We start from the raw sequence: 72089 nt of genomic DNA, 5'->3' as shown, positions 1-72089 counted from the left end.
AGATGCTCTTCAGTTACATTTTAATGTCTCAGGATCCAGTCATGCACATATTGCACAGGTCAAATTCGGATTTCTGGGATCAAAGACAATAAAAAAAAATAAAATCAAAGACTTTTCATTTTATGTTTCATGGGTAGGCATTTTGTTATGTGAAATGTAACTAAACTGTCCTGCTTGGTGTACTGATGGTTTCTTTCTATTTTGACTTGAAAAGATTATTATTTTTCATATGCAGTAAAATGGAATTATTTCCTTTTTTTTTTTTCACTTCTTTTTTATTGTTATTTCAACATAACATGCAAGGGAAGTGTCATTCTGGTTGCTGAAGCTTGAAAGAGAGGAGCAGTACCTCCCACAGCGTTATGATAAAGTAAGTTTGAATAGTAGTAGTGCTTATTGGCCCCCAATGAAAATAAAGGTAGCTGAGCAGAACTATTTGGAATGCCTAAAAAAATAGTTTATTTGCATTTTATATTTTATTTTATGTGGAAGAGTTTAGTCCTCACATCTCAGGGACACTCTACACTTAAGAAAATAGCATGATTATCATAAGTCTGAACAAACCAAGCAGCCCTGCATGGATCTAGTCAAACTGGCTGAATTACATAGCTGGTAACCTTAAAGTACCAAAACCCTAAATGAGAGGCAGGGGAGAGGGAGATACTTTTCTGAGGTGCATAGTCTGTTGTAATTCTGCTAAGCAGCCAAGGTGATTAGAGAGGCAGGTGATGGCAATTGGTAGCTATTGAGAAAGCTTACAAAAAGGGATGGCTGGCTGTCCTGGGTCAGCAGGCAGCTCTACCTAAGGGTCAGGTACAGCTCTGTAATGTTGTGCTTATCTGCAGACCAGTAAGAGACCCCCCAGAATTTGGCACAACAACCTGCAGAAGTTATTACAAAGGAGGCAGAGGTTAGTCCGTTCCTCTTCTTGTCACCTCATCATAAATTAAAGAGTTTTAAATTATTGCTACTCTATTCTAGGAAAGGGGTAGTTCCTTCCTGTATGCTCTTTTTTTTCCTCTTTTGTCTGTCTTTTGGCATCTCTCTCAAAAAAAAAGTGTTGCTCTGTCAAGACAGTTGATTCCTAATTTGGGAGCAGAGCTTTTTAAGTACTCAAGGAATTGGATTTAGCTCCCAGATTTCTGGGCAGGTCTCAAGCCCCTGGAAGATGACTCCAGTCATGCAGCTGCCAAATAAAAATGAAGGACTTACAGAAGGAGAGTCTGTTCATGCCTAAATCCGAACTCAAGATTTCCAGAAGCTTAAGGGTAGGAAAGATCATAAATTGGTGTCATTTGTCTACTTCCATCCAGCCTCATAATTTCATTCAATCACTTTTCCAAGGGGCTGAAGACATCTTTGTATCTTGGAATGGGCTCTGCTTTGAAGAGTCTCTTTACAAAACCCGGAGAGACCAACAGCGTGTGGTGAGGGAAGACAATAGTTAAATCACAGATTATTTACCCTCGTTATTAAAACTTAACTTTATTTGATTTTCTTTGTCTTCCTACTGTTGGCCAACACTAGGCTTTCCTGCACTAACACCTCTTTAGGACCACACGCAGTCACTTTCACAAATCCTAATAGGTGCAATTTCCATCTCGAGGATCAAGCACCAATGCAAACCTGACTCAACAGTAACATCTGCAAGAAAGTATAAACATTTATTTTGGAATAAAAAACAGCCTCAGGATAAGTTTGAAGGATTTTTTTAATTGAGCTGTCCTCTTACTCAGTATGCAAAAAGTAGCAGTTGAATTCCTAATGAGCCCTAATTTTTCAGAAAATAAAATCAGTGTTTGCTGTTCTTAAAGCAAGCTAAATCTTTCCTTTGTCTCCATTATTCCTCCTATATCTATCAGACTGTCAGCAGATGTTTATGCTATTCTCTGTGTAAGCTGAGATCTTGCTCTTTATGTACTGCTTAAGATCTGCCAACAAGAGGAGAATATTACAACCCTGTAGCTACTGCACAAACAAAAGGGATGCAAATGATAGTGATTCGGTACCTATTTTAAGAACAGCAGGCAGGCTTTCAGTTTCCTTTATGCAGTCCTCACAGTAATAATAATTATAGTATATAGGTTTTTACCTGTAGGAATGCAGGAAGAAATTTGCTAATGTGGAGGGTGGGGGGTGGGTGGGTGGAAGACCACTTAACTTTTTAGGATCTGATAAGGCAGAAATACATGTTGCAGTGATGCTGTTGGGTACAGTGACCTGTCCCAATGAGCCATCCCATGTATGAAAGCTCTTTGCTCCCCTCACTCTGCCAGGACTGCAGCATGGTCACAACAGTCACAAATCTGAAGTTCTTGCTGAGGTTCTAGTTTTATGCATTATGGACACCATTTGTCAACTTACATATTAAATGCTACAATGAAGTGGTACCATCACCAATTCATTTTAAGTAACTTTCTGTTCATATTTCCCTGAATTTGGTGTGTATGCAGAAATAAAAAAATGTTCATTGAAATCAGAATCTGCTTTGACTAATGTACAGTAAAAGTTACCTGTGATAGAAGTCTAAGTTACTTATAGTTACCTATAATTATCTTAAGAACGCCATTTCTCGAGAAGTCATTAACTAGTTGGAGGAAGCTTGCTAGAACTCTCTCTATCCACAGGATTAAATCTCCAAATAATTTCATTAAATACACCTGTTCTTTTGCAGATGAAAATATTAGATTCTGGCATGCTCATTTGGAAACAGACAAAAAGCAAATGGATCCATTGCAGAAGGAGCAGGAAAGAAATTTCAAGAAGTAAAATTTATGCATGCCTTTTCTTATACCCCCTTTTCTACTGAAGTGAGGAACCATTGGTGGAATGTTAGTGTGGATTATCTCAGCAACTTCTTAGATATTTGAAGAACTGCTTCACAGAGGAATGATCCAAGTCTGGGTGGCAGTTAAATAACCTGGCCAGTGACTGACTGTAGTACAGCTGCCAAGAGATTATGTGAATGGTATTCACAGTGAGACTTGTTTAAAAAAAAAAAAAAAAAAAAAAGCCTTTTCTTGGCCAAGTAGAGATCTGTCTCTTCCTTTCAAACAGTTGGGAATGTTCTTATTACAAACATGTATATCTGTTCATCCTCTGCATGTTAGGCATCCTAGGCACTTCCTGCATACAAATGAGTTGAGTTATGCCTTCTTAGAGATGGACCTCATTTGGTAGATTAAAACCCACCAATTTCATTAGCTAAATATAGATATCTACATGTGTGGAAAATATGTAAGTGGTCATTATGGTCAGTGAAGGACTGATCAGCGCTGCGGAGCCTAAGGAGCTGTTTCACTCACCAGATGAAGGACGGTACATTAGGATATACTTTCTAGCACTTACCATACCAGGTTAGTTTTGGTTTTCTGTTGGTCCCTTGGGGCTACCGGTGAGTCACAACACAGATGACTCAGACATCCTAGGGCATCTCCAGTATCACTTGACACCTGTTATCAAAACTGAATCAGTAACAGGGGCCTGGGCACAGATTACACATGTAGATAAGATGCTGTGTATACATAGGAAGTCCAGAAATACAGCCTGTCTGCTCTCAGCTGGGAAAATATTTGCAGACCATTAGCCTCTTTGGAGTTGAAATGAACATTTCCTTCTCCAACAGTACACAAAGAAAAGGTCATTCTAATTTCGAGATAATGGCTGCTGTTATCTAGAAGAGGGGTAGGATGTGAGCATTGAAGGTCTTTGCTTCACGTATTCCAGACCGTAACTTTCAGACTATATTATTCTGAGAATCTATCACAGTGAGGGCTACAAGATTTCTCTTCTCTAATGAATAGTGAAGGAAGGAAGGTAATGTCATGACTGAAAAATATTTGAGACAAATAAGATGTTTAGAGAGCATTTCTCCTACTCCCCCAGTCACTTTCTGGTTTTCACTTTCTGGGTTTGGTGGTTTTCTTTTTGGCAGCTGCTCTTGAAATCTTATGCTTAGCACTCTCACTTCATCCTCCCTCTTTTTTTTTTTTTTTTATGCTGGAGAAATAGCTAATGACGCTGCCTAGGTTTTATAATTCGTTATGTCTCTGTATTACAACAGGATGACTCTCTGTAGAACCAGGTTTAATTCTTGCGTCTGACATTGAACTGTAGCATGTTTTGGGGTAAATTTCCTTTTAAGTCCATCTTGGTTGGCTGAAAATTCTCATTAAATTTAATTTACTTTGTGTCCATGTTTCTCTTTTTAATTTTAGGTGAGATTTATTTATATAAGGTAGGCAGGTTACCTGTCAAAGCCGTAACTAGTCATCCTTGTATTCACTGGAGAGAAATAAAAACTGCAATAGGATGATTTGTCCAATTCTGAGAAAAATTACCTCCTTAGGTGCCTATTTCACTCCATTGCCTATAAAAAAAGGAAACTATCATAAACTGAAAGATGTAACTTTTAAATATTTATAATAAGGTGAGGTGAATTGCATGTTTTATAGTTAGGACCTCAGGCAAAAATACTTTAAACACTTTGTTTATTTAAGTGGCCTAAATGGAGAGCTCTTATGATAAAATTGTGATCAATTACCATATCAAATAATTCTGTAAAACTTGAGGAAGCATAATAAACTGTGGTTTGTATCTAGCGGCATAACTGAGAACAGAAAAGAATACAAATGTGAAACTTTTGAGTTTTGTCAATTTTATTTTTTATCATTTATGTGGTCAATTAAAAAGAACAGCATAAGACAGATGTATTTTTATTTGGGTTTGGGGTTTTTTTGGTGGTGTTTGTGTGTGTGAGAGCTGGGTTTCTCTCTGGCATTTGCAGTCTTAATCTGTAGGATTTCCCAAATCTATCATCTGCTATATTCTGAGTAGGAAGCCTGTAAAAAATTTACTCCCTTGCAATCTCAATCCCCACACAAGTCTATTAAAGATATAAAATATGTTTGTCAAAGAGAAAGTTGTACATTCATGTTTGTGTCTACTGTGGCTAAAACAAAAACAATGTTAAATCTCAGCAAGAGGTGTCTCAGGTAATTATAAAGGAATTAGTTATAAAGCATTCTAGTAAGAACTATCTCCAGACAGATTGCAATGTTCTCATTTTTTTATTTCATTAGAAACAGACTGTAAAAATATATAAAATAGTTCTTTAGGTAAGCAGGATCTCCCTTGGAGAAAGACTATTGGCAAGGCAACCTCTTGAGGTTTTTCCAATGATCTTTTGGGTTTGGGCTTAGCTGCAATGAAAAATTAGAGAGCATGTCTATCAGGACATGGATTTCATTGAGAGAAAATTGAAGAAAATCAAGACATAGGCTGCACAGAGAGCTTCAAAGCAGAGCCAGCTGAATTACTTGTTATTGATACATGACTAAAAATGCACAATAATAATTCTGGAGGATCATTACAGCTTGAAATTTCATGTCTATATGAGCTACCAAACTCATGTTATTATTCCTCTGTTAGTGTCTCCAATTATTTAACAGTACAGAACAAATAAATTGGCTCTTTTTAGACTACTTGGAAGATGCTTGACAGAGAAATGCTTGATTTACAGGAGCAGTACATGCTATAGATAAACATGCATGTAAGTGTTTCCTTTCTTTCATGAATTAATAGCTCAGGAAAAAGCTTTGCTGGCACTCCAGAATGTGAATAATTATTGAGGTTTTTCTCTCCGCTTTTTGGCCACCCTTACACTGAGGACTGCCTTATTCCACAAAAGGCATTCTTGTAGACAATGGGTCTGACAGGAGTGGCAGAAGAAAAATGGTAGAAAGGATCCCTTCTGAGCACATCTCCATCCACTTGATTAATGGGTAGAGAGATGATTTATGCAATATATTAAGAGAAGCAGCTGTTGGCAATGATATTTATTAGTGACTGCATCTGTAATTAAGTCCTGATCACAATGAAAAATAAAGTGCTTTAATGTGTAAAATCTTCTGGGAATGGAGAGAGAGCACCTCCTATTCTGGGATTGTGTTGTGCTTCTTTGATTCCACTATCCCTGATTCAGCTCATTTGAATGCTAATTGCTTTCGTTGTTATCCACCTTTCACTCTACAGAAAGGAAATGGCACTGGGCTGACCCCACAGGCAAAGGAAATTGATGGTGCTCAACTGGTTTGAACATTCTATGTTGCTACCAGCTAAGAATGTGTCTTACAAAGTAGTGACTACTGGATGATAGATAAATAGATATTACTCTTTAGAAGATATGAATAAAATGGAAAAATACAGACAGGCAGGCAGAGGAATAGATATGTTGGTCCTTGATTGTTTCAGATGCCAAGATTGCAAATCTAACAGATTGACTGATTGATTATATTCCTCCTAGATATTTAACAGTTATAATAGCTGGGGTCAATCTGCCAGCACTGGCTCATGAAAAGTAATTAATCTGGTTCATACCCTTACCCAGGGGAAAATAAATTATGTACATATCTTCCTTTGGTTGTCCTTTGCAGGCAAAAATTCCTGGCTTCTAAAGCACTCTCAATCTAGATACAGTGTAAGGATTTCTTTATTAAGAAAAAATAGAAATTTAAGGTCTGTGAAAGCTCAGAGGCAAAATGTCAAACTGAAGGTGAAAGCAATTAATGAACTTGAAGTCACCTGTTCATCTCTGCATTCATACTTTCTGGTACCTAGAAGGAATCAGATTCTCTGTGTGCCACTCTCATGCACTACAAACTGCACATGTGGATGAACAAAAATTTTTGGAATAAACACCTTGTTTTGGGCAGACAGATGAAGCTGGATTCATCTTATCTAAAAGCAAAGGTCTTTCACCCTGAAGTGATCAGGCAGTTGGACTAGATGATTATTGTAGTTCCCTTCCAATGGGAAATATTCTATTACATTGTTCAAGCTAAATTTTTAGATGGTCAATGGAGACACATAGACACTTCCAAATGTCAATTCAAACACCCTTAAGGTATGATTAACAGAAGTCAGATGAATTAGATGTGGGAAATTCTGGATTTCATTTAATTGAAGTTCATGTTATTGACTAAAGAGATGGTCTACACAAACAGCTTAGATTTGATTTCTAACTTCTGGACAGGTAATAAAAGGTAAAAACTTCACCTGCTTACTTGTTTGGATTATTTTTTTTTCATAACTTACTAAGTCTTTTATCTCTATGAAGGCGTCCTGCACATTCATACTTCTCCTGCCCCCATTTCCCACAGCCTCCTCTGAGGCAATATCTAGAAGTTACAATGCAACCTAAATTGAGGATTTTAAGCTTGCCCACAGCAGTTAGTCATTGTAGTAATTGTAAAAAAAATGTAGTCAGATTGATGCATCAAAATCTGTTACACACTTGTGAAAAATCTCTCCCTCCACCTATATAGTAATGTACACAAAGACTACCTTCTGCTTTCAGGCCTTCTATCAAGAGGACTAAGCACTACAGTGATGCTTTATGAGGCCATGAATTTTGATTAATTCTTCTGCAGTTTGCATACCTAATTAAACAATTTACCTTCACTGTCTGAGCACTGACACCTGTGTTTGGGATTATGTCATACATCAAAGGTCAGTAGTCCCAGTCAGTAAACTCAGTCTCTCCTAGGGTACTGCTTTCAAAAATAAACAGGACACAAAGTAAAGCCTAACACTTAAATTATGAAACAATAGCAATAATTATACTGAAGCTTCAACTGTAGTCAGCGTGATCCACAGAATAAATTATCACACAATCCAGCAGCTCAGGAAATTGGTCTTTCATCCGTCATTCTTACCTCACTATGCCTTTAGCAGATGGTTCAGAAGGACACAGGTCTTCTGTAGGACCTCAGACATATCTGTCACTTTGAGCAATCCAAGGCATCTCAAACAACACAGAAGTCCTGTGTATGAACAACTGGATCAAGTCCTTGATATTAATGTTCCTACTCTTAGTGGTGGGATTTAGCTTTAAATACAGGCACTTAAATATGTGTCTAAGACATATGTCAGTTGTAAATGCTTAAGTCAGCTGCCTGTAGAAGTAAAGACTTTTTTTAGATCTGTTTTAAGATGTCAGTTGTCTGACCTGGATCCTGTCTGTCAGTCCCATATAACTGTTGTGGAAACCCTAAAGTAACTCATATGATGAACATCTCATATAGTGTTCATCATAACAGGTGATTATGGGCAACTGAACGTCACCTTAAAGACACCACCTGATTAGCTCCCTCTTCCACTTGCTGTTTTTGTAAGGAGGTCATAGGTCTCATGCAGCTCCTACATTATATTTGTCAGCAACATGTAAGTGTACAAGGTATTTCAGGACACCTCAAACAGCAGTAAGCATTTGTCAACTATTGAATATAGCTGGTTTTTACAAGGTTAGGTTTAGATGGTACCACTCCCATCTCTCTTTTGTGAAGCTAGATATAAGTGTTAATAACATATTAATAATAATTAATAAAAAGAAAAGTTTTTGCAGCTCTAGAACACAGAACAGAATTTGTCTGCTTTAATACAATATTGAAAGGCTGCTGTCTCAGTCTGACAGAGGTGTCCTCTTGGCTGCCTTCATGGATTTAGAGAGAGAGAGGTGCCAACAGTTTATTTAATTTCAGGACGGTGCACCTCAGGTCGTGACTACTGCTCTCTGAAAGATGCCTTCTGCTTTCCATCACATATCCTGGGAGCCTTGTTTAATTAGTGGAGCTTTTAAACTCTAGTATTAAGTAAATCCTACCAAAAATATTTGAATTGCTGTAGTGGGCCGCCAGACACCAACCAGAGCTGCCTTATAACACTGCCCTCCTCAGCTGGGCAGGGCAGAGGAACTGCACCCCAGGCTGCTGGGCCGGGGTATGGGCAGGGACATCCCTCAGCAATGGCTGTCGTGGGCAAAACAGGCTCAGCGTGGGGAAACCGCTTCATTCATTACCCATCAAATCACAGCCGGATAATGAGGAATGAAACCAAATCTTGAAAACACTTCCCCCCCTCCCCTCTCTTCTTCCCGGGCTCAACTTTGCTCCCCATTTCTCTCCCTGCTCCCCATCAGCAGCACTGGGGCTGGGGAATGGGGCTGGGGTCCATCCATCACGTGCTGTCGCTGCCACCCCTTCTTCTGCAGGGACAGGGCTCCTCACCCCCTGCTCTGCCTCAGTGGGGGTCCCCCCCATGAGTGCCGTCCCTCAAGCCCAGCTTGCCCCAGAGGTGTCCCCGCAGGGTCCCCAGCCCTGCCAGCAGCCTGGCCCCAGCAGCACTGGGGGAGTCCCTGCCTACCCCTGCCCTGGCGTGGGGGGCTGCAGGGCCGCTGCTCCCACACAGTCTCGCTGCTGCCCTGGCTGCAATCGCACAGGTTCCCCCCTGAAATCTCTTCTCCCCCTGGCGCTGCCACTGTGGTGGCTGGGCTGGGCCTGGGCCGGCTGGCATTGGCTCCTCGGGCACGGGGGAAGGTTCTGGCACCTTCTCACAGACGCTGCCCTGCAGCCCCCACTGCCAACACCTTGCCATGCAAACCCGATATATTTGCTCATGGAAATTACTAGACTGTTGGTCACTACAGTTTGTACTTGAGATAAATATGAAAGCTGGTATGAAACAAGCTTGCCACAAGGCAAGTTCAGTGTAGAGCATAACAGAAGCCACAGAGCTGCAAATCTGACACTTTTTCATGTCTTTCTTTGAAACTGAACGCCTGAAGAAATAATAGAGCCGATGACAAGGTTTTGTGTGACTTTGTTTTTTATGTAAGACTTCATTTTATGAACACTGACCAAGCAGAACTGAATAGAAAAGCAGATAGGAAAAAAACAGTTCTAAGGGCCATATCGCATAACTATTTGGTATTTTTAGTTTGCTTTCTGGAAAAAATCAGAACATACAGCAGCAGGATTCTCCTCTTCAAAGCCCTAACATCTGAGAAGCAAGGGGAATAAATAAAACATTTCACCCGTTGAACGTGTCCAAGGGCGTCTCCTGTGTCTACTACAGAGAATTGTGAGGAATGCAGCATAGCAAGCAAGAGCAGCAATCGAACCAGCTTTGACACTCTTCAGCAAGTTCACTTTGCTTCACCTGCTGCAGAGCTATGGCCCTGACTTTCTGTCTAACATGTAGGATCTGGCCTTTCTGGTTTTCTTTTGTGGGTAGCCCCGCTTGCCATCTTTTTCAGCTTCTGCACCCGCAGTGTCTCGCAGAGCACTGCTGCTTTTCATTCTGTTTCTCCTTTAAATTTCCTTCTCACTTTTGGTATCCTACATGCCTTGTTTCTTGGAAAGCAATGTGATATGGAGAAAAATTCAGCCTGCTTCCAGCTGAAATTCAATTTTAAAAAAAGATAAATAGCATGGCATGCTTACAAATACATGCAGTAGAGACAGAATTCAAGTTTGATTCTTGAATTGGGATTCATATGCTGTAATTTAGACACAAAGTTAGATACCTAAAAATTAATCTCCTAATTTAGACATAGAACCCTCTTAAAGCTACTGGTGGGTGATACCACATCTGCAGTGCAGTTCTTCTCTCTGTTTTATATATATTCTGTTCAGGAAAAAATAACCAGCCCCTGGAGGTGCCAGTATAGCCTGGTGACTGCATAGGAAGCCTGTGGCACACACCTTAGTTTGGATGAGATGAAACTCAACAATATGGAACACTATTTCTGATCCAAGACAATTAAAAAAAAACCCAAAAACCAAAACACAACAGAACAATTATTATTAAGGTTATCAAAGTTTATCCATTTTTGTTTAGTTTTGCCAAAATATTGACAGGAAAATCAGAAAAAGGAATGCATGAGTCAGGAGGTCTTAGATGATAACTTTTAAACATCACACCCCTACGAAAGGAAGAATAGCATGTATTTTTCAGCTACCTTATCAGGCTAATTTTTACCAAGAAGTCGTCAATTTGCACTATGCTTCTTAGGCTTGATCTCTTTTATATTTCATACATGGGCTCAAAGCTTAAACCTGAACCTTAGAGCTTCATTTGTGTGATTTCCGATGCACCTGTACCAAAAATGCAAAGGCAGTTCTCTTTAGACTTGGACTTTTTTTCCTAGAGGCTTTGTTGACTTATATCTCAGACAGAAGTCAACTTGATATAAGCACCCCGTGCAGAAGGGAGCTCCTCACCAGCACTATTTCCCATCGGATGAGTTTAGCCCATGTGCTTCCCCTGCCAAAATCCCTCTTGCTCTACTGCTGTGGGAGCCCGGTACCTGCTCTCCAGCTGAGCATTTACAGCAAAGCAGTCTGTGACTACTCAGTGTGTTTGCTTATTTGGGCTGCCCTATTGCACACACCCCTAGCAATAGGCTCTCACTTTTTGTTTTCAGCTGGCACATGTCAATTCCTGCAACTCCTTCACTTACAGGGTAAATACAGACCAAGCACAAATGCCATGCACTCCCCTGCTGCCTTTTCCACTGCACATGTTTACCCAATGTGAAATCAGCTACTTGGTGTTGGTCCAATTTTGCTGCTAAAAGCCTTGTTTTTCACATCAAAAAAGCTTTTCAGCGCTCCAGATGTCAAAAGCCTGTTGGAGGAGACACTTTTTTTTATGAGAATTTGTTATCAGACTGTATTCCAGCATTGCCTGTATCCCCTCTTGCTGATGCCACACCCTGGCACAGACTTGGATTACAATCTCTTTGCCGAGATATTTCCAGTGGTTACAAATCCTGGAGCTATTTTATAAATGCTGAGGTAAACAGACATTCAGGGGAACAGTAATTTGGAAGAGGTGGAGCTGTAGGAATACATAGGGGGAAAAAAAAGATCTCTATATAGGGAAAAACAGCACAAGTACTACACAAGATGGTTCTGGAAAGCGTGTCTGTGTCTGTATGTTTGCGTGTCCATGTGTGTTGATGTGGGTTCTATAATATTTTGACATACTGTTTAAAAAAAAAAAAGCCCCATTTTTTCTCTTGAGGAAAAGGAAGTCAGGAGTTTAATATTTCTCCAAAAGTCTTCTCCCTGATATTACACTGTAGATCAATGTTTTCAAATAGTTTCAGTAGTTTATGAACAGCCTCCTTTATGAATTGCCATCATGTCATAAGCAAAAGCAGTATTAAACAAATGTATATTCCAATGGTTCATTGGAACCTGAAGGAAAATGCAAAAGTTAAACATTCACAATTATTTCATGGAATCAAATTGTATTGAAATGATCAGGTCTGATATTTGGGCTTGCCTTTTGCTTCTTCAGATAGAGCAAACATTTCAATTAGAACCTTCTTCAAAATCAATAATCTATGCAAAACATCTTTTTTTCCTTGAGGGAGAATTTTTTTGACAGACATACTGGCCTCCAAAGCCAACCAAGACATCATTAAAAAGAATGTTCCAGACAGCCATAATGGAATTATTCTTCATTTTTCTTTCTGTAACTTTAATATTTCATTGCTCAAATATGTGGCTATAAAGAAAGACAAGTGAAGTACTAATATAAATGTAGTACCTGACCAAATACTGAACAATCACCTGTGAAGTGAAAGAGCAGAAAAATCAAAGGAATTTAGATTCCTTTTGTCTCAGTATGTCATTGTATGACTCACCAAATGTTTCTCTCCACCACACATCAGAAGTCGAGGTACCAATGTTCTGGCAGTTTACTTGCTGGGTACAGAGGTAACCACTTCCTGCTAAAAGCATCTGAATTGTTTTCAAATAGCTGATAAATGCAAGTTCCTAAAGGAAAGTAGGGGGAAAAGAAAAAGGGGAAAAATATAGAGAAACAAGAAAGAACCTAACATTTTAAATATGAGCTGTGTATTAATCAAATTAAAATATATTCTCCACTGTGTCTCTGGGAGGAAAGAAAATGACTGGTGTTTCAATAGTTGCTGGTTTATTAAAAGCCACTCTATTTTTTTCCCCAAAGCTTTTAAAGCAGAGACAGACCGAGAATCCAACCAGTAGTTAAAAGCTACTTTCCTTTTGTTACTGAGCTTCTGAAAGGGGACTGAGGAAAACAGATGCATTAAAAGCTGAGGGATGAGTGTAGACAGCACTTGCACCCTGTTGCTTTAGTGTATTTTGTCCTATGCCCATGCAAATGCCAGAAACAGCAGAGCAAATGCCACATCCCAGCAAATTAAGTAAGCACCTGCTTAAGTACTGCAAAAAATTTGGGATTTTCTGGACTGTTCGGTGAGAGAAATCAGGGTATAAAAAGGCATTGGGTGTATTTACTCTGCTAATATGCCTACAATTGCACTGAGTTTGGGCTACAACTTAATGTTTAACACGGCCCGAAGACCTCCAGCACCAGGACCAGACTACAGAGAGCTGGGCTGTAGCAAATTTGCTGATCTGTGGCAAATTTAGCTGCCACAAGTGATGACTTTTGAGCAGCAATGGATCCAGCACACGCAGGCATATCTGTTGGAAAAGCCAGAGAAATTGGACTAGGGCAGATATATTAACATGTGTCCAGGGGTCTGCATAGCCACACAGGTCTCTGGGTGTGGGTCTCACAGGGCTTCTGGGTACAAGCCCTGAAATATCCTGCAAGGTCTTCACATGTCCTAGTGCAGGACAGCAAAAGGGCTTGTGAAAGCATGAGGTACCTCGTGGATGCCAAACAAAACAGCTGTCTGGTTAAGACAATAGTAAAACCGGTCACACCTGATGAGAACCAGCTTTGAGGAGTCTCCAGAGTGGTCCTGAACACTGTAATTTTGTACAGTGTCAGCACAGTGAGTGCAGGCAACTCTCACAAGTTTCAGCTGCCTGTCTGTATGCAGAAGAGCATGCGGGGAGGGATCATTAGGCTAAAAGTACATCTACAGCTGATATAGGTGGGCTTCCTTTATAAGCTATGGACAGCTAGCGAGAGGAGTCTGCAGGGCCATTAATTTCGACACAGAGTGTGTAAAACAGATCAGGTAAATAGCATCTCAAAATTGTCTCTTCCTCTCTGACTATATAGGAGCTTGGGTCGCCTGACGAGAATTTAGGCACCTACCTCTTAGACAATGATATAATATTAGATGAATGCCATCTGTTTGCTGCTGACCAGATGATTCCACTGGGACTGCTTCTCTAATGGTAAAAGCTTTATTCTTCTATTACAAAGACTGTAAGACACACAGCTTCTACAGCAGACACCTCTTCAGCAAGAAGAAAAAAAAAAAAAAAAGAAAGAAAGAAAAAAAAAAGAAAATAAAAGATGGTCAACAAAAGGAAATCCCGTGATATATTTCTTACATCCATACGTAAGGTATTCTGATTTTATTTCTGGTAGTTTTCTGCATTTCCTGCTCAAAGATACTAGAGTAAATTTTATATCAACAAAGATACAAAACCCCCCATGCTTTAAACTAATATAGTCCTTTTCAGGAAGATACTGAAGTATCTGTGCAGCATTAACTGTGTGAGTAGGTCGAGTCGGTTTCCACAGCTGGTGCAGACTTTCATCAAAGGATGCAACAACTTTTCAGAAGCATTACAGAGACTGTAAAATCTATAAAAAATTTCCCTTTTCAACAGAACATTTATGTTTTCAAAATATTCCATCTAGCCCTGTTTTATGACATGAATAGTAAGTTAATGTTTCCAATACCTTCATTGTTGCAGCCTTTTCTTTATCAGAAGGAAAGTGAGAAAGCTATTTTCAGTCAGAAATGGAATGGTATTTTTAATCCTCTGCATAAAATGTGACAGCTTTGTAATCTGCGATGGTGCCATGTAGAAAATAATTCTATTAACATCCATCTAGTAATTAAATTTTCTTTTTATTCATTCTTTCTCCTTTACCTATCCACAAACACTCAAAAAAATTATTATTTTTTTAAATGAACCCTACAGTTATACGACCACCTACCAGAATCAGAATCCATCTCATTTCAGGTCTAGCCCTTTTACCCAAACTGATCCTCACAGAGGTTGCTACAAGCCTACAAGCTTTTCTCTCTAAAATCCATTATGAATTATTAAAATACCATAAATGCACTAGTAAAATAAAATTAAGATAGGGAACTACAAAGGTGTTGTCACAACAATTAGAAAAAGGAACCTTACATGATATTTAGAGCTGACTTTGCAAATGCATCCACTACTGTCACAACCAAGTGACCAAGCCACCATGGGGACACCCATAAACAAGTTTCCTACAGCTGCGAACAGCCAAGCAGCTGTGGCACTAAACCCATGCCAGCTGTTAATTCATCGTATTTTCCTTGGCATCTCAGGTGGTTTTTAAAGCCTAAATTGAGCTCTGTACAACCCCAGCAATACTTCTGCCTGTGCCTGAGGTGCAGGCTTTTCAGCAAATCAATGTTTGCTGCCTGATGGGGTATAGCCTGAGAGCCCTGCTTTTGGCAGGAGTTGTTTTCACTTAAACACTGGTTCCCAGGCACTAATGAGTAAATCCAAATGATTCAGCCTTTGCTTTGTCAACTTTGCAGTCTGCCTGCTTCTCCATCATCTGTCCAAATGGGAGGGGATAGCCCCTCTCCTCCCAGATGCTCCCACCAGTGCGGCTGTGAAAGTGAAGTGATACATATTCCACTTTGCTGTCAGTCAACGCTGGCCTTGCAAACAGCTTGCAGGCTGCTCTCCTGCTGGGTTTGGTGGTCCAGGAGCCTGCAGACCATGCTCAGGGATGAATATGAGCATCATCTGTGTGTGAATTCACACTTAGAATCTCACAACCTATACAAACCTTGACAGGCTGGCTTCAGGGGTGCCTTGGGCTTGCTTTTCCAAGGGACATCCCATATAAACACATGGCCTCCATGTGCCTTTATGAAAGAAAGATGCCATGTCCTGGCTGTAGGATGCATAGTGGAGTCCCTTCTTGCTGTACTGAATGCTGAAAGTCTCAATGGAAAGATGGTGAAATAATTCATCCATTGTATAGAACATCTTAATTGCTATGTGTCAAGGGAATCCATCAGAAGCATAATCTGGTTTCAGTGGGTTGAGGTCTATGAAGGTCCTGGCTGCCATCTAGTGGAGCCGTGATGTGTCTTTAAATTAAAATAAATATATAAATAGTACACATGGGAATAACAGAAAGCTAACCTGTAACCTGTAGGTTAAACAGCCTCATGACTTGAGAAAAAGTCATACAAAACTAGAGTAGCTTAGATACCAACGAAAGTGAGGGCAGAACCACATCATGCCCACACAAAATAGGGGATCAAGGAACACTGAGGTTGTCTTGCCCACCCTTTTCAAAACAGTTTGTGTCACCTCTCTCTGCTCAGTGGAAAGCCACACAAGGGTCTTCATTCCTAACTAAAGAAAATTTGAGCTGTTTTCAGAGTAATAATACAGTATTTTGATTCCCCCACCCCAGCTTGTTTTCTGGCACCTGCACTGTGCAACTCAACCGTACCTTTCTTTGCCAGAAAAGGTGGCAGATACTTTCATTGAAAATTCGCTTTACAACTCTCTGACCAGCACTGTTTGTTCGCCCTCCTAGCAGGTCAGAACATTAGCAGGTCTGGCCTGCACCTCGTCACTGATGGTGGCCAGGACTCACACCTAGGGAGGAGAGCAAGTGTAGGGCAGGTGTATGCTCTGCTTCCCTGAGAACCTCCCAGACTCCCTGCTGCCTTGGCATTTCCCAAATTTTCTATTCTTTTCTCCAACCTTGTCTTGAACTCGCATGAACTTTGCATGGCTGGCAAGGCTTTCAGTGTTGTGCAGGGAGTGAGGGAACCTTTCGGGGAAAAAAACCTCTCACCTGCACACTGACACTGTTTTCCTCTAACAAGCTTTCATGTTCCCTTATGAAATTTTACTTTGTTTCTGTAGACCCCACTGGATACAAAAGCACAGTTTACACAACATAAACAGAATGTCATGTGCTTTTTCTCAACAAGCTGATCTGGACTCGGTGATCTGCTTTACACATTATTATTGGTTCAATAAGGAGAGAGAAAATCCTTAACCTCTTAATGCACTCGGTGTGGGTTGGCTGTGGATAGTTCTCTAGTCTCTAAAATCACTTCAAATCATCAGAAATAATTGCTGTTACCAAAAAAGGTGTTCCTACAACTGCCTGTGTGCTGGTATCAGCACTCATGCAGACATAGTCCATTGGATCAAGGAACTTTATCTGGCTAGAAACCAATCTGAGTTGTTCAAATAAAGCTTGTGTTTGGGCAGGGCAAGGGAGGCACTAACTCACTCATCATTTCTTAACCTTGGTTAAGCTGCAACAGCTAGAGGTGAATTCCATTCCTAATGTAATGTTGCCATTCTAGCTGTTTGTCCTGATCCCGAGGAATCCAGCTTAGTCATTTCTGCTTCATCCATTGTTATTGAAAAATGGGAAAAAGGTGCTTCGTCCCACCTCCCTACCACTGCTCTATCAAACATCAAGGTGAAACTTGTCTCAGTTTTCCATCTATGCTGTAACAGATAGTTGCTACAAGAAAGAAATACTTTTTTCTCATATTTTAAATATGCAAAAGGTGGTGAGAGATCGGTCTGATTCGAGTCAAACCTGGGAAAAGGAAATGGATACCTATAGCCCTCCAATCTGGAAGTGAATTGACCAGAAGAAAGGACTGTATAAACTCAGCTTGGAGCGAGGAATGTCATCATCATCTAGACAGCTCTGCACATGGCCGACTTTGGTACAGATAAAATGGTCTGTCAAGTTAAGTGAGCATAATAATAGAAATAAAGAAACATGAATTTATTGCAGACGATTGTGTGTAGACTGCAATATTAAGGATTTATTGTAGGTGCTCCTCTTGCTTTAAGAAAGGTATTTATTGTCCACTTGATATAGCAGTTTTGTTCAATCATATACAAAATGACAGGAAAATCTTATTGCTGCATAAAATTACAAATATTTTTTACCTTTCTTTTCTTGTATTGTAAAAGGTTAATATATACTAAAAATTGATAGCATTTGAAGAAAAAACATAGTAGAAATAAGCATTTCCAGTCAATTAATATTATGTCAGGAAATATGAACGTGATTTTTTTTATTTGTGACTAAACAACATTGGTGTTCTGCAAGCATAAAAATCATGAAATATTCATAGAAACTACAATTCTGTTTTTAAGCTCTTTAGTTACAAGATTTTCATAGTATCTTAGAAAATCATTTTCACTAACCAAAAACTTCACCATTATTCTGATGTATTTTGCAGTAGGCAAGATCTGATTAAAAGCCTTATTCTTTATGGATTACTGCAAGACATTCACCTTAAGGATACCATATCAATATCTTAATTTGATAAACTGAGAGTACCATTCAAGCGAGACAGAGATTGTGTAGATTTAATTGTCTCTCTTGCAATCAAAGCTGATGTGGATTACGCATGTCTGATCTCAGTTTCGATTTCCAGACCTCTCCTTGTTCATCAGGGAACAGTACCATTATAATTAAAAGATGTTTCATGCTTGTTCTCAATCTATTATAGACATACAGGGACATCTCCATTTTCCAACAGATACGTACAGGCAACACAGAAGGTCTGAGATCTTAATACATGGAAGGCTATTAGGTACAAATTGGTTTAGATAACAGATTTTGCCAGTAGATTTCTTATTAGAATAATCAGTCTAAAGATCACTGAACACTTTGGGCCACTTCTAATAGCTGTATGTTTTCTCTTCCCTACAGTGTCCTACAGTAAGGTCAATGTCATTATCACTGTAGGACAACCCTTGACAGAGGTACCAAGTGTTCACTGTATTACAACCTGAATACAGCCTAAATTATAATTCAAATAAAGCGAAACACTGAAAAGCTGCCCTTGCTTCACTCAAATCTGAAATATTTTCATGATGTAAAACCAATAATAATAACCTTGCCTTGATGTTAGATAAACACAGAAGAACCACAAATGTTAACTGTTAGTCATTATATGATGTACCACTTCATTTTGTCAATATAAAATATAAAATGTATAATGTTAGTAAGGAGAGATTTTGATTGTCATTGGGGATCGGAGAAATTGCTATTGATTGCCATTGAAGTTATTAATAGTTATAATGTGTTCAGAAGCAATGTAAGGCACTAAGCTAGACAGAAAAAAAACAGGATAAAAAGGGTGATTGTCTGACAGAAAAGAGAAAAAATTGAAAACAAAACTATGGATAAGAGCCTAACAGAAAATACTGCCTGAATGTGTAATGTAGAAGAAACTAATTAAATATTCTACAGTGAGATATTTTTATTTAAAAAAAAAATTAAAAAAAGGAAGATGAGGTCTTTAGCGATGCCGTGCTGTCAAAAATATTACTTATTTTTAGGAATCTGGCAGCTGTCTTTGAGTGTAGAAGAAGAAGAGTTAAAGAATGCCATACAATTGATTGTGATAAAACATAAAAGCCAAATCTAAGTGACTTAACTTGCACCTAAGCTGGCAGAAACCTGACAGTTGCACCTAAAACTGCTGATCTTTTTTATTCTGCAGCCTGTGGTGAGATCATCTCAGCCGTCGCACCTGGGAGCTTTGTTTTATTTCTGTCTTTACTCATTGCAGTGTAAACTCTGTAGCAATTTACACACCCTGCGAATGCCTCTCTGTCTTCAGGTCAATTTTCCATTGCTCTGGCCCTACTCCAAATGAAAGTAAATCATACTTAGCAAAATTTATTCTTCAAAGGTTAAGGAGTTTCTGCTACTCACGCTTTTCCTACTTGTTTTATCAGAGTTTGCATGTGACAGACAAGGACTTGCAGAAACATAATCTCATGCCATAAGTGTGCACATGCTCCTAAGCTACTATTATGCTCAATAAAATATATCTAAATTTAATGCAATTCCCTTCCTGAAAAGCTGAATTGCCTAAGTTTTTAGATTCTGCTTAACACTTTATATTCAAGATTGAATTTGCTAAAAAGGTAATGTAACCATAATAACCATGCCATAACTCAGTCATAACTGATATTAATATTCTAATTAAATAGTTACAGTCATGTCTTCTGGTTTCAGCCACTTGTTTCCAGTTTCAGCTATTCCACAGGAAAGTATTCTCCCTATAGTAGCTATTTATTTCAGGAAGGAATGAAATACTCTCTGTTCAGGCTAGAAAAAGCTGAGATGACTAGAAAAGGACAAAGACCTAGCATTTGTTACCCCTATTCAGGTAAGGATGGATGCCACAGATACTTTAATCCAGCCAAATAATTGCCCTTGTTATATAAGACACAAAGCCAATGGTAATTATTTGGACAGACTGCTGGTATTTTTGATACAGATGGATCTGGGGCCAAGCCCTTAGTGCAGGCTTCTATAAAACAAAGAGCAAGGGCCCTGAGAAGTCCATGTATGCATGTGCCTTCATGTCTGTTACATGTCCATTTAATGTCAGAGTCATCATGGTAACACCATTTCAGAATCACAGAACTTAATTACAAGCCAGAAAATCCATTTGATACAGTCAAGACTTAACAAGAGTCTTATTTGACATGTTACATCACTGCTCAAGACATGGAGGTAAGAAAGTCCCATCACACATTCAAAAATCAGCTGAGGCAGACACTGGTCCAGCATAAGAAAGAATTTTATTTGATTTTTATTGCCTCTTTTTTAATCTTCCAGTTACGGAGTATGATGACCTTCAGAGTAAATTTGCCACTTCATGGTTAATTATACAACAGAAATGCAGCAGCTGTAGGAAATTTTCTATCTAAGTATTTATGGGTGGAGATGGGTAAAATTTAGATGTCTTAGATGAGCTGTTACCCCAGGCTCTGTTCTACCTGATAGAGACTGTGATCTTTTGGAGGCTGAAAAACATCTGTCTCCCGGAAAGAAGATGCATTCAGCTGCCTTGACACTCACGCTTACAGGTTATGCCATTTTTTGCCCATTAGCCGGATGCTATATGACACTGAAAGCCCTATAAACTCATCTGTCTGTTAGTCTCTTACTTTCAATAAATCACCAGCCATTCAACGTGTGCTTCCATCCAGCTCACCCTGAATCCTTCTGGATAAAGGAAGGAAACCAACATAACAAATATCTTGGGCCCCACATTGTGATAGGTGTTCCAAAGAGCCACTGCAGAAATAGAAATAAACACCTTCCTCCTGCTGCTCCCTCAGACTCTTCTCCCACCCTTAAATCTGATTTCAGCTATTGAGGTATTTTTTTTCACAGACAAAAGAAAAACAAGGAGAAAAGCACTTTTATTTTAATTGAAAGACGCCTCCTTGGCCATCTGCTTTTGCATGAAAACTAGATGACAGAACATTCCACATCTTCGACTTAGCTTTAATTACATGGGTACAGCAAAGGAAAAAAGAAGGCAAGCCCACTTTCCTCTGTTATAATTTCTGTTGTTTAATTGGACTTGGCAGCACACTGAAGTGTCCAGAAGAGCAGGGTGAAAGTGAATCGGTGTAATAGTCCTCACTGTTTGGTACAGTTTGGTTTTTTCACTCCTTTCCAAGCTCTGATGTTCCCATCAAAGAGGTTAATCAATCCATTAATCTACAGGACAACCATTGGGGGGAAAAAAAACACAAAACCAACAAAACCAAACACAAAACCCCTCAAGTACAAACACTGGGAATGCAAGTTTATTTTCAAGCTTCTGCATATTTTACAACACTGGAGAGCAAAAACAGTCCCACAAGAAAATACTTGAGTATTCCTAGCAGTGTCCTAGGTCTCTCTTTCTGTGGAAAACTTTGCTTTTTTTTTAAAAAAAAAAAAAAAACTTGCTTGCAAAGAGCAGTTATTCCTTAATGATTATCTTCTGGAGCATTGTCCTTTCCAACACCTCTGCTTCCTGCTGCTTGGCTATGAGAAATTTGCTAACCTCTAGCTACTGAAATAACATCAGAACATGAGGCGTATCAGGGTTTATTGTGAACTTTGAATCTTTTTGCTTCCAAAAAGATAATATAAGAGAACTTCTTAGTCATGGTGTTCCAGTTCAGCAAGACATTTAGCTTCTTAATTGTGTGTCTACTGAATCAAAACAATGAACAAAGCTTGAACAAGCTGGATAGACTCTAGCTCCCATTGCACGAGGCTTGAACTCCACTTTCCAGAGCTGGTCATCTGTGGTGTCCTGTAATAGTACTACTGGTGTCCACTCCCCAGGCACATGATGCTATATGGTTCATCAGTGAAAGCATACGGGCAGCAAACCAAGAAGAGGTGATTTTTGTTTGCTGTGATGCACAGTATATCAGTCAGAGGGTTATTTTGTATTTAGAAGGCCAGTCTGTTTGCTACTGCAATGCTTTAATGCTTTTCCTGCAGAAGATGTCCAGTGGACAGAACTGCTGTGGAAGTGGATCTTCCTCCAATTTGCTCAGGATAAACTGCAACCATTATGTTTGGTGGGTTTTTTTTTATTGTTTTGTTCTGTTTTGTGGGTTTTGGTTTTTTTTTCCCTAATCAGGCTTTTATATGTTACTACTCTAGATCCTGAGGTCATCTTTAGCAGACAGATGTGGTCATTTTTACACCAGAACTAGATGGCACAGTCCATCTTGTCCTTCTCCACACTGGCATAAGTCCATATTTCTTACCATGCCACCTTCGGCCAATTTCCGTTTGTACCTCGAAAGGAAAGGAGAATGCTAATTTATGGTGAAATACTGCTTGGGAGTAGAGTGATGAGAAAGAGGAAAGACAGAAATAGTGGCTAAAGAAGGGTAAAATTTAGACATCTCAGTCCAAGTTAGTTCCTCTGGGCTCCCTTTCTAGCTGATAGAGAAAAGTAAGATCCTCCAGAGAATGTTTCATCTGCCCTGCCTCAGCATGCCCATCCCTTTGCACTGATGGAAACATCCAGTGTGGCTAGCTCAGAGCTGGCCTGCCATGTTGAAAAGCATAAAGGAACCCCACTCTTTCTTTCAAGAAGTAAGGACATTCTTTCTGTGAGTCCACCCAGTCCTGTGTTCCTATGGGCCCAACAATCAAAATTTATTATTAGAGCTGTCACACAGTTAATTAATGAAATAGTCACACTTCATTTTTAACTTACCTGATTTCAATTTCTACCTGATGGTCTTCAGTCCACCTTCCTTTTCTGAACTGAAAAGTCTATCAACACTAAGTAATTTTGTCCCTTCAAAGTAGTTACATCTTGATATATATTATCTTCTGAGAAATGAAAGAGCTTGAGGTCTCTAACTATAACACTGTAAAATATTTTCTCCACCATTAGAACATTTTCTCAGCTTTTTTTTTTATATCTTCTCCTTTTTTTTTTTTAATATCCCTTTGAGAATTTATTCCAGTAATGGTCACGCCGATGTTGCCTACAAAATTCAACACATTTGCTTCACATTGCTTGCTCTTCCTCAGTTGCTAAAGCATGTTGTCTTGTTTCCATCTGATTCTACAAAATTATAATGTGCAGCAAAATAATCTTGATCAACATTCACCAGTTTGTGGCTGAGAAATAATACTGCTCTGCTCTTTAAGATGATGAGGGGAAAGCCATCAGCATTCAGAAGACATTTGCTTTCTGTGGTTGACAACTGTGTGTTCCATGCATTGGCATGTTCACAGAAACACACAGTGGGTCTAAACCAGCCACATCTGATTCTTATTAGAAATGTGCCTTTCCAGATGTTTAACAAGAAGGAAATTTCTATATTGAAATGCTGTGTGTCTGGGATGTCAAGCTGAATGTAAAACTATGGTCTACCATCAGAAAATTTAGACTAGTGAATAGGAGTGTTAACTGATCACAAGCATCATTAGAGCAATCGACAGTTCGTAGCCATAAACTCAACCAAAAGGCTATGAAATGTTAATATATTTGAAGATATTTATTTAATATTTCAGAAATTTCTGATAAATTAAGTCAATGTGGACCATGGCACAAGTAGAAAATTAAATACTGTTTGAAAGTCTATTCAGCCCTAGGATTTAAACTTGGAAAATGGATATTTAGTCAGTGTACAGCCCAGGGAGTCTAGAGTGGGTCAGCTATCTCTAACACAGACAACTGTACTTCATAATTTGAATATTTCACTGACCGTGATGATTAAGGGCAGGGTTCACCTCCTAAACACATCTTTGACACTCTGGGGGATGCCCTGGAGGGTGGTACATAAGAATCAGGGCTCTCCCTTTTTAGGAGCTGCAGTTAGAAACCAGCAGACTCTTAGAGTACTCTGAAACTGAATCCCAGTCATACTCTAAAACAGCTGTCCCAGCTGCCCTGTAGTCAGAAAAGAGAGGGAAATTCCAGGGTTTCAACCCATTCTAAAATGCGGAGTATAAAATATTGATTCCTATATAAGTCATTTAAGATGCATTCTTATCACAAACTCTAGACTATATAAATGGACCTGGATACTAAGCTAAATGGAATGATTCCTGTCCTATCAAAATCCTTACTTATATGTCTCAAATGGAAAAACAAATTTATCAACATGAAGAAATACTGAGAAGCTTCATGAGCATATTGAAAATATTACAAAATAATATTTCACTATTGGGAAATCAGCATACATTTAAATTATTTCTAATTTAATCATAGACTTTTAGTAAATGAAGATGTCTTTGCATCACTGTCTGGACCTAGCATGGGTTTTTCAAGTCCCACTAGAGTACAAAAATGTGCACAAAGGATAAAAAATGCTAGATGGAATAGCAAAGTAGTAAAAGTTCATTTCTCCACTAGATGGCTTCATTCCCATTAAGATAATTGAAATGACATTAATCTTCGTTGATTCCCATATTAACAGACAATCCTAAGAAACTAAAAGATTTGATTATCTGTTTGTGTGAAACTTATTATTAACACTGTATATCTGCCAGTGGAAGCAATATTGTAAAGGATATAGTTTCCTTACCTCTTGGTTCAGGAAACAGTAAAGAACTGCTACAAGAAACCCCTGAAAAAGACCAAAAAAAAAAAAAAAAGTATGTGTGGAGTGTTAGCACAGTTTGAAAAAGCCATTTGCACTATCTGACTTCATGATGGTACTGTGTATGTGAATTAGTATCATTATAGATTGCAGGATTGTTATAAATTGGAAAAAAATTACCTATCTTCTACAAAGCTGATCAGCCAGATAATCAACTAGTTGTTGGCATTTCACCAAAGTCAGGAATGCAATATGAATTCACAAGAATAGATTATATGGCAATTGAATTTCTCCTGCGTGATGCTTACAAAGATATGGTCCATTCTGTAGCCAGACAGTGAGCTAATTCTTTACACAGTGTAAATCAGTGAGGAAAGACAGACTTTGTGAGGAGATCCACATACAGAGCTCACAGAGCTTTCCAGTCACTTTCTGTATCTTTGCACTCTATCAAATGAGATCAGGTTTTGGCCTACTGAATACTTTTGTTAAGGTTCTGAACTGAGATAAAGCTAGGAAAATCCTAGGAGGTCAATGGACCTATATGATCAGACACCAGCTAAACACCTCACCCTTTTGTTTAGTTAACCTATTCCTCACATTGTTGATTAACTAAATGAAGGCCAGGTCCAAGTGCAGCAGGTCAGGACTAAGATGTGCAAGGTTTATTGGACAGGACTGACTCAATGGATTAAATCCTTAAGAGGACTGACCAGCACAACTGCTGGATTTTTGGTGATGCTCCCTGACAAATGATGCCACACAACCATTTGGAGTGAGATAAGCTCCCTCGTGAAGTTTGGTGGGATTGTCCACAGCTGCTTCCTGTAGACTCTGAGGTGCAGTGCAGGGAAAGGGAGGAAAGCAAAGGGTAGCTGGGTGCTGTCTTGCTCGTAACTCAGCTGGAGGGTATGTAAGAGCATTCTAGTTGGCACCAAGCTCCTCAAGCTGTCCATGCCCTCCCTGTGTGCCAATTCAGAGCAGCTGGGGGCATCCAAAGTACACCAAACATTTCACTTACCCAGGAGGGAAACTGATGTAAAGTTCCTCAGGGCAGTAGTGTGTATGGGGCTGACGAGCACCAGGCACTATTCGATGTTTATATGTTTACTAATCAATTTATTCTTTGCAAAGGATTAACAAAGGGGTTGGAACTACAGCTTCTATTGCCCCTGGATAATTTATGTAAATGTGTATTATTATTATGTAATTTGATGTAAATAATAAATAATAATAAAAATTATTATGTAATTTGATGTAAAAACATCAGCCCAAATCAGCTTGGTCTTCTTAGTGAGGTCAGGGAAGGTATGTAGATTACCACTTGTCGCAAAGAAGGTTTTCCATGACTTTGACCCACCATCCAATTTACACATGCATCTGGAAGACTAGTGGTAGTACTACTGGTTTTTACTAGTCTTGTATTTGCAGAATCTGCAAATGTACACTCTACCCTACTGCCAAGTAGGATGTAGGTCACATCTTCAGATACTGTAACTCAGCAAAGAACCATGGACTCTGTAAAGAGACACTGGCTTCAGGATCCAGTCATGTTTTGTACAATACTAGTTGCCACGTGGACACTAAATTAGAAAAGAAGGACCTGAAGCCTCCGTGGTCATTTTACCTGAAAAGATCCAATGCAGAGCTCCAAGTAAAGCCGAACATCCAAGCTGGTATATTCCGGGAGAAAGTTGAAGACAATATAATGGGTTCCAAATAACGGAATTAGAAGTAGAGTTGACCTTGAGAGACGTCTAGCACAGGACATGAGAAGTAAGGTAATAGTTCCCTGAGTAAAGACTAATGCATGCAGTATGCCACAGTAACGAACAGAAGTTAAAAAAAGGATTTAAACATCTACATGTAAAGGTCACGTCTCTTGGGACTACAGTGCTGGTCAGAAAGCATAATGAGATACTAGCTGTAAGTAGATTTCTGATGCTTATTGCTTTATTGGCAACACCATATTCATAGCTTTTCTGTGGTCTTTCGTTGTTCTGTCTTTCTGAATGAGATTACAATTCAGGAAAACAGAAAGGAGTAGAACATATTTTGTCCCATCAGAGCCATTGAAAATTTGACATTTTTTTGTAACTAGCTACAAAGAAAGTAATATTCAGGTTCACTTCACTGTCCATGTACAGGAAAAGTCATCTATAGAGGGTAATTTATTCTGCCCTAAATCAGAGATTGAATGTGGATTCAATGAATTGTTTCCTAGTCTCCCCACTGACTGTAATTGCACGGTAGACATCTGAACTGATCTGAACACCTCCTGTTTAGATAGCCAATATTAGCTGAATTGAGTCTCCTCCTTTGACTAGTTTCCTTGAGAATGGGATAAGGTTGGGGATTTCTAAAACTTAATGCCAGTCAAACCAAGCCTGCCTCTGAAACCAGACAAGTGCTTCTCTGTTTAGAAAAGATGATATAAGATTTTATTATTTTTTAAAAAATAAGTTATTATTATTATGTCATACACTACCTGTATTGAGAAGAGTTATTGAAGTTGATTTGTCTAGGGTCTAGTTTTTTCAGCAAAATTCTGATGATGTTGATAAATAGGACAAAATTGACCTGTTCACAATATTCGAGGGGGTGGAAAAAAATAAAAGGTTATGTTCTAATGTAGAACTTTGCAATGAAAAATCTGGGTTTAAAATTCATTTATTATGTGATTTGTGCAGTTTCAATGAGACAATTGTAAAATTATTGATGTAATTTCTGTTGGCAGCATTCAAGCATCTAAACAGATCGCACTCCTTAAAGAAATAGCTGAAGATGAAAACTTGAGAATTTGAATTTGTAAAGCAAACTATTTAAATCAATAGATTGTGTAATACTTTTTATTTTTTGTAGTTCATATAATTTTGAATCTCTTTTAAGATGGCTATTGCATTAAGTTCTGGATAATATCTTTAGACATTAGTAGAATTACTCTGACTAAATATAGGTATCTACAATGAGATGCTTTCATCTGAGCTGTTCTCCCTTTGTAGTCAATGGGGAGCCAGCCAGTAGAGTCAGCAGAGCCTCAGGTGGCGTTGGGCATGAGTCATCTCCTCCAAAGGTAGACATCTATTATAAGCCAAATGAATCATAAAACAAAAATGCGTTATTTCTCTTTGCTTACTCTGGAGAGAACTGAGGAGCATTAGCTCAGCTCCAAAGCTAGCTAGGGTCCACCCTAACTTGCAAATCAAATTTTCTACAGTTGCAATTTGGCACAGCTTTTCCAAAGCCGGTGAAGCTGCTCGGTTTTCCACAATCAGAGGGTTTCTCCCTGTACATTTTTATGTGTCTCTACACACCAGCTCTTCTTTAGGTGAAGCTGAATGCTTAATATTGCCTAAGAATATCCATATTTTACCAGAAACTCCAATCTCATTTTAACCATCAGTGATGCCTTAAGTACATTCCAGCAGAAAAATCATCACTGATTTTTCACATCACCCCCTAAATCTCTTAACTTCAGAAGTAGATGATAGGTGAGCACTAGACTAGGAAGTGGGAAAATAATGGAGGTAAAAGGAAGTGTGATATTGTATTGAAATACAATGAACTATTACCAGAACTGAGATTATTCATTCACACTGTTTTCATATATATGCCTTATTTGTATGCATTTGTCCTCCAATCAAATGAAGCTTTTACTAGGTGCCCTTAAGTTCATCCACTTTCTCAAACACTGCTTGGGTTTAATGGCATATGGGAGTAATCATCCATGATAACCATTTAAGGCCCATCAGTTTATTCAATAAATGTCAGGTTCAAGAGCTATTATCATTGTTATTACCTACAAACAAAAACCTATTGCCCTTGAAAGTTTTTATTAAAATTTCTGGGTGATTCTGGACTCTTAGGCTAAAACCTTGTTTTTAAATATTATAAGGATGGTTTAGCTACTTACTTGCTATTAATTTCAACCAAACTGACAATTCTATGAAATTTTTAAGTTGTTTGAAGGATGTTTGCTTTTGGCGAGGTGGCAGTTTCCTACCTCTTCTTAGTTTAGATTGGACATAAGCAAGCTTACAGTAGAAATTATACCATTCCTTTTCCTTACTTCAAAGAGTAATTCAGCAAACAATAACCAGATTTTAATTTAAAAGCCTTTTTTCTTCTAATTAGTGTCGGCAAACTCAGAAGTACCTACCCCAACAGAAATTATAATAGGTCCTTTGATTAGCCACCAGTAAGGAGAGCCTTGATTAATATCCCAGCATCTGAGGAAATAACAGTAGTTTAGAAAAAGATGTGTATGTAATCACCACAATCAATGAAAAATATATCCCAAGAATATAAAATAATGCAGGAAACAATGACTTACGCTGTGTCTTCAAAGTAGAATTTTGCTAATATCCATACAAGGGTGAAAACTGTTGGAAAACCTGTCAGACATTTAAACAAAAACTGTGGTTGTCAAGATTCATCAATTAATCCAAATCTTGCCCACTGAAACTCTGCTGTGATAATATATATCACTCATTTTCAGAAGTGGAATTACCTTTCATGGCCTGTTCACGGAACAGGAACCACTTCAAACTCACAGCATAAACCTAAAAGAACTCCCCTAATACCCATGATAGAACGCAACAAGTTACAGCATTGACTGTTTGGTGATCGTTCACTGCTGTGAAGAAACAAAGGGACACAGAAGCTACTTGGCACATGATATAGTTCTGCCACAGAGGTCTGAACATGCAGCTGCTTACTAACATGACCACAATTCCGCTGTGTGATCTCACCCGAAGCTAGCACCTGCATGCAAATAGTACATTAAACCCAGTTGTAAAGTACTAAGGGTGCTTTTTGCATGACAAAATATTAGGGAATAACATTTACCAAATCTTAAAATAATGGTAATATTAGCACTCTAAAAACACAGAACGTGATGCAGTCTACCTTAAACCTTCCTAAAAAGGCACCTGAAGTCTCCCTAAAACACCAAAAGTAATTCAGTTTCCTTAATTTTCAGGGCTACCTTAACCTTGGGTGACAACATGCATGGAATGCCAAAACTTCCCCTGGGCATGTGCATTCACCTGCCGTACAGGAGTCCTCCGGTTCCCTTTACACAGCCACTTTATGGAGGTAGTCACTTAGTTTCTGATTTCTAAGTCACCACAAAGGTCTGAACAATTACATTTATTGCAGACTACCACCAAAAGGTGTGGGAATGTTGCTGCCTCACGCTTGCACCATTATGTAGCAGACAGAGGTCCTTTATTCATACAATTGCCCCATGTAAAACATGGGCAATAGCAATACCAGGGCTACAGAAGTGTCTACTTGACTCCAGATGGACCCATTCTCATACTCTGCACAAACAGGAGCAAGGTGCATCTAACTTTGATGTTTGTGGTAACTCCTTAAAAGTATCTGTGTTTTCAATGGGAAAAAGAAGGTTAAGTGGACTGGATCTGGATCTCTCTCTGTGGGTTGGCAAATTTACCTGATTTTCCATTTATTTCATAGTGACTTTAATGCTGGACTTTTAAAAAAAACTTCATTGCTCCTCACTAGTATGCATGTAAAACTAAAATCAAAGTAATGCTCAAGTTAGGCTCTTCAGTTAAGCAGATTAGATTCCACATCCGGTATTTTTAATGGGATGGATAAAGCCTTGTTTAACATCTTCCCTTTTATTAATTTCATGTAAGAACCTTACTTACCCCAGCCAAAGAGAACAAGCCACCAAAAATATCTTCTTCCATGAGAAAGGGATGAGAGTAGTAGACAGTTTAGGTAAAGAGCCTCTACTAGCAGCCACATGAAATTGGTCATCATGAAGTAGTGACAGAAAACAACTGAGATCTTGCATTCCGTCTAGGGAACAAGAAAGTCATAGTTTAGGCATTACTTGTGGATACATGTGTTTGATTTCCAGATGTAGTAGGCATCTGTAATTGTGGCTAAGATATACAAAGAACAAGATCTCACAATTACACGCATGTTTGAAAGGGGAGCTTCAATTGTAAAATGGCTTTCTGAATAGTAAGGCTTCCACCACAATACCTTGGAATCTTCGCTGTATTTTGCTTTATATCTCTATGTTAGAAATAAAGCCTGGTCTCCCAAGCGTGTGATTTCTCCCACAAATGCATTGCCTTCAGTGTACTTTATACAAGTAGAATCAAGTGCTCTATAGCCCTTAGGCAAATGATCAAGGATCCACTTTCCTACTTATGCTCAGTTCTAAACTCTTGTGTAGCTACAAGCAATGCAGAATAACCATCCCATAAATCTCTGTTTGAAAACCACTGCCATGCTGCCAATATTTGTGGCTGGATCAAAGCCGATTGCCTAGTACCTTGTGTGTCTCGTGGTTTACAATGCAGAGCTTGCAGTCAAAGCATGAAATCCAACATTTCCAGAAGAAACATCTTTTAAAACTTGTGTTATAAGGTAGTCAGAGATCTTCAATTTTAGGCTTCAGATTACAGAAGTGTAACAGTGTAATGATAATACTTTTTTCTATGGCAAAGTCTATATCTGATTTAGAGTACTACAGGATCACAAACTGCTGCAATCAGAAAGTAGAAGTGCATGAAGTACACACTTAAGGAGGTAAAACATACTGAATAAAAGAATATATATAATTTTTATTACCAGGTTAGAAGGGAAAAAAAAGAAAGGAGTAAAAAAAAGCCACAAAATATGAAACGATATGTAGATTGTAAGCAAAACATCGAGTACCACAGTATCCTGGTTTTTGTGTGCTTACTGTAGAGAAGGTGCAATGATCAATGTCTTCCTCTTGGAAAAGGACAGCATCCTTAACGAAAACGGCAATAGCTTTTAAGATAAAAGTAAAAAAGAGCTGTATGTGGATATAATTTCTGGGGCAGCGAAGCCTCCTGGAAGAAAAGAAGAGAGGTCCTTCTGAGGTAGTTAACTGACTTGCACTGGCAGTAGTTAAAATATGCAATAAGCCCTTGTTTCATCTGAGATGCTTGAAGGTGCATATAGAAAGAACACTTTCGTTCAGCGAGCTCTCTCTGCAGAGAGGCAGAGACAGAAGCCTTCCTCATCCAAGGCGATCCACGCACAGACTACACCTTAGCCTCCTGCCTTGTTAGGTGGTGCCCTGATGATGTTTCTGGTCTGCCAGATTTCAGGAATCTCAGTTCTAGTTTGTGTTCGGTATACCTACGCCAGGATTTTGGCAGTTGGCATTATTTTTGGGTGAAGAGAAACCTGTGTTTGAGGAGTGAACTCTACTGAAACAGTCCTGGCTATGGCTAAACCACTCCTAAGAACAAGCATGCAGAGATATCCTGGACTAACCGGACATTTTTGTTAATCAGAGTAATGTTTGCTTAGCAATATTTTCTATACAATATGCCATTGGTGAGTTAAATTGCATTAAACCCCTGTGTGGACAGCCTTATACAGAGCAAAAGAACTCTTCCTTAGTTTACCAAAGTTATTTTTAAGAATTAAATGAATGCAGATAAGAGCTTCAAAACAAGCTGGTACATCTACTTTAAATTCTCAGTTAATTCACATTAATTTTTGACCATTATTAAATACAGGGTTTTGGAAAAGTTATACAGCTTCCATTTTATGTTGTCATTGGAGCTGAAGATTTTAGCTATTAAACAAAGAGTTGCATTAAAAGCTGAATTCCATCCAGATCCAGTAATCTCAGGGTCACCTAATCTTAAAGCTCACTTAGGGTGTGCAGAATTTTATTCCTGAACTCAAATGCCAACCCCATTGTTAACTACAACTTTTTCCTCCCTATTGCTAAGTCTCTTTACGTCCATTGTTTCTTTCTTTCCCTTTATTTGGGCTGGTTTGTTTTCCTGAGGTCAGAGTGGATGTCAATAAACATATCTCTTCATTTCCAGACGTGATGTAGGAACCAAGAGAGGTCAAGAAACTTTCCACAGGGAAACTCAATTCTCACAGCATAACAATAAAACTCTATTCTTTTTTGTCTTGCAGAAATACAAGAAATAAACAAAGATTAATAAAATAAATCTTACGTGGTAGCAAACATCAAATCTACAGTAAATTAGAAAATAAACAATCAGGTTTACTCTGGATACTCTAAATTATACCTGAAAATGCCTAATAGCTGCATAGTTCAGTAGGAAAGAAATCTTACCAAGTGTAGCCAAATTCAGAGCCTAACTTTCAAAACATGTTTTAGTTGTAAATTTTTCAATAGTAAAATATAAAGTGCCATAGGAACATTGATTCAGAATCAATTTCTTTGTGTATATTCTTCTTATTAATATAAAATTCAGCGAACCCATGAAAGGCAAGCACACATCGTTTATCAGAAATTATCTTCATTCCAGCTAAAAGAAGCAAATTTATCTATTGGTTATTTAGGATCAAAGTGAGTTGCTGAGTGTTGCCAATAGACAGCCAGGATTTGTTTCCCAGTTCTGATTCTTCTTATGCCTGCCTTGCTCTGATTACTTTTCATTTCTAGCCTCAGTTTAATATTATTAAACCCATATGGCTGGAAATTTTATTCTTCTGGATTTCTATCTATATTACTTTGTGATCTCTAATGTTGTCATATACAGTCTAAGATACTAAAAACTGTTGAAAAAATTAAGGTTAGACAATAACTTTACATACCTGAATGCAATAAGAACTGTCACAGCAATAATGAGTGAGGTGATTGATACACTGTATCCTACAGTGTAGATGATCTTTATAGTAGAAAAATAGGATTTCTATAAAAGAATAGAATTATTTGTCACATAATTTGCAGCCAAATGACAGCTGTTTTACTGATTCTGGAAGCTTTGCTTTGTTTGGTGCTTCCAATCTGTTCACATCCTTGCCTGCCTTTTTTTCCCCTTTTAATCCCACAGCAAAAGTCAACTGAAATCACTTAACTATGTTTCTTTTGCGAAGACCTATTCCATAGCTACATGGATACAGACCAGCCTGATAAAGAAACGTATTGATCAGGATGGTTTCAAGTGCATTCATGAAACCATAAAGAACCAAGCCAGTCTTCCACGAAAGCATTTTAAAAACTCTTATCATTTTAATAAGCACTGTATTTTATACCATTTTCTCTCTGCAGCAGCAGCAGGGCAATCCTGCTGGCAGCTAGCTGCATGATAAATACAGAATTCTGTCAGCCCTTCCTTATGTTTCTCCACTTTCCTTTGCTCTGCTTCCTTACAGCTTTGCCGTCCATTCTTCCTTTCCATTTTTATTGTGTTGCAGGATTAGGTTTTTTTCTGGGGTTGATTTTTATTCCCCTTTTTTTCTTGCTGCTAAACTTAATTGTTACTCAGTCAGAACGTCAATCAAAACCATTTCAATCTAAATGGCACCTCTATCAGATATGATCTCTGAGTAAGGGTAAGCTGACTTCAACTATCACACATTGAAGCAGAAAACAGAATGAATAAGCTCTAGGCTGCAAATCTTTCCCTTCAATATAACGTGGTCTGTCTCTTGGGTTCCATTTCAATGTTTCTATATCCTAAAATCTATGCAGCTATACATTGTGCTGCTACAGTTCACTGTGGGGAAGGAAAGATACTTTTTTTTTTATTCTTATGTATAACTTAAGGCAATATAAAGCTGACACTGAGTAGGATTTATTTAATTTATTTTAGGTGCTTAAAAATTCGCTGCCGAGGTATGAGCAGCCAAGTCTGTAGTAAAAGGAGCAGTGTCAGCGCATGGCCACAGGATTGTACCGTTTAATTGTTAACACAGTCCTGTTTCTTCTAATTCTGTTTCTTTTCTAGTTAATGAGGGGAAACAAGCACCCCAGAAGACAATTCAACTCATTGTTAGATGAGACCATATCACTTTCTGCCAGCAAAAAAAACGAATCTATCACTACACCTGCCTTACCAAGTGCGGGTTGATAGGGCTGATTGGGTGGAGAAAAACCTTTGGTGTTGAGGACCCTACACCCATGCTGGGTGCATTTCTGACTAGTCATAGTCTAGTCCCATGGGCTGAACTTTTATTAACGGTCAGAGCACACTAGGTGCACCTGGCATTTGCCTTGCAGGTTAGTTTCATCCCTAGGAAGCCAGATTATGCCTTCTGGGAGCACCTCTCAGTGTAAATGCAGTAAGTGGGCATAACCAAATGATTTCCTTGCAAGGCTCACACCTGATCCTGACCAAAGCACTAATATAGCTCCACTGTGTAATGAGTAACTCAGACTTACACAATCATTTTTTGAGACTGACAAAGTGAAATGACATGAAAACCATGGAGAGTGGCCTTTTCTGTCTGGTGGATGAATGTGAATTGCACCAATTACCCACGTACCTGACTATAGACAATTCCAGCAGGAGCTCGTAGAAGTCCCTCAGAGCTCCAGAGCTAGACCCTAAGTCTGGAAGGCACCACTCCGTAAGAAACCTGTCGAAGCCATGCCAGGCTGACAGTAGCTGGCAACCTCCACTTACAAATCAGAGATGAAAACCACAGAAAATAATCAAATCCTTCAGTGGACAAACCTACAACTGAGGAGTTTACCTTGAGGTAGAATGTGGGTTACTACTAAAAGAATCCGTAGACTCATTTAAGATTGTTTTTATACCAGGAATGTAAGGAAACAATGAAAGAAGGAAAGAAAGAGTTGCATTTCAGTGTAATTGTTTATTTATACAGAGCAGCAGGTACTGTGACTTAGAGGTTGTAAAGGAAGTTTGAGTTAAACAGCGTGAGAGTAGTCAGCCAAAAAAGTAATGGGAAGACAAAAGAAACCTCCCCATGATGAAACAAACTAAATTCTTTCCAGCAAGTTGAATGGACTTAATCAACTAGGGTATAAATGTTATTTTCATTCTCTCTATAGTGAACAAAAAAGGATAGTATTCACCTGACTTGTACAAATAAAGACAAAAGTGCAGTGTTAGCCTGTACAGAGGAAGGGTAGAGATCTAGGCTTAGACTAGACAATTCATTTTTAATCACTTAAAGTGATTTCTACCTCCTTTATATCAGTTTAAACTTAGTGGGGATTTCTTCAGAGTCTTTCCACTGAGTTACTCCTCATTTTGTTTGCAGTAGCTAAAAGGACAGCAAAACCTGGTCACAAAAGAGATTTTATGTAACCATAATAATCTTCAGGATTGTAGTATTTTTCATTAAAATATTATATAGAATTTTGGCTTGCTTCTTTTCTCTGGACGAGGAGTTATAAGAAGCACATCTATACAATTTCTATCCTTATCAGTTAGAGATAAAGCACTCTATTTTCCCTGTACATATAATCTCTAAATATCACCAACTGTGCAAATCTAGCTGAAGGTATACATAAAATTCTGATCTGCATTACCGAGATGTAGATTTTGAAACTTTTTTTGTTCCTTGTTGAACTAGATATTTTGTGCTAGGCAGGATAAGAAACCAGAAACCCCTCTTGTCCTTAGAAATTGCTGAGTTTGGAATAGCGGTGTTACAACAGCACATTTGCTGTACTGATGCTGTGATGCCACAAAACTATCTCTCTGACTGATATTATTGAAATGTCTTAAGTCATATTTTGTGAACAATTTGTGATATATATCTAACTGTTATATTGTGAGCTACTTCAACAGAACTGTATGATTGTATGTAATTTGCAGCTGACTATTTTTATTACACTTTTACACCTGAATAATAAAACATACTTACTAATTCTCTAAAATAAGTGACTAGAATAAAAGTGAATTGTATTCCCTACTTGGTAAGAAATTTCAGCTTCAGCTGAGTGGCCCTCTGCAGTGGTCTTCAGAAATAGAAAGGAATCCTATAACGTCAGCATGCCACTTACATATTTGTTTAATTAAACTTACTTCTTCAAGTGGAATCTCATCTTCTACTGGACAAGCAATATGGTAGGGAGGGAATGGGTCAGACCAGCCTTTCCTTGTGCAGTTCCTTTTTACTATCCCAGCTGAAAGAGAAGCACTTATTTTTTTCTAATGAAGAGCCACATAACATGGAAAATAAAAACCAGAAGACCTCTTGCTGGTACAAAGGTTATACCAGGAGGAGAGGATCATCTCCATTAGCATCTCACAGAGTTGAGAGGACATTTTGGATGTGTACATTCAGGTAGTCGGATACAAAACTTTTTACATTATCTGGAGACAAACAATGGGAAGAAGTGAGAGAACTGAAGTGACGGTGGGAGAGGTGGGAAGGAACAAGGAAGAAATCATACCAGAGATGAGGAAGTCACAGAATCACAGAATGGTTTGGGTTGGAAAGGACCTTAAAGCTCATCTAGTTCCAACCCTCCCAGGGACACCTTCCACTAGACCAAGTTCCTCAAAGCCCCATCGAGCCTGGCCTTGGACACTTCCAGGGATGGAATTCCATTTAAGAAGACTGGGAAGCACTGCTCCATCAGACTTCTGCCTTGTTCAACACTCACTGTTCTACTCCCTTCTCACTCCCACCTTCCTTGGGGCTCACTCTTTGCAGATCAGAGGCTGGAATAAGCAGTTTGTTCTATGAGGATAGCATGTTTCCATAAAAAAGATTTATGAGTCAGATGAATGATAAGTGAGAGAGTCCCGGGGCAGGAAATGAATCTGCACAGATGAAAGGGATTTTCCTTATCCCTCATTTATAACTAGCATGTGCTGGGGGAGGTAGAGGTTGGGCTTTGCAATTTCTTTTTTTCTTGTGGAGCTGCCAAATCTAGGTCTTTCCTGGAAGATCGTTTCTTCCTTATGGGCTTGCAGTTCATTCCTAGCTATACTCACGCAGCAAGTAAGCAGCACAAAGACATTAGTTTGCACAGTCTTGCATTTGACCCAACACATATGCTAATTCCATGACAAAATTCTGTTTTGTATCTCCAACCCTGGTCTTAAAGAACGATCACCTTATTCATTCCTTTGCCTTTTTTTTCATCCCAAGCTCATCAGAACATAAATCTCATCAAGCCCCATGCTTAAGTTCTGACCTAGAAAGCACCACATGAGTTCTTTAGAAAACTAATGCACAAGCTGATCCCAAAGCCTATGAAAACCAATAGAAATCACTATTGATTTCAGTGTTCTTTGGATCAGGACCTCATCACAGGCTACAGGATCATATCCAGTTATGATTATTGTTTAAAATATGAGAAGAACTGCTAAGCTCCCTTAGATCCTATTGCAATCTTTGCAGTAATGCTCTGATCCAACTAGAGAGCAGGAACTTGCAATGTTCTGTCTTCATCCCTCATTTTTAGAAATGTGCTTGCCAGGCATGCAACACAACAATAGTACAACTCTGATGGATAGTACATCACCTGGCTCCTTCATGAAGTGAAAAAGGATATTTGGGCATAGTAAGGCAACAGTCTCTCCAGCATCTGCCTCCGGCCAGCACAGTAATTTGTCCCACATTCCCTTGCAACCTCAGACAGAAAGTGAAATATATTTTTAGGCATAATGATAATTGAGCAAAATAAAAAAGCCAAACCTTTTTCAACTTTGCCACTCCACCCCTTACATATCTTATAAAAATAGTTTACCCACAATTTTTATTCTATAGTGAAAAATAAACACCTCCAGAGAACTATTTAATCTGCTTTAGTTAGACCCCCTGTGTTAGACTGGGGTAGGTTTTCAGACATAATTCAATAAATGAAAATGTATTGTGGAATAGAAGGGAGAGTGATGCTGGAAGAAAGACCAGATTACAGTACTGGTTAGCAGATTAGCCTATTTTTAAAGGTCCACACACCCTCACAGAGCAAGCATGATGCCATGATAACATCCAGTAGGGGAAGAAATAGGACAAGGACACAAGGATTCACTCAGATAGATTGACCATCCATATTTTAATGTGAAAATGGTGTTGAAAATAAGAACTTAAAGGACTGGGAGTAGATGAAAGAAGAGCCGACCAGAACAGAGATTTGGGACAAAAAGTGAAACACTCAAACATGCACATCAGCAGCATGGCTGTGTCTTGACTCTGGTAGGGTGTTGCTTCTCTCTCACTCCTTTCATCTCTCACATATGGATACCTGCTGGCGTTACATTTCCATGCTTTTCTGGGTCATCCAGACATTCAGCCTCCTTTTTCTTCAGCTCTGTCATAAAATCACATTCCGGGTGGACATTTCCAGAGACCTGCAGGGGGAGGAGTTTCATCTGATTTGTAAGAAGGGGTCGGGTAGGATCTCATGAGCCATTAAGTCCAGACCTGCTTTTGGAACTAACAAGCTTGTGTTAAGAACCTGGGACATTATCTTAGGGTTTAAGAGTCAAAGTGTGCCACTGCCTCTGCAGAAACTGCAATGCTTTCAGCAGGCGAACTCAGCTGAGCTCTGTCAAAGGCAGTTGAGCTGCGTTACTTTACATCAGAACAAATCATTAGGCAGTATAGCTATCCAAAGCTGGTAGCTACAGCTCTGTACTGGAAAGCTTATGAGATTTGTCTGGCTATGTTCATAATGAAAGACCTCTTTGCTATGGCCTGGGTTTGAGTGCAGGACTCATTTGCACCCTGACTTTAGTCCCTGCTAAATCTGGGCCCAGGGAGACAGAGGGCACTTGGACAGGCTCATTCTCTTAACAGTGAAGAGCTCAGCGCTGCAGACCATGCTGCAGAGCCCACCTGCTCCTCAGCATAGAGATGCCTCTGCCAACCTCCAAAGAAATCTTTTGAAACCACATACAATTACTGCAAAGCTGTCTTCTGAATGTGCTTTTTGCTCCAAAAGGAACAAATCTGTTCTCTCTCTTCTGCCATCTGCCTTTCGTTACACAGGGTGGGAGGCAAAACTCCTTTCTTTGGAAAAAAACCCCACAACTCTGCACCAAAACATTTGTTTGTTTGGTATGCTGGTGTAAAGGAAAAAAAATGGCTCCTGGTGTTTTAAGAGCAGGAACCTTTTAGTTGCTTTAGTCCTTATTTAGACTTATGCTTACATGGACGCAGCAAAAGAATTAGAAGGCATCCAGAGTACCTTGGCCACTGAAGGACAAAGACTGCAGCATGACTTCTGTGGATGTAGTCACTGTGCAGAAATACCTACATGTATTTTTCACGAAGAAAGCAATATGTGCCTTGTCCAACCACAACTATTGTCCCCAGTCCCAGAAGGCCAGTTATCATCACAGACTCTCATCTTGGCTCTACACACTGGCCACTGGTGCCAGTGTGCTCTGTATGTGTGAATATAGATATAAAGACATAGATACACACAACAGAAAATTAACTCAGGATGAGACTTGCATGGTGAACAGGTGGCTGGCATATGGATCACTTGTGTTCCACCCAGGGAAGATTAGTATTCAGGGAATTTGGAAAACAAATAGCTGGCTTTCGGTTCATCCAGAGGGCAGATCGTATCCATTCCAATAAGCTGGTGTTTCCCCTCCATGTTAATGTCCGTATCTCATGTTGGTCTGCAGAGCATTTGAACTGCATGTTGACTAAGAACTTGAGGCTCTCAGGCTGCTGGAAAACACTGGTTTAATTGCACAGCCTTTGCTCTTCTTGGGTTTGGATCTTGGCAGTGGAAAATGGCATGTATCCACATGTATGGCTTCAAGGAGATAGTCTGCTTCCCATTTACAGCACTTTTAGGAGGATGTGGTTTTCCTGCCATACTGACCGACAGCAGTGCTATGGATCAGATTAATGCAGCAGTGAAAAGGAGGGCCCCGTACTCAAGGCTGACTGAAGTTTGACATATGTGAGAGGAAGATGGCTATGAATGGGTGGAGCAGAGGCCAGCCATTGCCTTAGCCCCAGGAGGTGGAGATCTGGTGTGTAGGATGTCTCAGTGATGTCAGCCCCGATCAGCAAAAACAGGTGGTTTAGGGAGCCCCTCAGCTCCACTTCACTAGGATATGCGATGGTAGGCAGGATGACAGAAAATTGGGATCTGTCTTGAACATCTTTGCTCACTTGGTGTCTCATGCCAACATATATTCTTCTCCCCTTATGCTCACCCTGGACAATGAAAGCAATCTATGCTGAAAAGCTCACTACCCATTATGGACAGCAGCTGTTGCAAAACGTAGTTTTATTAGTCAGTAGAAAAAGCAGTCAACCCATTTACTGAAAAACTATTTCACAACATTCTATTGGTTTGGTGAACTGTGTCCAGAAAAACCTCAGTAGGCAGGAAATGTACCCATTTGCATGGTCCTAAATTATGTCTCCTGGCAAAAAGATGACTAGATTTTGCCTGTGAAAACTCTCTTAGCTCATTGTTCATGGCAAGAACAAAGCTTGTTTGGCTTATTGACCAGTTCAGGAAATCTTTTTTTTTTCTTTTTCTTTCTATGTCTCCAGACTCATGAGAACACTTTACCATACGCATCTCAAATAAAAAGGTGAGGCTGATCAAGTGCCACCTATGTCAGTTATTACCTATTCCTTCCAGAAGACCTGACCTTAAGAGGTGCTCTTACAGTTTATATTCAAGTCAGTAGTTACTGCTTGAATAAACACTGAGTGCAAGTTCTGCTATGACAAAAACTCAGCTAAAATAAACTAAAAAGATTGATTCCACTCCTAGGCTGTGTTCTAGATACATTCAACCCCCTAGAACACTTGATTACATCTAGCAGACCCTTATACTTTCCAAACAGCTCTGAATACTGTTCCCAACCAAGGTGTAGAATCAGGTTCCAAACTACCCTGAAACCATCTATAGACTGGTTTAATAATTTTCTACCTTCTTCCCTTCTGCCCACTTCTCGAAGCATCAAGTAACAGGAAAGAGGTATGAGCCATTCTTTAGCACAAGAATAAATGTCTGTGAATGTGATTCAGTTTCCTTTGGTCTCTTCATCTACAGAGGCATCATTATCTGATCTAGTCTTCTTAGATTCCTTTTATGAGGATAACAGAGAGAAGCTAGCATTTTTGTGCATGGATCAGTTGAATTATTTTATATATTTACTTTTGGATGGAATGAGCTATGGTTTAGACTCAATTTACTCACATTCCCCTCACTGTTAAATTCATGGTTACTCTGAATTTGGGTTTCAGCTCTGGGTTAGATGAATGCCAGTGAGTACAGCTACTGACATTATGCAGGCTTGTGCACACATCATTATAGTAGAGCTATTTTGCCTTGTAGCTAAGCTGATAATAAGACAAGAGGTTTTGGTTTGTGGGATCCTAAAGAAATGAAGCTCCATAAAATATTTTAGTTTGCCACTTTGGTAATTCACTGGTCTTAGAATTGTCCCTACAGAAACTCCCTCTGCAGCTCACATATCACAGATCATGGAATGATTGAGTCTAGCAGGAACCTCTGGGGATCATCTAATGCAACTTCCCGGCTCAACACAGGGTCAAGTAGAGTAGTTTGCTCAGGGCTGCATCCAGTTGGATTTTGGATTTCAGCAAGGATGGGAACACCAAAGCCTCTCTGGGCAGATTCTTCCAGTGTTGGGCTACCCTCACAATAAAAAGTGGTTTCTTGTGTTTAAATGGAATTTTCTGTATTTCATTTTGTACTCACTGCTTCTTGTCTTTTCCTTGCATACCACTACCAGAGGACCATTCAGATTGCCTAGGAGCTAAGCTGCACTCAGGAGAAATGCCTCCTGCAATGGACTAGAAGGTCTAGCTAACTGCCGTCTTACTTTAGGGTCTTCAACAAAATGTTTAATATTATGGTGGATGACAGATAGCTTCTTGTGTTGGGTAGATGAGGCAAAACAGGAATCCAAACTCAGCTTGTTTCTTTTTCTGAATTCTGGTAATTAGTAGAGGAGACATGAAGCAGAGGTTCTAGCACTTTTCATGGTCATTTACATCCATGAAGACAGACAGATGTAAAGCACCACTTCCCTGAGAACCACTTAATGTACAGCAGGTGAGATCTGCAGGTGTGCCTGTTCCGTAGACCTTGCTGAGTAGCTACAACTGTTTCACAAAGCTGAGCAGAACATACATATCTCCTTTTAAACCTGTGTTATCACTAGTTGAATTGCTCACATTTTTGAGACTCTATTAGTTAAAATGTTCATGTGGAGTGCAGCAAACCTAGATTCAATTCCCTGCCAAACCTGAGAAGTTTCAAGTTTTTGATTGCCATTTTTTGAGGGAACCAGTATCCCAGTAAGGCTTTTTTAGGGAGATGCTTCCTAATCACACAGCTTGAAAACATTCTGCATCTGCACATGAAACTTTTCAGAAAAAAATGGGATGTGCCTGATGAATTTTGGTGACTGATAGCAGAACTTGAAAAAAAAAGGAAGTGGAAGGAGAAAAGAACAGATGGATGACAATTTCGGAATGCATCTTCCCAAGTCCATGCCAACCTGAAGATATTAATTTTGGATCAGTCTTTTAACTGATTCAGTGATAAGTACTCTTTGACGTTACTGATAGGCAAACACAGGACCTGTTAGTGGGCCTTGATTTTCCAACATCTTTGCCTTCCCAGAACATCCATAACAATTCACTAAGGCAGAGCAAATTGGACAGCAAACTCACTGGGCACTAGATATCTCAAAAGGACTTCAACATGTGGAAGTCAGCTACACCTTTGTGGTGCTACCACTACTGTGAGACAAAATAAATGAATAATGACTTAAGTCTGGACTGAGTTGCTGTCAGGGCCCTTACGGGCCTTAGTGGTCCTGCTCAGCCTGCCCTAGGCCTCCCCCTACTCTTCCCATGGACCCAGGAGCTCAGTTGCTGGCCTAACAATGCTGTAGGATGGTGGCTGCAAGCTCCACCACTGCCCTGCCCTGCCCTGCCCAGCCATGGGCCCTGCTGATGTCTCAGCCTGGCCTCAGCCCATCCTTGTCCCCATGGCCCTGGGCTATGTCTGACCCTGAGTCCCCTCACCAGCCCCGATCCTGACCGGCTGATATGCCCCTGAGGCTGCCCTGCCCCTTCACTGGTGATGGTGGGATGGGCTCTGGCTGGCAAAGTCCTGCTCTGCCAGTCAGGCTATCACTTATAGAACAAATGTAGCTTAGAAAAAGTGTTTTCCTTGTGGTTATATTTGCACCCCATTTGTAGTTAAGATAAGAAACAGGTATTTCCCCAATATTCTTTTTAGAAGGGCAAAAATGGTAGGAATTGTGCAACAGGAGGCAAAATAGAAAATCTTTTTGAAAGGACCTTAGCTAATATTTCAGCTTGTCTTCCTGAATAACTTTATACAAAACTCTTCTTGCTGATAAGGAAAGCTAAACTACAAATGAAATAAACCCTGATATGTTCCAAATAGAATATGAATTTGCAGTTGCCGTATCCATCAGATAATGTATTAAATGGAACTGTGGGTTGACACAACCACCAGAAATCAAGCAAATCTTTACCCTTGTCGGAGGGCCTCTGTTGCAAGTCTTGTTCATCTGACAAAACAATAAAACAGCAACAACAAAAGGAAACCCTCTTCCAGATGAGTCTCTAAAAAGGGACGTGAAATGCACACATAGGAAAGTAAACTTCTCTTTTTAAAAAATATTCTTGCTGGTTTTGTAACCATGCAAAATTTGCTGCTTGAACGATGCTTTTCCTGTTTTCTCTCATATACATCAGAATGGATCAATATTTTAATTGTTTTCACATTACAGTAGGTACCACAAGAAATGAAAACAAAAATCTCAGTTTATGGAAGCTGAGAGTCAGCCTCTTAAGCATTTAAAACCTCTCTAAAAGCTGAGCTAAACTCTTCCAGGGAAAGCACAGTATCAAGCTACTACCAACAATGAAAACAGATAGCTGTTCTTCCACCAGTTTCTACTCAAATAAGAATGTTTACCTATCCTCTATTATAATAAAATATGCAATAGACACTAGGAGATTTTTATTATACACTTAACACATAAACTTGTCTTTGATCAGTGCATAATTGTATTATAACCAATCCAGCTTTATATTAGAAAGTGCAATACCAATCCAGCTTTATAGAAGAAAGTGTTATTTCTTTAGGGTAAATGGGACATGTTCTAACAGAGAACTTCAGTGATATTTTAAACTGGATCTTGATATTCTACTTATGAGCAATCATATTTATCTACTCCCCCTACAAGGAAGTGGAGTTTGTCACACAATGATACAAAGGAAACCATAGCTTCACATCAGTAAAAAGTTTTTTCTCTCATTTCACACTATTTTATTTCTCTTGACCCATAAAATCCCAGCTGCTGTAGCACCTCTCATGAAATGCTCCTTCAGAGAAGAGATTCCAAGGGAAGAGGAAAGGATATAGCAGAAGAATCACAAATGGAAGATGCTGAAAATGTAATTACTCTTAAAAGCAAAGAAAATATGTTTGCTTCACTTTTCACAGACCTTTCCTGACATCTGTGCAATCCTGAATTGTGATCTACTAATCTTTGTCCAAAGGAAAATATCAGTGAGACCTCTAGGCTTTTTAATGCACTTGGATATTTCTAATTCTGCTATAAGCATCCCAGCTAGTTTGACTCATTTGTTACCTGTAGTATCTCAGCTGCTCACATATTTAATAACATCAATGCTACCAACAAGGCAGATAAAACTGTAACTAATAAGAATGCATAATCTGAAATTTAAAAAAAAAACTCTATCAAAACTCAGCTGCTCTGATGTAACAGCTCTTCTCCTGTTTTTTCATCACTGTCTTCTAAAGCCTACACACAAAAAAAAGGGGGTCCTGCCAGTTATGTTGTTTCTCCTTAGTGAGCGTGTAGTAAGAAAACAGTGAAATGCATTGATCCTACAACGTGTGCCCCTTCTGCTGCTGTTCACACTTTTCATAGCGTCTTGCCTTGTTTAACTGGAATCCAAAGCAAATAAAGAGAGACTCATGCAAAAAGTAAAACTGTATCTGACCATCTGTTCCAAGAATAAAATGAACAAATATCGAAAAACAAAGAAGTAAAAGCTTTTTTCCATGCAATTACTTACAAGCAGTGCCAGACTCAGGGTGTAGAGAGCACAGTGGTATAAAGCACTGGAGTTCATGTTTCAAAACAAGTAAAATTTCACTTCTTTAGCCTTTCTTAGTATCTTTCACTTGCTTTTTGACTTCCCTTCCTCCTGTCCATTGCTGATTTGAAGCATTTATCTTTTTACACAGAAGTGACGTAACACTGCAGAGAAGTGGGAAATAAATATTAATAATTCTCTAAGCTGTATGTAACCTGCTTTCTACATTTTGGACTTTGCTGCATGCTCAGAGACTGGACTGGATGAATTGAGTGATTGATCCCAAGATTATGGGAATCCTGTACCTCCTGGCAAGACCCTTGTTTTTTTCTTTCTTATGCAAAATTATTTTAGTATGGATGAACACATCTAAATGTTGCTAATCCTGTATTAAAACAATATGTCTGGCATAAGAGAAACCATCTCCTGACAGCTAATGTTAGTGTCAATTTATTCTAATAAAACACATTTCATAGTGTGACTTCTGGGTATCTGTGTGTGAGTGTTTTCATGGCATATAATGACCGTGATCCTATATTTTAAAATATAGGATCAAAAAATACTCACAGGCATGTGAACACAAATTCTGCTGGGAACCTGTTGCACATTGATTTTAAGGCAAAATTCAAAAGGGATTTTTCTCAATTATCTTAATACTTCTGAAAGTTCAGTGTCTAAATCTGAACTACAAAACTTCTTTAGTCAGAAGTATAAAAATATGTACACTCAGTTTATTCCCCTCATCCTAAGGTTTAAGACAGGACAGATGAATCCCACTCTGGAAGTACCCAGCCTCACTCAGAGCTAAATGTGCAATGTTTAGATGTCGTAAGGCTGGCTGTACTCCAGCCATGCTGTCTGGATATGAAAGCTTGTCTATCAATTTATACTATCTTGAAGGACTTCAAATTCCATAACAACATTAAGCAGATGTTAACATTGCAAAATCAGAGACACAAGACATGAAATACCTTTAAAAAATTGTTCTCCACTCTTCTGTTCTCATATCATGCCATTCCTCAAAATGAGTTTGTAACCCCAGCTCCCATCTTCCCACAAGGATCAATTCTACAACCCTGTTTGCACCTCTGACACAGCTTTGTCTATCTTCCATGCTCATCTTTGTGCAGTTAATTTCAAATGACCTTACAGCTTACCTACACAGGCTGGGTAGGGGAATGCTGAGACCTTGAAAAGGAGCCTTCCAGCTCCTAGGGTCACCACAGCTTTGAGGAACTAAAGTTGTACTTATGCAGAGCTTGACTACATTTGGAAACATCTGTGGGGATGAAGTCTACAGGGCGCTTGGTTGTAGCTTGGATCTTGCAAGAGAGCTGAGTATGTGCAATGCAAGAAGGTGTCTTTGGAGAGCTGAGATTGGCAAGCTTTCCTTTCAGTGTGTGCATAAAGATTTATTTCAATTTCCCCCAAAGCCTTATGCCTTGCCTAAATCAGGCAAGCTTTCACAGGGATGTCTAAAATAAAACTGGAGCTGTCCTCTTGCCAATTTTCATCATCTGCTTCCAGAGGATGAAGCTCTAGACCTTGCAAATCAACACTTATAAGTCTATTTATCATGGGAAAATTCTGATATTTTCCCTAATCTCATTTCAGAAGCCACTGAATCTTGAAAATTGAAAGATTTCCCTGCAGAAGTATAGCATGGAAAAATTTCATCCCATAGTATTAAATTTACTTTTTCAGTTCATAAAGTTATAAAAAAGCTGATAAGAGAATTTGAACCTACACAGTCTTAATTCACCATGCCACATACCTTCAAAATAATGGCTGGCAACAGTATTCAGTCCATACCAGTGTTCTGTTGATTAGCTCCTATTACCGTTTCAGGAGGTAGACAACCTGAATATTTACAGTACTCAAAGTGCTTTCAATAGTAAGACTACAACAGGGAGTTTCAGCTGCCTTACAAATACTTAATATTTTTATATTACTTGAAAAATCTTATAAAACCATAATGACTGGTGCTGTCATCACAAGCTCATGCCAGCAGAGGCTGTGTTACTGTACTCAGACACATCCCCTCTCCTTTCCCTCTCAAAGAGATTCCAGATTAAAGAAAAATATTTGGCTGAGCAACCATCAGGTTTCCTGTAATGTATCAGTGCTATTGAAGTTAAAAGTCTTTAGGCTATCCTACAAATGCTCTACAAATCATGCACCCTCCAGCCGTTTCAAGCAGTGTTTGAAAAAGAATCATAAGCAGTCCTGTTTCAAATGAGCAACACCTCACATTTCATGGAGATGCACTTTTTTGGTCCATATATTAGAAAAATATGTTGCCTGTGAGTAAGCTTTTGGTGTGCACATTAGAATTTTCCATTTCAGCCACCACATCTTAACCATTATATGTGTTTATTCAGTGTTGTTGAAGTCATGCCTATAAAAACCACAGAAGGCTTTACTTACCACTTTTCAATGTACCAGAGCACAGACCCATATGTAAGACATTTGAAAAGGCTTTCATTTTTCAGGGAGAGTGAGCATTGGTACGGAGGGATCTCATGCTGAAATCCACCACGCAGGGATTCTGATGACCGTGGGTCATTTTGGAAAACCTGGCTTTTCTGTATTTTCAGCCTAATTCTGCCGATCTGTAGCACAGACATTCCATTAAAATGAGTTCCTTCCTACTGTCGCTGTTCTGTGCAAATTTCCAGCTGTTTGTGGTTAAGGAGAAGGACATGTCTAAAAGAAAGTAATGATCTTATGGGCCTTATTTTCCCTTTAAAATGATTTTTTTTTTTCATTTAAAAAAAGCTTTCTCAATAATGTACAGAACTTTGAGCTCCTTAGTTTTACCATAAAAGCACATCTGAAGGATCAGTATTCCACAGGCACAAAGTTATCACTTCCCACCAGTTGTACCCAAGTTTTGAGTACCACCACCCCTGCAAGCCCCCTTCCCACACTTCTCCTGAGCAGAGACAAACATTTGATAGATCAGTAATTACTGCATCTCTCCACTCATCACCTCCATGACCAATGCACTCCCTATTGCATGCAGCTCCTTTGTCAGGTTGCTAGTGCTGGCAGCTTGCCTTTAGGACTGCAGTCCTGCAGGGGAGATATTGAATATGCAGCAGGGGAGACATGCTCTCCCCAAAGGAGAAAGTCTGACATCTTCACAACTCTCTCAAGGATTCTTTTGCTGCTTTTTGTGGAACGGTTTTATCTTGTGCTACTAACTCATGTAGTTTGTAAGACACCGGCTGATTTCACAACAGCTTGTTGCCTCCTCCCAGCCCTGCCACCGCTGTTTCTGCACTCTTCTCCCTACACACAGAAGAGCATCCCAAAACTTATTTAAAACTCTTGGGGTTTTTCTGCCACTGTTTCTCTCTTTCTGCAAGATCCCCTCCATTATTGCAGCTACAAGGATGTTTACTCAGAGATTAATCTTGCACAGTTGAAATGTGGCTATTTATTTTATTTTATTTAAACCATTTTTGAAAATGTCTGTGGTAAATTGCATTGTTTTGACCTAGTTAATCCAATTTGGTTGCCGGAGGTTATGATAAACTGAATAAAACCCAAAAGAATAGAAGTAAACTATCAAAGTTTGATGGCCTCACTGAACAGAGTAGTTGGATTTCCCCAGGCAATAAGAACAAGGGTGTAGTTATTTTTAGACCACCCTTGTCTTCTCTTCATAGCCTTGAGAACACAAGGGCTCATATACACCTGATTTGCCTTAAGCAAGACTCAGCTTCATATCTCCTTTTACCTTCCCCACCATGCCACTGCACTTACATGTCAACAGGTGAGAGTAAATTCCCTCTCCCACCAATGTGCACAGCTGGACACTGACTCCTCGAGCACAAGGTGCCGGATGGTGGTAGTAAGGCTAGATTGCACCCATGGTATAAACCAGTAACCAGCACAATATTATCTGAAATTTATGAAGAACATTTCCACGGCAATTAACAATATCTAACAATGGTGGAAAGCTGGACGAAACCTTAATACTATACATGAATATTTCACAATTTTACCATTTACCTAAAAAAGTAACAATAACTTATTATAGTGATATTAAAATAAAGAATAAATAAAACCAAACCATGTGGAGCTTCCAAAGTTAAAAGTAAACAATTTGAGTTAAAAAGTCAAGGTTTCTGAGATGACATTGCTACAGCTTCATATTTCCCAAAGATCATGCCCAGAAAAAGGTATTAGCGTTCAGCATTGAGAAAAGGGCTAGAGTCAGCATTTTGTCTTGAACTTGTTAATCCCATCAGCAGGGTCAAAATGGAAAACAGTCAGGACTGCTTCTGTGGTCTGCCAAGGTCAGACCCACGAGCACACCATGATAGAGTTTGTAATACTGAAGGCAAATCTGCTGTGGAATAAAGGGAAATTTCAGCCTCTAGCATTGTCTACCAGAGACTTTTATTGCCATGATAATTCTTTAAAACTATTGAAATTTAGAGGAAAGGTGTGGGAGGGGATGGGGGGAGGAAGGCTGGGTCTAAGTTGTTTAACCACAGCTCCAAGAATAGGCAATTTTGTTGTGCAGACGTGACAGATAAATGTTTAGTTTCTGAGGAAAAAGGGAATGTTTGAAACAGGGCAACTTTAGACAATCCAGAGCTTCAAAAAGTTTTATAAATGGGGCCTTGAATTAGCATTTAAATATTGAAGATCAAAAATACACAGAGTCATAATTATGTAGTGGAATTAATTTTTCTTTGCAACGCAGTATAAAAGGGTGATCATTTCACTCACATCGTGTATGAAACGAGCAGATGGATTTTAATTAAAGCTGTTTAAACATAGCACAAAACATAGAGCATTAACCCTTGATCACATTAAATTAAATAAAACCTGTTTAAGCACTTGCATACTAGGGTTTTGCACCAGTGTGCCTGATTGATTTTTTTTCCACTGGGATAAATTTTCCAGCTTGGCAGTAGGGTTATGGCACAGTTACTTGACCACAGTGCTAGCTTCAGCACTTCTTTCCTTTCCCCTTTCAACTTTCTTTGGGCTGCCTACTCCCTGCCAGAGCTATTTGTGGGCATAGCAGGGAACTGGAGCAGGGAGCTCATCCAGACTAGAAATAAACATTTCCCCCCCCCCCCCCCCCCCCCAGGAGAATCAGTTTCCCAGTCCACCTCACCATGTCTCGTAAATGCTGTCAGTGTAATGGAGAAGGCAGCCCCTGGTAGAGGAGCCGGGGCCAGTTTTAGGAGAGGGCAGGCGCCACTGAAACAAACCTGAAACCATGTCTTGCGGCTACCTAGGGAACATCAGGTGATGTTTTCAGACACACATCTTGGCATTTGAGTACTGTATTTAAAACTTTGCTTAAGAGGAAAAAAAACGAAAGTTTTTGCATGGAGAAGTAGGAAGACATAAATCCATACACAAAATCACTACAAATTATGGAAATGGGTTGCTTAGCATTTTTTTTTTAATGGCAGCATGTTACTGAAAAACTATAGATTGAAGTGGATTCTCATGCACACTTATTGCTTTCAACTTTGGTATGGTCAAAGGTTTAATCAGTGATATTTGACTTGATTTTCTTATTTACAGGTAAAAAGGCTTCCCTTCCCTTTGCTTGTTAGAAGCTGAGGCTGCAATTCAGTAGTAGGGCTGTTAGTATACATAGAGTAATGTAACAAGAACTTTTTTATTCTGCCACGTAGTCTCCAAAAGTCCTTATTGATACACATTTCATAGAAGTTATGTATCAGACATTTCTACAATCACCCAGAGCTGGAAAAATCCACTTCTGTATCTTTTAATAGGGCCAACAGAAATTGTGGAGAGTGGTGGTTTTCTATTTCAGAGAAAAAGCAAAATGGAAAGAAAAACAACAATAACAACAACAAAAAAAACCCAACCCACCACCAAACACCCCCAAACCAAACCAAAAGAACAAACAAAAACCCAGTTGAACATAAAATGAAAATACTTTTTTTAAAATAATGGAAAAGACCATAAACATAAACTGAAGCTTTGGATCTTCTTTTAATGATGTTAGAAAATTAACACGTTGTTCAGCTTTGATAGGCTTATTTTGGATTTCAAGGTAGGAACACTGTTCTCCTCTGAAACAGCTTTGAATGATCATTTGACTTACCAGTCCATTGGTTAACTATTGTCTAATGTTCACTATTGGTGGTCCATCATATCACAAAAAATACCAAAAAAATTAATTTAAATTTAAATAAAAAATAATTTTAAATAAGAAAGTCAATAAAAATGTGCTTTGAAGCATATCCATGTATCTTATGATTTCTGCAGAAGAACAGAAGAGAATTTCCAGATTTCTGGTACAGGCCATGAATATATTGAATTGTTTACCAGTTTCTCTTCATTTCTGTTATTTGGGCTTGACACCAGTAGATGAATATAACAAACACTCATTTCCAAGGCTAGTTGTCATCTGGAAGCAGTATAAAGGGTTCTGAAACTTTTCAGTTGAGGAAATTTTATTTCCCTTTTAAGTGAAATGTTGTCTCAGCCAGATAGAACATCAGTTTCTAACACAAAATATATTGATTACTTTTCCCAGCTCTACAGAAACGTGATTACTGTGTGGTCCAAAACAGCACTCTCTTTGGGTTCTCATTTAATCAGTTGGTCATCAAGACCTTGCAAGATCTAAAAATGGTCTTTACATTCATCATCTGTCATTATCTGCTAGTTGTACTCCACCAGTGCCTTACATCAGAGAAGGAATGTAATCCACTTCCTACATTAATAATTTTAGGATATAGTATAACAGAAACAGCTACAAAAAGCAATACTGGGCTGGAAAAACTCAAGCACACAAATACAAACTATGAGGCTGCTGTTTAAAGAGGAGGCCTTCAGGAAAGCATCTTAGGGTCAAGGTGGTTAACAAGGTGGATAAATTATGTCAGTGATGTTACAGTACTGCAGAAAGGCAAAATTATTTGGTGTATAAACAAAGGTATTACTTATTTCTTACTTGAAGCAATACTTCATGATGGTAAGCAGTCAAATTGCCAGAGCAATTTGACTGGTCTGTGATGAAGACTATTTTTGAAGTGTTTTTCAAGAAAGCTTTAGATCTGCTGGAAATACTCTAAAGGAAAGCAGAGGGGGTTTGGAGAGGCCAGGAAACAGCACTGTAAGGGGAATGGTCAGAAGGAAAGCAATGGTTTTGCCAGAAGAGGTGAAGGGGGTACATGACATGTCTTATATTATAAAAAGACCTTTGGAAAAGAGTCAGGAATAATTTTTCCCATGTCAGAGAGGACAAAAAGACTCTGGCTGAAGATGCTAGAGGGAAATTGTCCATGGGATGTCAGGGAAAATCTTTCTGGCAGTTCAGACTGGAAAAGCCTTTGATAAATCAAATGAAGAAAATGTGGATTCTCCATCTTTGGAGGGTTTCTGAAAAAGATCAGACAAACATCCATGGGAGCGATGACTGAGACTGCCTTGGGGCTGGACAGTGGATTAGTTGATGTCTTGAAGTCTCTTCAAGTCCTGTTCCCCTGTACTTTGGTGGATTTCCAGCAGTCACAGGAGATTGATCCTTGAAGTGCACTGCCAACAGAGCTGTCTTCAAGGGTGGGCAAAGTAAATGGCCTTTGAAACAAATGAGAATTTGAGGGGAAAAGCATAGTTTATAAAAATGTGCTATTTTCTTTTCCATACCACTAATTAATTTTCTGGTCACACTGGGAAGAACAATGGGTTTAATTCTTCTACTTCCTGCCCCCTTTTATTATTTTTTGAGAAGTTCAAAAGCTAATGGGAGAAAAGAGCAAATTTTCTTCCTATATTTTTCTTCTAGAAAACAGATTAAAAGCTGCCACTACCTCCCATGCCTTTGCAATGAACTTCAGTATGATCTTCACTGTGCAAATGTTACAAACCTTGTAAAATTACAACATGTCTTCACTGAAGAGAGGAATAAGAATAAGGTATAAACATGGTACTACTTTTCTAAATCAATGGAATAGTTCCTGGCAAAAAAAAGTGGTAGTCAGGGGGAACAAGAATCTCAATTATGCCCTTGGTAAGGAGCAAATCCATGGGTACTTGATACAGAATAATCTGAAAAGCAGCATCCTGTCCTTAACTGTTCCCTCTCCCAGAGCCGTTCTCTCATATGGATTCATCTAATCTCTGGTTTAGTGAACGTGGATAAGAGAACATTGGTTGGAAAGGTTCAGTGGCACAATATTGCTCATGGACACAGAAGATGGTGATGTCCTTGGGGGAATTCTGATTTTAGCCACGATAACATGACTTATGAGGAGCAGCTGAAGGAGCTGAAGTTGCTTAGTCTGGAGTAAATGAGGCTTAGGGAGGACCTTATCACCCTCCGCAACTGCCTGAAAGGAGGTTGTAGGCAGGTGGGAGTTGGTCTCTTCCTCCAGATAACAAGCAACAGGACAAGAAGAAACAGCCTCAAGTTCCACCAGGCGAGGTTTAGATTGGATGTTAGGAAAAACTTCTTCACTGAAAAGGTGGTCAAGCACCGGAACAGGCTGCCCAGGGAGGCGGCGAAATCTCCATTCCTGGAAGTGTTTAAAAAACAGGTGTAGATGCGGTGCTTATGGACATGGTTTAGTGGTGGGCTTGGCAGTGCTGGGTGAATGGTTGGACTTGATGATCTCAAAGGTCTTTTCCAACCTAAATAATTCTTGTGGATGCTCAGGTTGATGTACTGACTGAGCTTGCTCCTAAACCCTTACACAGTGGACTCAGGTGGCTATCAAAAACATCTGTGCCTCTATTCTCCCTTTTAATGGTGAGAATAACAGTGAACATGAAACGTGTAGAGGAGACATGATGTCACACTGTGACCAAGATATTTTTGTGTTAATGTATGTGGTTTATTGATTCTTTATATACATTATTAATAGAAAATATGGAAAATAAGAAGACAATTTCCCATAGATTTGAGGTAGATTTAGGAAAAATGCAATTACGTTAGGCTTTTTGGTCTAATGTTAATATCAAATAATGGCAGAAAAGCATGCAACAAAAGATGTCCTGGGTATTGAATGCTAAACCCTAATAAAGAATAAGACAATTATTAGTACAATTACATATAATACAGATAATCACATATAGCAACAGAATGTTAACAAACTAAAAAGCCCAGCAATAGCAGTTATTAGTTACCTTTATATTTTCATTGAAGAAATGAAAATATATGCTAGCAGTAAGGTATTATTTTCCTAACTGTGCTCTAATAAACTGCTGCTTTCCTCATCAGACACTAAGCAAAAGTCACTGATGAAGAAAAATTTGCATTTCATTAAGCATGTGGATAGTTATTTCATTAGCCAACACTAATCGCTATTAAAGTTAGTTATTACTCTTGTCCAGGAAGAAGTTTGGGCAATTAAAGCCACACTGAAATGTATAACCTAAAGTATAACCCACTCTTTTGCAAAATTATGTTTATTTCTTTCAAGCCATTGCATAGCCTATTTTTACCTTGGGAAGGTCACGAACTGTTCTTTTGATTGTATTGTTGACCACAGGTGGAGACAATAAGTAAAGCCCTGATCAGCCTAATCATGGGAGAAGCTGAGCTAAAAGCAGACCAAATACCAACATCTGGGAGGCTTTTTTTTTTGGTCTTATATATTTTCCCCCTTGACAAGTGGAGAACCTGAGTACTATGCATACAAAAAGGGATTTAGTTAACCATGGCTGCTAGGAAAGGCACGATGCTGTGGTTCTGTTTTACTCTGTGTGTTGCCCATTAACAAATCTTATTGTGAATGCACAGAGTTCTGCTGTCTCATGATCTGCAACGAACTGCAGTGTGATTGGACTCTTGCTTGTTGGCTGAATATCTCTCTTTTGGCAGTGCCTTTTTTTTTTTCTTTCTTTTTTTTTTTTTTCTTCCTGATGGAAAATTGCCTCCTGACACATTGAAGAGGTCTCCATGGACTTTAACGTGAGTTCGGATGTTGGTACCAGACCATATGTGACTATTGATATGTGATAAGTTCTGGTTCATCCTACTTAACTTCCAGCTGGTCAGGAATAGTACCGGTGTTCCCTAGCTCCATCAGCACGGGTGTCCTCAGTACCCTGAGGTTTCTTAAATGTCAGTGGGCATGATGTTAGGACAAGTGAATTAAGCACATATCCCAGAAATTTCTTCCTCTGCATACATAATATTTAGATGCTGAAAATAAGGTGTTCAGATCTCAGTCTAGATCTTGTTCTTAACTGTATTGGGTCTAGCTGAGATGGAATTAATTTTCCTCTCAGCAGCCCTCATGGTGCTGTGCTTTATATTGGTGTCTGGAAAGGTGGTGACAACACACCAGGGTTTGGCTACTGTGGAGCAGCTGGCCCAGCATCCAGGCTGCCTCTCCACCACTCCCCCCTCACCAGTAGGCTGGGGGTGGGCAAGATCCTGGGGGGGAGGGACACAGCCAGGACAGCTGACCCAGACTGACCAAGGGATATTCCATATCATATGGCATCTGCTCAGATATAAAAGATTGAAGAAGGGAGGGGGCATTTATTGTTATGTTTGTCTTCTGGAGTAACTGCTACACGTACGGAAGCCCTGCTTCTCAGAAAGTGGCTGGACCGTGCCTGCTGATGGGAAGTAGAGAGTAACATCTTCCATTTTCCTTTGCTTCCATGCAGCCTTTGCTTTTGCTTTATTAAACTGCCTATATTTTGACCCTTGAGTTTTTTCCATCTTATTTTCTCTTGCCCTTTCCTGCCAAGGAGGGGAGTGATAGGTCAGCTTGGTGAGCACCTGGTGTTCAGCCAAGGTCAGCCCACTGCAGCCCTTTCTGGTGCCCAGTGTTGGCCATGAGGAATTTGGGATAGGGATAGTAACTGGGAGAGGTAACAGGAAAACATGGACTGAACATAGCTAGGGAGAGAAATGTAGAATGATGATGAGGAATTTCTGTTGTTGTAATTGTGACACAGGGGCTTTGGTGGGCATTGGCATCCAGCCCAGGTCAACCCACCACACCAACTTAAAAGATTAACAATATGCTGCTTCTGGAATAAGTGGAAAGCTATTAACCACTGGAAAAAGGGTCAAACCTTGTGTGAGTTCAATGACCTATTCTGCTTGCTCCAAGATTTTAATCTCTAGAGACTTAGAAATTAGTTGTCATACTTACACAGTTCCAAGCTTGAACTGGAAGAAGACCTAGCCCTGAGCACAGTCAAATAGTTAAGTCAGTGATACCCAGGTGGTTGTCATGGTGTTGACCACGCTGTGTGAGCAGCAGCACAAGATGAGTTAAGTCAAGTGTTCACTCCTGGTGGCCCATGGCCCATGGATAAGCCTGTGGTTTTTCTGCAGATGGTTCAACACTGTAAAATGCTGAACCAAAAAGTAGGGGTTCTGGTGGCATTGGTTACAGTAGTAATGAGAAAAGTAAGAAACATATTATTATTTTGATTACACAGTAGTAACTGAGTAATTACACAACATAGTAATTCAGGAACGACTGAAGAGAAAAGGGAACCATAATTAACTACCCCATCTTGCAACATAGAGCCTTATTTGAGGAAATGACATAATAACATGGAAGCAATCTCTCCTTACAAACCTAAGTACTATAGAAATAGTTCTCAGCTCAGACAATTTTTTCACCTTAGGGAGGTACTGGCATAATAACTTTTGAAGGAAAACAGCATGACATTTATACATATGAAAGTAAACATGAGTATGTAAATGGGCTAAACCATGATAATTATGCTACATTTTCTGATTTTGTGGGAGAATAAATTCTGCCTAGCTGCTTTCCAACCAGCCATCAGATTCAATGTATTTTCAAGTACAGGTTTGAACTGTCTTTCTAGAAAGCTCAGGATTTTATTTTAAATTTAGACTACATATTTAAAATCCTGAAACTGTCTTCAGATCTTAGTAGAAAGACCAAAGTTGAGATTAACTCAATAAAACAAAAAGCCATTCCAGCCTCCTCAGAGAGTTCAGGATATCTATGGTCTATTAGTTATACTGAGTCTGACTCCTGTCTAGCTCCATCATTTAACCAGGACTTCACACAGACGCAAGGGTTTTCTCTGTAAAGAAAATATTTTTTTTCCCTACAAATTCTCTATTTTCCCACTCTTTAGCACCATCTTTAAAAATCAGAATTGGTCAACTTTGTTCTTTTTGATTACTCCACAAAGCTTCTGGTACCTTCCAGAAATATGTATCTTTCTGGACTAAAGCCCTGAATAAGGGAAAAAATAATAATCCATACTTGCAACAGAGAAGAAAGGAAGAGATATCTGTCCAAATAGTGATACTTGTGAAACTAGTTCAAGAAATTTACCCATGGACAAGTTTTGCGCCTTGTGTCTTTCTCATAGAATTGGACTGTCACATGTAAGAAAATTTCTTCAAAAAGTTCTCCCACACCTGATGAATGTTTTCGAAGTATCTCTTAGCACGTTGCTATATCATCCTTACAGATCCTCACTTTTTTACCATATTTTAAGGTGGTGCTGAAATGTAACAGTTTGGATAATACTGAATGGTAAGCACTGATAAATAGAGAAGGGACACCTCACCATGACATTTCTTTCTGTTGTCATTTAGACTGACAAGGCATATCTGCACCTCTTTTCTTACAAGGGAGTATCAGCTTACTTAGCGTACTGGGGTACACAGATCTTGGAGGTTTACTGAAATTACCATGAGGCATATTCTCCTCCTACTCCATTATATTTGCCATATTTTGATGGCTTTCAACAATGTATAAATAAGAGGGAAAAAAAGTTGTTTTATTACACGGTCCCTCATAGACAGAGGACATTAAAAGAAAAACAAACAAAACCCCCACAAAACATTAAAAAAAACCCTTCAAATAAACAAAAAAATAGCAGGTTTCTCTTGGATTATTCATAACTATGAATACCAGTTATGCAAGACTCGCTCTAGCTACAATAACTGAGGCAACTAAGTATGTTAACCCTAATCTAACACCACGGCAATGAGGATTTAATTCTGTGACAGATGGCTGTTAAACTACAAAGATCGGTACTGATAGTGATTCACATCCTCCCCTGGCAACCAGCTCCACAGCTTAGTTTTTCTGGTGGTTATGAAGTTTTTCCTAATATTTGATCTAATCCCTCCCTGCTGTCTTGTAAACCCATTTTTTCTGCCCATAATGATGAGAAGGAATAACTGATGCTTGTCTCTTATGTAACTTCTTTTTTAGCCATCCTCAGTTAATCACCAATCTCCCTTTCTCTCTGGAATCACAACCCAGTTCTTTAAGGTTTCTATCTGAGACCTTACTTGCCCAGCTTCTTCATTCTTGCAGCTTTCTCTGAGCTCCCTCTAGTCCCTCTGTCTTACTTAATAGCAAACTTGCAGTGTTTATAAGCATATCATGACAAAAATATTAGAATTTTAAAAAACTGTTTTGAATGCCATGTAAAAGCCAATGCTATGTCAAAGGCTTCTCTCCCATTAAGACCTAAACGTGACCAAAATGACCATGACGCTTCATCCAAAGGTAGGCTAGAGAATAAGAAACAACCTGGAGAATTTTACACATTATTTCAGAATGCAAACTGCAGCTACACCTTGGCCCAGCAGACACAGAGCAGTTCACGCAAGGGTTCAAGGTGCGCTGCACATGAATGTAGGCATGCAAGGTCAGTGAACTTGAATCTGTAACAGCTGAAATGTCTCAAAAGCTGGCAGAGAAAGATATGCTTGAAAAAGAGGAAGTGAGATATAGCCTCAGTTTGTTGTTAGGGTTTTTTTTTTTATTATTATTATTATTTCTTGTAATGTTCTGCTCTCTGCAGTAGCTATGCCAGCAGGGACTTGAATTGCATTTTAACTTCTCCAGGCAAGGCATGGATGAGAAGACCTTGCCTGTAAAGAATCAATCAGCTTCTATCTTCCACCTACAAGAATTTGTCTCAAATTTATCTCATTTCATTCCCTAAGACATCTGAGGTTTGCAGCCATCTGCAGATTAGCTGGCCATACCTGCAGCACTGTGGCCATCAGCTGACTTGAGCCTGTTGCTTTTCTGCAGCTCCTTGGTCCCTCCTGCTCACTGAAATGATCAGTTTTTGCAGAACTATGGGATTTCCAGGTCAATGAGTTGTCTAGTGTTGTAAAGAAAGGGATTCTACCATTATTTTCTCCTATCTGATCAAAAGCCTGTGGGAAGTCAACCCACGGGCATTATCTTGATTTTGTGGGTTTTTGAGCTTTGTAGAGGAGAGGGTAGAGAATGACTGAGCCGTAGTGCTGGGAATGGGCAGCATGACCAATTCACCTCTGAAATAACAAAAGCCATCAAACTTCCAGTTTGTTCCCTGATCAGAAAAGGGAAGTGCAGTGATTTCCCTCTTTCATTCCCCTCTCCCTCTGTCAGGATACCCACATGCTAGCAAAACACCACTTCCATACCAGGGTGGGAGCAGAGACTTGTACAGGAAGAAATAAACTGCAAACAAAGCAGAGTTGTAAACTTATCGAAGAAGTCTTGTCAGAAGCAGGAAACCATTTATAAATCTATTCCACTTCTGGGAAGCTGGTGCAGTAGGATATAGGGATGGCAGAATTTGCAGCAACAGCTATTGTCCTCTGGAATGACCTTGGAGGATGAGCAAGAAGGCTCAAAAATTTCCTTATTTTTCTGTGTATTGCATAACACATAGCAATGAGGAGCAGTAATCAGTGTGAACTTGCAGTAATTTAAGATTCATCATTCATTATGTAATAACGAGCAGCATTCTGAATGGTTGGCAGTTACAGTGAGATGTACTACTTTGCTCTGACGAGGGAAAAGAAACACACATTTCCCCCTTAGGTGCATAGTAAGAAAAAAGCAGAAATCTGCTTTCCAGACTGATTCACCATTTCTGTTAACAACACTGTGCATACCTCATTTCCCGGGAAGTTCCAAGTAGTGAAATCATCCCTGACACCTTGGCCCTACACATGAACTACGTGCAATTTTCACACTAAAGTGACTATGTGATCTGAAGTTTGGATCAGGGTAAGAGGATGAAGTGTCAGGATCAGCTTGATTTGTGTGACACAAGATGCTTGAATGTCTCAACCGGAATGAGTGTCTGCAGAACTGTAGACTCCAGTGTTGACAGCAGGCATATCATCATGTTTATTAGATCGCTGCTTGCCTGTGATCACACGCATTCACATGGTGTTACTGAAAGTCTGAGTGAGTATAAGCAGAGAAAGAAGTTGTCTCCAGATGGTAAAATGTGCAATATAAATTTTGGAAACCTTCTAGATGAAGGCTTTGGGGTTTGATTTTAGTGTTGGTTTGCTTCCACCCTGCAATACACATACAATAACTTTTAACTTAGAGGGGGTTGTTTGGGTTCTTTGACTTTGGGTTCTTTAAAAGATTAGTAGTATTTTTTATCTTTGGCTGTTACCATAGTATGCGTTGGCCATACTCCTTTTATAAACCTTTTTTGAAAGACTATGTGACTAGTATTGCTTGGGGTTTTTTTAAATCTATGTTCCACTTGCTATAGAATAAACAGGTGGGTTTTATCTTCTTTTTTCCCCCTCTCTTCTGGAATCTCTTCCCCCCCCCCCCCCCCCCCCGACCCACCCCAAAAGCAACAACTGACCTTTCAGCTCTATACCTCTTGCTTTCACATCACTTCATTGATAGAAAAGGGTGGAAATTTACTCTTAGGCCATATCGCTGACCCCCAGCTCTGTCATAAGGCATTTCTTAATCCTTGAGTGAGAATATCTCAGAATACCCTTATAGTGTTCTGTGAAAACTGACTAATCAACTGCAGTCCATAGTTTTCAAGCACAAAATATTCTCAAACTTCAGTTGTCATATCAAGCTCTAGTTCATGGGGTAAAAGGTTCTTGTGCTCATTGACTTTTGTCAGGATCCAGTCTGGTAGATGTGTTCTCACCAGCCATGAGTACAAGGCAACTTACCTCTTGATGTGTTCGTCTTACTCACATTAACAGTGCATACATGGGCAATTTCTATTGTTGGGTGACAAGTTTGCAGCCCTCCCAGTTTCACAAGAACGTGTCTGTGCACAAGTCCCTAACTACTGGACCTGTCTTCTAGGCATTTGAAAAGGTCAGAAGTTCATTCTGTTTGGCTCAGGCAAAAGGGCAGACTCGTGACCAAAGATGAGAGTTTGAGCAATAATTCTCGAGAGGGTGAGTAGGAACAACTATGAAGGAAGAGAGTGAGCTGTTATACAACATGGTTTATTGTAAGCCATCCATGAGATCAGAGCAGTGCCAGCATAGCTGTAAAAGGACACGAATGAGTTGAAGACTGTATTTAAAAGAGCAAAACAACGTAAGTAGTATATTCGTCTGCTCTGAAGCACTTGTAACATTATGAAAGTAAGAGACATATTTTAAAAATCTTCAAAAAGCTCAAATAGGGCAGAAGTACCTGATCACTGTGTTATCAGTCAGGCATCTTAAATACTCAAATATATGATTATTGGTGTCTATTTCTTTTCTATCCTTCCAGCTCAGAGAAGGAAATTAGACTAACTACATACTTCATAAAGCAACATTTTAGCATTTCTTCTTTTTTCTTCCTTGATAACAGCTCTCAAGAGAAGAGTTGATACAACATTCAGCAACTAACATGTTGCAGTCTTTTGTCTACAGCCACTACACAGAATGCTTTTGAGTAATGAAAAAGAAAAATATAGATAGGATAACTGAAATTAAAACAATAAAAAGTTCTGTACAACGTGAAGAGGGAAGAAGAAATCTCAGATCAAGTGGGACGCCAGAGTATCCTTTTAATGAGTTATGCATTACATTGTATGATGTAGATCTTGCTGAGGTATTGCCCTGAATTTTGCCATACCTTTTTATAACACTAAAAACACCCTCAGGACTACAGTGCAACAAGGACCATGTTTCACCTTTCAAAACCAGAGGCTGATATTAAGCTAGAAATACTGGCTATAACTTCAACCTGTGTAATTATGTCAATAAAATAACAGTAATAAACATGATCTGAAAATTATATCTCAGAGTATTTGCAAGTCAGTAATTAAACTTCACAGCACCTTTGTCTGATAATATAAAGTTACTTTCTAGTTTTAATATTAAATTTTTTAGAGAGTGCTAGTGTCATAATGGTTGTATAAATAATTTCTACACACATATCTCTGCTTTGGCATAGAAGTTCTCCCAAGTCAGAGGGAAGGAAACTGAGGCAATGACATATCACAGGCAAGGTTTTCAGAAATATGAGTGAAACAGGAGCAACGTCGCCAGAAATTAATGTTGAAATTTGAGTTTTTAATTTAGTCCAATGTCTTTGAAAATCTCACCTCAAGGGAAGAAGGATCAAACTTGGCTGTTTTCCTTCTACATCCACATTTAGGTGCATGTTATGGTTTAAGACTAAAGTACTCTGAAGTTCTGCAACCATCCTCTAGTTTGGTTTTTTTTTCAACCAACTCTTACTTGGACATTGCTTCCTTTTTCTTCAGGATAGCAAATATTACCTAACATGATTTGTCTGAGGCCAGAAATGGAATTGGTGACTGGGCCAGAAGCAAAATCCCGGGCCATTCCTTCACTCTCATTCTCTAGACATTAGTTCATGTTCTTTGAGAACTACATGCTGCAACCTCATTGCTATCACAGTCTTCATTAAGTTTTAATTTGGATGACTTGGCTTCTGTTACGATTAAATTCAACCCTTATCATAACTCAAATACAAGTTCTCGTTGTGTATTTTCCCAGAACACAACAATATTGGCTCAACACCAAGCTGGCACTCTGCACCCTAGACCTTGGCTAGGAAATTACATCTGTAGATATGTACACATGCAAACACTCCTATATACACATGCACGCACACCCTCGCACACGCACATCCGCACGCTATTTCAAGCACCAAGTTATGACAACGGTGACAGAGGATGCTAGAATATCTCTGGAAGACATAGGGAACCTGCAGATTATTTGAAATGTAAAAAACCACTTTGATCCAGTTTGAAACACCAGTCCCCACTCTTAGTGGCTGTGAGGCAGCGGAAGCCTTTCAGAGACCAGCACTGAGTCCCTATAAAAGAGTTGTTCCAAATCATTAAATAAAATTTACCAAATCATTATTTTTCCTTGTATTTGACCACAGCCCTGGTGGTACCCCTTCCTTACCCAGCTCTTTTCTTTGCTGGCTATATTTATTAAAGGCAGGGCACACTTCCCAAGCTTTTCAGTGCAGGGATGGAGAAAACACATTGGGCATCCCATCCTGGCAAGTCACTTGTGCCTCACTGTCTCCTTATTCTGCTTGTTTGCAGGACCTATTTTATTTTAAAGAACAGAGCCCTTCACACTGGTTAGTAACAAGCTGTGTCTCCGGATGCCAAAGGGACAACACAGAGCCACTTTGTAAAGAAGTAGATTGGCTGTCCTCCCCGCTCGGAGGGAGAAGGGGCTAAGCGAGAAATGCACTTGGATGGTGCTGAAAGCGGTTTGTCAAGTCATCAAAGGGTCTCTGCACCTCTTCGGAGCCGGCCTTGGGAAAGGGAGAAGGGAAATCTCCATCCCAAGACTGTCTTTGTCACACTGGGAGATTAAGAATTAGTGTTTGCCCTTGGTAAAATCAGGGAGGGGAGAGAAGACTCCTGGGAGAAACTTCACTGTGTCAAACACACCGAGGCCAACATCATGGCAATTTACCTTGGCAAGCCTTACTGATCTTATCCCCCCTCCCCCAGTATCTTCAGGCTGCTTTTTGATTGTCTTCAAAGCACATTTTTTCCTCTGCTGAATCACAGTATGTTCTGTTCATCTCCCTTTCCCAGACAGTAAAAAGGATGCTTTGCAAGAAGGACCCAAAGGAACTAGATGTAATAAATCCCCATGATGCAGGAGGGCAATTGTCTCACAGGGCTCTGACACACAGCAGCTGTGAGGTCTGAATACAATGCAGTTTCCAGTACAGTAAACCTTTGCTTGGCAAAGCTTTTCCATCAAATGACTTATCTGTGGGGGCAGCAATACTTCCCTGTTGGTCTCATTCTTCCAGCCTCCCTCTCCCACCTCAACCATTGTCAACCTTTCAGTCACAGCTCCAACCTAGTCTAGCCGTCGTCATTTCTTTTGGCCCTGTTTCAGACAAAGGCTGTTTCTAAACTATCTGACAGAGCCGTACCATGTTCACAATGCCATGGATTGACTTAATCCAAGGAGAAAATGTTTGCAGATTACATTTGCTGGAGTAAATACTGGTTTTCCTGCTCCTCTTTTAGCTCAGACGAGGAGGTGTGTTCCCTAGTGACATAACACCAGCAAGCAACAGACTGAGTAATGTACCCACCGTATGGTGTGCCTTTCTGCTGCTCACAGATTGCATCAGTAACAATCTGCAAAAGGCTCACAGTCCTTCCCTGACAGATTGGGGATGTGGGACGTGGTTTTCTCTTTGTGCTTGTGAAACACACATCTTCTGCAGATCTCCATCATCAAAAGGATCACTCGCACGTCCTTCACCACTGCAATTTCATTGAATGTTTATCACTTGCTGGACAAAATGTACACTTTGCCTTCAGGTAGTTAAGTTTGTGCTAAATCCCTGTTTGTGTATAAGCTTAATTTTTGTAGGCAATTCAATTTCTAATGAGATGGCTGCATCAAAGCAAGAAACAAAGCAGGATATCCAAATATTTTCAGCCAGATGTGAGGCAGCTAATAACTTCTACAGTGTGCTATGGAATTGGCCTAGATAAAAACTAAGAAGGAGAACCAGGTATATAAAATGCTTTAGGCCATCTTTTTCAAACCTCATATATTCAAGGAAAATGCCTTTTTTCTGTGGTAAAGGAAAAAATAAAGAAAATCAAGATAAAGAGCATAATAGAAACAAAAGAAAGGCTCCATCATTTATGGTCCCAGTCAAAGTTGTACACCTCAGAATGCTACTACATTTTTTAGAAGAGAAGATGAGAGAGGAGGCTGATCCATGGTAAGTAAATGCATAGAATAGTCAAAAACAGACTACAGCAAAGCAGAACCCAGACAGTAGATATGTATATTCCCATGTATCATGTGTTCTCTGGAACACTTTAGGAAACAACAGATCAACTGCATAAATTTAAGCTTTTGGTTATTTGCCTCCTGCCTCTGAAGTGGCTTCTCTGCTACTTTTCTCCTCTTAGTGACCTCTTCTCACCCATATCCCCTGCATTTTGTACTTTTAATAATTAGATAGCTTTTCAATTAGATAGATTTTGTTTTGTTTTGTTTTCAGGAAGAAGGGAGGAAATTTTCTTACTGAGATATCCATATTATAGCATACGGTTATACCATGCTCCTAAGAAATAAGCAAGGGAAAACATAAGGTGTAATCATCTTCCATTTATATGGTAATAACTGGTGTTCCTCAAAGGACAGCGTGCATTATTTGTATCAAAGCATAAGTTAGCCTAAGGGGAGCGGACTGAATTCAAGACAACTATTTGTGCTGCTTTACACACCAGTTAGTCTGAGGTGCTGCTCTTTCACATCTCAACAGAATTCAGATTTAGACTGTCTTTTCCATCTGCTGCTTGCCTTCCCTGTTGAGTTCAACCTTTCATTCCCCATGTCTCCTCAGACCCTGATAATACTTCTTGTATCCCTTGTGGAGGTGATTAGTGAGAACTTGGAGTCAGGAACCTGGATGTGCATTGCATCCAGCAAATGATAAAACATTATAGGAAAGAGCTTGGGAGAAGGACGAAAATACTGTATATGTCTCTCAAAGTCAGGTTGTTCAACAACTGCCTGTGCTAACCAGGCTGTTCCATGGAGTCTGGCTGCACTTCAGGCCAAGTCTCCTGAAGAGCTAATTATCCTTATCCTTCCTTTTGGTTTCTATACCAGTGTTTGACTCCTAATTTTCCCTTCTCCCAAATGTCTCCTTTCAGCAGTCCAGGTTTAAACCCAGCTCTATGCTTAAGTGCTTCTCCAGGTAGGAGTATGCTGGAATTACCGGTCTCGGTGATGATCTAAGATTTGGTTTTAGATTTTGATTGGGGTCAAAAAAATAGGAACAAAAGGGTGAAGATAGTTTCATTCCTAAAGGGTGTTTGATGCAGGATGGAGTAAGCCCAGAGCATACAGAGTGTGCAAGGGAGATGCTATGTCCTGAAATACAGGAGGTACCAGAAGCTCTGCAAGAAGGATGGGAGCTGAGCAGCCCAGTTCCTGATTGTATGGTGTGCTGATGGGTGAAGAACATCTCCTCTGAAGGTCAATGAGGAAAGATGGTACTGAGCTGGGAGAAGAAATTTCTGTTAAGGTAGTGACGAAGGTATGAAATGCATCGTCATCAGGGCTAGGTATCTATGCAAAAATAGGACTGGTCTGATTACATGCTCCAGTATGAAGCAGAGGAAAGGTAAATCATATTAGGGTAAATGTTAATGAAGAAGATCTGAAATAAAAAAGTATGGAAATATTATGAGGTGTGGAGAAACACATGCAAAAGGGATGCAGCATTTTGACAGGGATGTTCTTCATAGTGCAGCAAACTCAGTCGCGTCTCCAGTCTGCTTGGCTGAAGGGAAAAAAGCAGAACAACCTTCCTAAAAGTGTCTGAAACAAATCAGAGAACGGTTCCCGCTGTGGCTCTTTTTTCAGCCTCCAGTTCAAACACACCATGGCCTGTTCGTTCCCACAGTGCAGGGCTGACCTTAAAATCTTTCATGAGCTTTTGCTAACTGCAGCCCAGCTGGCTGCAGCGTTCCAGCCATCTGCTTCTATTTTTAAAACCCCAGGTTGCAGACAGTTTTCTTTAGCTACCACTCCTCTGGGGATTGCCTTAAACAGAACTGCACAAAGCAGCAAGGCCCCCTGTTAGCATCCCTGGGATCCTGAGGGATTGAAGTGCAGCAGAAAAGGCGGCAGGACTGATCTTGTTCTAATAAGGATGTTTAATGGAAGATCCATTCCTATGAAATCTCAGCTCCGGAGGGGCCGGAAGGCTTGGCTGTTCAATACTTAGCCATCAGGCAGCATTTAGGCCAGCTGAGCAAGCTACCAGATGAATTTGGGTAAGGAAGATGTGAAAAAAAAAAAATAATAATATGAAAACTGCATCACCAAGAAACAATTCTTGGCTTGAGGTTTATGTTGAAGACCATAGACAGGAACAGAGAAATTCATTTATTCAGAAAGTTCACTTGCCCAGCTGTTAGAAACATTACTTTATGTACCCAAGTCCACGGTTTCTCCTATAGCTTCGCAGCCCACAGACTGCCCTTCCTACTCACATCTCCATTAGAGCGGATTTTGGCTCTGAGCATTACTCCCAGGGAATGCCCAGATTTACCTTGGCTGTCCTGTCCCATGTCTCATGAAAGACTGAGCTTTTGAAAATCTTTGCAGTCAAACTGCTTCCATGAGACTAAGGGACAGATTTAGCAGACAGCTATGTACTAAAATGTTAGTGGTCTTCTGGATCTCTATTACAGTATAGGCAAATAATTTCTATCCAAATTTAGATGCCATTGGGACACAGTTGATTCCTTTGAAGGTAAAAATCCTTCTTTCTTACCAGACAGGCTTTCTTGACAGGACTACATTGAATATCTTCCCTGGTCCCTGACATTCATGCTGGCAAGGAATTACATTTTATTTTTTATAATGCATAATTTGCCCTTTTGGTGCTAAACCGAGCTGTAAGTTCAAAACCATAGTGTAAAGATTAATGTCAGCTATTGAAAATGCTTTTATTTTTCTTGAAATTTTTATGATATTTTTAGTATTTTATTCTAAATTACTAGTCCTGCCTTTATGTTCTGTTTGCATATGTATGTATCAGCATATACAAGGGAGACAGGTCTCTAACCGAGTCAGTCAAGGCCTCATCAATATTGTCAAGGAAGTTTCCAGTTATTCAGCTAACCCTAATTATGTCATCTGAATAGCTTTTCATGTTTTACTAACTGAATTCAGTAGATCTGCAGTGATAGGCGCCTAGAAAATAACTCTCATGTGAACTCCAACCTTGCCAACACTTAAATTTAGATGCTTTGGCTTGCAAGTCAAAGCACATCTTCTCTGGAATATCAGAATTACACTGCATCTCAATATTATTAAAAATAATAATTTGATTTAAAACATTTGCAGAATACAGTATGAAAAGGTAATGTTTCCTGCCCCCACAAAAATTAAAAAAAAACAACAACAAAACCAAACACAAAAGAAACACCGCAACAAAAGAGTGAAATAGAGCTGTCCAAATCATGCCTATAACTCTAATGTGAGTCTTCATCAAAACTCACCCAAGAACTGTGTTACATCTTCTCTGGGATAACAGGAGTTGGAAAAGTATGTTCCACCCAGGCTCATTAGTATTTTTATCTAAGTCTGGCCCATATACATGCTTTTCCATATATAAGACCACATGCATAAAAGTTTATACACCTACACATGCACACTTTTTACTGAGTCACATGAAAGTCATACACTAGTCTGAGAACCAAGCTTGGCACAGTGCACCTACCACAACAGGGTGTGTGAGCCCACTCCTTTCCATACTGCAGATATCACTAAATCCCATACATTGCCAATTAATTAAACCTGCAGACCTTGCAGCTCTTCCTTTTCTATTCTATTTTCTTTACGCATGCAAAACATTCAAGTGAATTTACTAAACTAAGCTCATAGGACTAGGCACCATTTAAACCATTTACGCTGATTTATATTTGGAATAAATGTGTACTGGTAAACTCCACAATTTTTCTTAGGCCATTATTAAAATTTAACAATGATTTCAATGTTTGAATGGGATCAGGAAACAGCTTTTATTTATCAAGAAGCCAGAGTCAAGGCTTCTTAACAATATTGGACAAAACCAACTAATCAGACAAACAATCCTTCAAGGAAAGAAAGAGGTCATTGTTCACACAGTGAAAACCCTAGCATAATAATTAACCACTCTGAATGTTTTGACAAAAGGTCAGATGCAATAGAAGCTCTAAGTGTTTGAAAAGTCATGTGAAAAGACTGCATGTGACAATCCAAAGTACTTTAAAGATGACATAAACTGACTACAAACATGTAAATATGAAGTGCCTAAATCACTTACTTGTCTACACTGAGCCTAGGTTGTCTTCAAGGTCCCTCAGAGCCTAAAGCTCAAGTTCTGAACAGATCCACACCTTCACTCCTGCCAAAGCTCAACCAGAAGTCAGAAATAATTTCAGAAATCAGAAATTTCTCTAATCTCTCTGAAAGCAGGCATTCCAGGTTGCACTTGGTGCATATCAAGAGGACCAAGACACTTGCCAAAAGTGTCATGCACCTTGTTTGATTTTAGTTTTCTAAAAGCTCATTTCCATGTTTCTACTGAACAGAAATAGGTGACAACTGAGACTAAGTAACTTCATCCTAAAAATGTCACCAAAACATATTCAGTTATTTCAGGATATATTTGTATTAGTAAATAAAATTGTCCAGTGCCTGTCTGCTAGGTCCGAGAGCAAGTAGTAATGTGATTTGCAACAACACAGCTAAATTCTCTTCCTCCCAGTCCAAGGCAGCATCATCCAAACTGCATGTTTGGAACAACCTAGGCACACCCTACTGTACTGTACAGAGCAGAGCCAAGTTACGCCCGCTAGTAATTAAGAGCCTGAGCAGTAGCAGGACAGCATGAAAGCATGCATTGGTCTTTGTTAGTGTAGATGCAGTCTAAAAGAACAAGTGTAGACCTCTAGGAGGAAGGGAGCATCTGGGGCAGTCCTGGGTAACGATGCACTGGTGATGGGCAGCGTTTCAAGGGCTGTCTGGGTCTAGAAAGCTGCTTGTGATGCAGGTGGTTCCAGCTTGAGTTCTGGCATACTTGGTCAGCCTGGTGAAGGAGAAGGGACTAAATTAGGGCTACAAAAGTCACATCTGGAGTAGTGTGTTTTGAGTTTGTTTTGTTTTAAGGAATAGTTTAAATAAAAAGTTTTTCTTCCAAGCACGATGCACTATGGTCACCTTTGACTAACACCCCCAGCAGCATATGGCAACAGTTTTCTTGTCAATCACAAAAGCAGGTGTTTTCTTCTTCTTCTTCTTCTTTTTTTTTTTTTTTTTTTTTTTTTTTTCCCAGTAAGGAAATACAACTTTCACATTCCTTCCAGTCTTTTACCAAGATGTGTAATGGAAATGGGAATCTAGATTCATAAAGCATTTTCTCTGCATTCAATAGACAGAAGCTAATGCCAAAAGATGTAAATCTATCAGCACCAGCAATGACAAGAACAAACCCAAAATTTACCCTAAAGCCAAAATACCCACCTGTGGCAAATAAATCTCAGTCTGTCACTTCATGTCTCCTTTATCAATAACCTCTACAAAGAAAGATTCATTGAAGGACACTTCGATGATTAACTGAAATGGACAAACATGGATTAACAAGGAGTAAGACTACGAACCCAGAGCCTCCCTGCGTACTGCACACTGCTGGCAGGGCTTTCCAGGCTTCTCCACCAGTGGCATCCAGGTTAGTGCTGCTTAGACATAAAGGTAATGTGCCAAAGGCACATCATAGGTCTTTCTGGCTCTCACAGTTTGAAATAAGTGTTTGAGATTCATTCCCATGCCTGGCTAATTACCAGCCAGAGCTGAGATCAGATCTCTTATAGCACACATGAAAGTGCTGCTGTCCACTCCCTCATATCTCAAAAAACATTTTACACTACCATGACAACGCAACACACTTTTAAAGCCAGATAGGAATACAATCCAGCTCTTCTTTCATTCCTTAAGCAATGCTAAAACACTTTTGATGAAATCAGATCTGGCTTCAAGACAGAAGATACAGTCACCATACAAGTGACCTCTCTTCCCACACAGCACTGATAGGATATAAAATTGGGCAGGCCCATCATTTCCCTCTATCCCCTTTAATTCATGCCGGATTCTTCTTGATTAAGTAATAATGTGAAATGGTGAAACAAGAAAAAAATTGAGATGTTCAAGGGAAACTAAATGTGTTCTGCGGCTTGTTTTTATGGTCACATCTGTCTTGAATAGGTTGCTACCTACAAGTGCTCAATTTACTTTTCAGGAAAAAAAAAAAAAGTAAGACTGTTTCCAGCAATTGCACTGAACTGCCGCTTTTTTGCCAAGAGTTGCTATTTGGCTCCCATGCTTCCAGGGAACATTGTTTTGTTTGTTTTCAATGGCACAAAAGAAAAAAAAATTAATAGACGGTCCCTCCAGGGTTTTTCTAGGAGTAAGGATACACCCTTTAGAAAAGGGAAGTGACCACAAGCTAAAGGGAGAAGAGGTTAAACGGAGGGATCACCTTTAACTGTTTGTCCTGCTCAGGACCATGAAGATGAAGTATAAATGAAAAGAAGAGAAAGAGGAAAGAATTTTCTAGATATGCTACAAAAATGGGCAAATAGTTTCACTGCATTGATCATTTTCCACAAGCTTCTTAATTCTTACTCTGATACAAGAATAGAAACAAAACAGGAAAGGGCACAATGAGGGCAGCTCATGGTAAATGTTAGAGTATAACAGATCACAAAGTTCAGGAGATCATGAAAAGGTGAGTGCATTGAGTTTCTGAGGTT

At 39.4% G+C, this 72089-nt stretch overlaps 1 protein-coding gene across 1 annotated transcript; it reads right to left on the bottom strand.

Annotated features, from left to right (window-relative positions):
* Positions 1 to 22454: 22454 nt before the first annotated feature.
* On the bottom strand, positions 22455 to 45578 carry GHRHR (growth hormone releasing hormone receptor). The gene is made up of 13 exons (XM_055806246.1): positions 45522 to 45578; positions 38668 to 38773; positions 37945 to 38052; positions 36494 to 36594; positions 33306 to 33403; positions 31432 to 31564; positions 30380 to 30533; positions 29035 to 29095; positions 28861 to 28930; positions 27190 to 27281; positions 26329 to 26458; positions 24686 to 24728; positions 22455 to 22486 (listed from the first exon to the last, which is right to left on the bottom strand). Exons 1-13 carry the CDS (start codon positions 45576 to 45578, stop codon positions 22455 to 22457), a joined length of 1185 nt encoding a protein of 394 aa, XP_055662221.1.
* Positions 45579 to 72089: the final 26511 nt, after the last annotated feature.

The sequence above is a fragment of the Falco peregrinus genome, chromosome 5 (genome assembly GCF_023634155.1).
Source record: "Falco peregrinus isolate bFalPer1 chromosome 5, bFalPer1.pri, whole genome shotgun sequence".
Classification (NCBI taxonomy): domain Eukaryota; kingdom Metazoa; phylum Chordata; class Aves; order Falconiformes; family Falconidae; genus Falco; species Falco peregrinus.
Note: the sequence above shows the minus strand (reverse complement) of the source record. Positions and strands in the feature narration are given on the sequence as shown.

Coding starts and splice junctions, on each gene's coding strand:
- GHRHR (XM_055806246.1), bottom strand. CDS start 45,578: ATGAACTCCAGTGCTTTATACCACTGTGCTCTCTACACCCTGAGTCTG. Junction 38,053..38,667: donor TGGAAATGTAACGCCAGCAG/GTATCCATATGT, acceptor TTTCTGTCTGAG/GTTGCAAGGGAATGTGGGAC. Junction 22,487..24,685: donor CTGTTTCCTGAACCAAGAGG/TAAGGAAACTAT, acceptor TTTCTCATCACT/CTACTCCCAAGCAGTATTTC.